Raw genomic sequence first — 54,779 nt, 5'->3', positions numbered from 1 at the left:
AAGAAGACCAGATGGTACAATTGAAAGATACAAAGCACGATTAGTGGCAAAGGGGTACACTCAGACGTATGGAGTCGATTACGCCGAGACCTTCTCACCCGTAGCGAAGATCAACACTGTAAGAGTATTGTTTTCAGTCGCGGCAAACAAAGATTGGCCACTACACCAGTTCGATGTGACTAATGCTTTTCTACATGGAGAACTGCCGAAACCTGTATACATGGAACCCCCACCCGGGTTTGCTGGTGAGTTCGGCGCAGGGGAGGTCTGTCGACTCCAGAAGACACTGTATGGACTAAAACAATCTCCAAGAGCATGGTTTGGAAGATTTACTGAGGTGATGAAGAAGTATGACTATAAACAAAGTAATTCAGACCACACTCTCTTTCTTAAGAAGAAGAATGGGAAGATCACATGTTTGATTATCTATGTAGACGACATGATCATTACGAGAGATGATGAGGATGAGATAGCTTAATTGAGGAAGAATCTTTTTCAGGAGTTTGAAATGAATGATCTAGGCCTTCTCAAATACTTCTTGGGAATAGAGGTACTTAGATCGAAGAAATGAATCTTTATAAATCAGAAGAAGTATATACTAGACTTATTGGCAGAAATTGGGATGATCGATTGTAAACCAGTAGACACCCCTATGGTTCAAAACCATGGACTGCATATAAAGGAAGGTGCAAAACAGGCGGAAAGGGGGAGGTACCAGCGGCTAGTTGGGAAGCTGATCTATCTTTCTCATACTAGACCAGATATTGCTTACTCAGTCGGGGTGGTAAGCCAGTTCATGCATGCACCGCAGGAAGAGCATTGGGAAGCAGTTCTAAGGATTGTTCGATACTTGAAAGGAACCGCGGAGCATGGGCTTATGTTCAAGAAACACGGGCACATGGAGATACACGATTTTACTGATGCAGACTGGGCAGGCAACCCAAATGACCGAAAATCGGCTGCCGGGTATTTCACCTTTGTAGGAGGAAATCTTGTAACATGGAAGAGCAAGAAGCAGAAGGTGGTAGCCCTCTCAAGTGCCGAGGCAGAATTCAGAGGGATTAAGAGTGGGCTGACAGAGATATTGTGGCTAAGAAGAGTGATGACAGAACTAGGCCTTCGGATGACCCATCCATGCAGACTGTTCTGTGACAACAAGGCGGCTATTAGTATCTCAGAAAACCCGGTGCAGCATGACAGAACGAAACACGTGGAAGTAGACCGACACTTCATAAAGGAAAACATTGAAGCAAAGATAGTGGAAATGCCTTATGTTAAATCTGAAGATCAATTGGCTGATATATTGACAAAGGCAGTGAACTCGAAGTCATTTCAAGATGTATTGTGCAAGCTAAGTATCGGCAATCCCGTTACATAGCTTGAGGGGGAGTGTTAGAAGATATTAGAAGATATTACAAGAAATCATGTGAAGATATGGGAGTATATTCAGCCTAAAATAGAGGAGTAATTATTGTAAATTAGGTTTACCATATGTAGATATTGTGTAGCCTATATATCCTTGTAATCTCTATCGTCTAATTACAATGAATAAGAATGATACAGATTACCAACTCTTTCGTTTAACATTAATACTCCTATCTAATTTGCGCCAATGGTGGATTTGAATTAATTTTGTGTAGGCAACATAAGATGAATATGACAATTAGAAATGAAAAAATAGAGTATCAAAAATAGAAACAATTTATTCGGCTAATACTTCGCCTTAAAGGCAAAACAACATTGTTATGAAATTAAAATCGACAGATTTATGATTTATAGTACTATAAGAGAGTAGAAACAATATTTCACGTTATTATGATTTTGTTTCTTTCCTCTTGGAGCTTATCTAAAAACAGTACTAAAATTGACAAATGACAATAATCAATTTCCTAGGCCAATGCATAAATGGATTGTGAATGTCGATAAAATAAGGATGGCTATGGCTAAAGGGTACTTTCATAAGTCATAACTATGCACCATTTAACTATATATTTTTTATTTTAGTGGATAATATTTAATAATGAATTATTTTTAATATTTACTCTAATACATATCCAACTCCGAGACCCAAGGCTCGACGACACCCTACAACCAGAGGCCCCGTCATTCAACTGAGGAGGTCTATCAACCTTACATGTCACACATGGCTTATAATGTCCCCCACGAGTCGATGCCCTACTACCACACACAATCGTTGTCTCAAATTCCTTTGACTAACGAGCAAACTCCAGATGGAATTCGGGAGCAAACTTTGGAGACCGGCCGAGGAGTTAATTCTGATCCCCGTCATCCTTACTCCACCTCTAGACTGAGAAAGTGTTCGAGGTGTGGTCGCCACTTCGGAAGATCCGATCGTGGAAAAACCAACAAACGAGTAAGTTTTTTTGAGAGGGTAACTATAACGATACGAGGTCGGAAATAACTCCCCCGTCACAATTTGAAGATGCGGAGTCATTTCAAGCGAGTGAGTCCAGAAAAATCCAAAGATTCGCCAACATATACAACAATAAAGAAAGGCGGTACCGCAACGAAGCCAATGACGCCAACCTTCTGAAGTTGGCGGTGTTGATCTACTAACAAGCAGTCAGGAGGCTCCTCAAGTATGTCAATACTTGGGAGAGGGTTTGAGGCATTGATAAGTGTGCTGGTGGCACCCAGTCGATCACATACTCGAGCTCCAAATGCATGAAGCACACAGTGAGAGCAAATTACTCGTCAAGTGGCGGTGTCGGACAATCCGACCCCGTTTTTACCAAATCCGAGGTCAGGGAGGAGGTCGCAAGCCAAGGAGCTGGTGCAGGGGTTTCAAAACCGGTTTACGACATCATCCGATTTGACCAAGACGGCAAAGGCTAGAGGTCAGGATGAGACGATTGAGAGATACTAATGCTCTAAAAACTCTAAAATAACAGCGTCACTCTAGGGGTTTGATCTCCATAAAGCCACGTGGCATATTTATAAATGTTGATCTAAGCTGCCTACGTGGAAATTTTAGAAGTAAGGGTTAAGAATACATTATGACTATGGTGTTTATAGAGATAAAGAAACTTATTGATACACAGTGAGAAACGAGCGCGAGAATCCGTCAGGAATCAATACAGAAAACACGCTGCCATTTTCTTTTCTTCTTCTCTTTTGCTTTCAACTCCCAATTTCTAGGGCAAAATCTAAGATTCAAGACCGCCTCGATAATCTCTAAGAAAATTGTTTGACTGCCATTTTCTATTGCTCCCTTCCACTTTATAGATTATAGTATAGTATTTTTTTCTTCTGTTAATATATACATACATACCTCTGTTTCTACAGATCCTGCCGCTCTTAATCCCTACTCCGACTCCAGTTGATCACATTTTGTTTTTGGCAGTGTCGAATCTTTTATTTGTTCGAGTAAATAAATCTGTGGGATGAGCTGGGAGATCCTTCTTCATACAATTGAGATCTGATTGTTGATGTTTCGTACTAAAATTTAAATCTTGGCTCACGGATGAGAGAGCTGCTGTATTGTTCATCTGTTCCATTTAGTTGAGACATATGTTTGGAAATTCAAGTGGAAAGAAAGCGATGAAATGGGTATCATTGCTTAAAGACTTCAAGGAAAAAGTTGGTCTTTCCCCGCCTCCGCCGTCGGCCCCAACAACTCCGTCTCCGCCGCCCCCGAGAGATAGAATCAGCACCAATGCTAACGATTTGTCGCCGACCACCCCAGACTTTTCGTCATTGCCTTCAAGGTTCGATTTTTATTCAACCAAGGAACTTTGACCGAGCTCTTACTTTTCTTTTTCTCCCTCCGTTTTATGTTGTTGCCAAAATGATCTAAATCAACTGCAGTATTGTGAGCTACCAACACATTTTTAGGTGTTTAGAGTAATACGCTATAATGGGCTGAATACCTCTTTCAAATTTCTTTTTGGATTGTATTTTGAGTCTATTTGTTGTTGATGAGATAAACCGCTTAACCAGTGTACTAAATGTGACCTGTTATTTTTAGTGTGTAGAGATTGAAGTACTTGTTTAGTTGTTAAACTTAATCCACATGCTTGGATTAAATTGGAGAGAGAGGTCCGGACACCATTTCATCTTTAATGAAAGAGATGGTGATTTTTTAAAATTGCATCGACTACTATCCACTATCGGCTTTGTTATGGTTTCAGTTAGCAAACAAATATGTTCATCACCAATCAGTGGCAGAGGATAAACTTTGGATTTAAACATTAATGTATTGGAAATCGTACTAGAGATATTTCTTTGTTTCCATTGTGAATTTAATTCCATACAGAGAACTGCATTGCATGATTGGCAGCTTTAGATGCGAGCCTTTCCGGTATGCATTGAACTTTTATATTGCAGTATTTATGGCTCCGAAAAGAGCATGTATAACCTTTCTCCTTGTCATATTCATGGTTTTTTGTATTACATATTTTGGTATTTACTGTAGTATATTCAATAAAAAAGAAGGTTGTAGATTCTTAAGGAATATGTAGCTGAGTGAATATGTATAATCTCTGTGTAGCTCCCAGATGTATCTAGATTTTGATGGTGATAAAACGACTTAGAAAATGTTAAGAATAATCTTCTTATGTTTGACTTGATGAACCTATTTTTCTTGGAGGTTATGGGCTTCAATCTGCGATTCTTGTACGTTCATGCTCCTATTAAGCATTCATTAGTGAGGTGCAGCAACCTGCTCTCTAGCCAATTGTGGAAATAATTCTCTAGATTAATAGCTGTTATCACCATCGGTCCAATATTCAAGAACTTTTGATGAACCTATGAAACTTCAGCAAGGTCCAGCTATCATATTAGCAGGGTTCATTCGCTCTGTGGTTTAGCCTATGTAATTTATCCTATCAGTATCAGCTGTGCGGTTCAAAAGATGAAACCTTATGATGTTTTGAAGTGTTTGGTCCAATTCAAAGTTTACACTAGATGTGGGTCCTGCATCATAGGTGGGAGGAGCAGTCTGGATTATACTTTAAAGTTATCATCAAGATGATACGATCATACAATTGAAAGTGCTCCTCTCTTTTGACATAGGACTGATAGTTTCCCTCCAAAATCAACTATCCTCCTTCAAATTGAGGGGTTGCCAGTTTGCATTCTTCTCCACTTCATAGATCTCTAGAGACTAGACAAACTCTTTCCGGGCCTCAACCAGATCTCCTGTATACAGCGTGGCCTACCATCCATGGAGACCCATGTTATGATTGGTTCTATGTGATGGAAGGAACTTCCGAACTACTTGGGATTTTAAGCATAGAGAGGAAACGTCATTTTCCAAATCATTTCCTTCTTTATACCTTTTATATCACTAAACCTTGAACCAGTTGTCTATTTTCTAATACTCCCTCCGTCCCAAGGAAGATGACCCATTCCTTGGGTGGCACGGAGTTTTATGCAGTATTATTTTGTGTGTTAAATGGAGAGAGTAAAGTTAGAGAGAGAATGAAGTAGAGATAAAGGTGTTTCCATTTAAAGTAATGGGTCATCTTGGATGGGACAAACCCAAAAAGGAAAGTGGGCCATCTTTAGTGGGACTGAGGGAGTACCATTTTGCATTCCCCATTCCCTAAACTTTTTAACTTCTAATGCATTGTAAGGATGCTGAGATATATGATTTGCTAACTGGCATTGGAGGCTTAGGGGAGTGAGAGTGATAGAAGGGGTAGAGGATCAACTGTGGGGGAGCATCCAGGTTCCTTTTGTATGCCTTTCTGTAGGTATCCCTTATATCAGGTTGTGATTTTCCTTTATGAAACTGATTTTGATGGATCCAGAATGTAATACATGTGATATTGGTTAGGTGACATCTTTACACTCATATACTTAGAGGATCAAGATCACATATTTATACTCTGTTTGTGGGGTAGAGTATTGAAAGAGCCAGTGATGCTATAGTCCCTACCTAGTTCAAGAAGAAGGTTGTGTTCTTTGAAATTTGGTATGATAGCAGATTATTTGGGAACCACTGTCCATGAAATATTTGACAAGTTAAAGAATCATGTTGAAGAGATTGAAGATCAAGTTAATAGTTTATGTTTGACATTATTCCACAATGGAGCTTAATGTTTTCATGAATCTAATATTTGGTACTCTCAAGTCTTAAGTTCTGGCTTTAGTTGATTTTTGAGGTACTAGATGGAATAGTGGTTGATTGAAAACTGGAAATTTAAGTTCCAAATATTAAGAAGAGTGTTTATTACTACATTTTTGTTTCCTCTGGTAGTTTTTTTTTTCATACTGTATTCCTCTTATACTATATTTATTCTTCTAAAGCCTCCACATTGTTTCCCTTACTATTTTTTTTTTTGAGTCTGTTTGTTTCATACTTGGCTGTGTGAATAGAAGAAAGGGATAAAATTCTTGCTGAGTTTTTCTTTCTTTTAATCAGAGACAAAGATGAACTGGAATTGGATTTCAAGAGATGCTGGGAAGAGTTCCGTTCCTCCAATTCTGAAAAGGTGTGTCACATGTCATAGGATGTCTCAATCTCTATTTATTTTGGTTGTGTTTTACTGCTGCAAATACTAATGCTATCAATGCTGTTGATATATTCATCATTTCATTTTCTGTCTCAGGAGAAGGAGAGGGCCTTGACTTGGACTGTAGAATTTTTTTGTAGACTAGAGAGAGAACACAAAAATGTCGCCCATTTATTTTCCATGTAAGAGAGACTTTTCTTCTTCACTTTATTTTCATGTAAATACATTTCAAATGCATTTGACTGGATGCAGATATCTACTATCTGGATATGCTAAATATTGCGTTGCTGCCAATTTATTCTAGCTTTTTGAAGAACTGACTTCAACAGAAGTTTGGTTTATATATTCTAGAAAGTTTAAATGGAACACTCCTACGGGACTGATACTATAGGAACATGAAATCAACACACCATAGAAACTACTTCCGAAATCTGTCAGTAATATTATATAAGACATGTTTGTTACCTTCTCTAACTGTTTACATAATTCCTGGAGATGCACTATATACTAAATTAATACGATAAATCACTATGTATCTTATCCACTACATTTTTTTTTCTCTTGCTCTTAGAGTTTAACTTTTGAGGCCTGGATGATGTTTATATTTGATATCTGGGCTGCAATTAATACAGATTGGTAGAGACACACATTTTTTCGTTTGTTGTGGGAAGGGCTTTTGTTACTGATATAGACAAGCTGAAGCTTAGCAGTAAAACAAGAGCTTTGGAAGCTGAGAAAGTTTTATTATATCTCTCAGAAATTACGAAGGTATTTTCAGACGTTTACATATATAAGGTATTCCTATTTTTGTGGGCCATGTTCTTCAATCACAACTTATGCCCATAGTTCACTGCAGGATGGCATTGCACCTGGTGCAAATCTATTACATGCAGTGGAAGTCCTTGTATCGGGGGTTTGTTCACTGACCCATATGGAGAGTTCAATTAAATAGTTTGGGTTTTACTCTCTTTGATGCTTCATTTGAATATTTAGGATAAGTCAAATTCATGATTTCTGTGTCTTAAGTTGACACAAGTTACATGGATATTGTAAAAGAATTAAAGAACCTGGGTAAATATTCCATTTTCAAAATTGTCAAGATTTTGCACTCCAGGCAACTTGTCAAATTTAATCAGTTCCCATTCTTTTGGATGAAGACCTGAATAAAATCTGATACATAATTGTTATGGCTCCATTCATGACATTGATATCAAATAGCCAATGTCAGTTTGTGTATTCTGTATGTGGCGAATTAGGCTTTAATATATGTTAATGGAGTGTAAACTTTTCCCATGTTTCCCACTGAATTACGTGACTGAAGATAGGCTTTGGGTTATATTTACTTGTGCAAAAAGTGGACTTTGTTTATTGTTATCTTTATAAGTCTACTTGTTTGTTACTCATGCTTTTGATGATTTTTGGATTGCAGCCAGTTGATAAACAATCATTTCTTGATTCTGGGATCTTTTGCTGTCTTATTCATGTCCTAAATGCTCTTCTTGCTCCTGATGGTGACAGTCATTTTAAAAAGCCAAGTCACAGTGAAGCCTTGTCAACATTTGTTGAAAAAAATGATGAAACCAGACCTGCTCGCAAGCTTGAGGTTGTTTTTTCCACCGTTTTATTTTTGTATTTTTATTTAGTTTAAAGAATTACTTTATAATTGAATTTTGAAGTGCTATGCGACTCCATTTACATTTTTTTTTCTTTAGCATGCACTAGTGAAGTAATGATAGTGGTTTTCTAAGTTCATTTGTTAGCTGTGCTGTTATAAGTTCCAAGAAATCTTGTCTTCACTAGGGGCTAATAACCTTCTCCATTCTGTTGAAACTGTAAAGTACCTCCTGCATGTTGAATATTTAACTTTCTCTGTTCTATGACAATTTTATTCTTAATTGAAATCCACATATATTACTTTTAACTAGAAATCAGATGATTGTTTTTTCAGATAAGTTCAAGTTTTTCTCAGGCAAATTACAGGAACACAAGCTGTTGACTATTCCCTTTTAAGGAGAATAAAATAAAAATATGAGTGAATGAATCTACATTAAAACTAACTACTATATCTATGTCATTTTTGCAAACTGCTCAGCATAGTTATGAAAAGTATGCGACTCGTGTGTCTCATCATGGTGAGAGCAGTTATGTGCCATAGAATCTAGTCTTGAATCTTTTGATTAAGTCAAATGCAAGTTTGATAAGAATCAATGTCATAAGATGTCATCTTATACTAAGTAATACCTAAATAACTTTCAAATGAAGCTGCATGAGTTGGAACATTCCTTATAAAGCTCTTTCTTTTTTCTGATGTCATAATCTTCACCATGCTGGGCGTTGTTGCTCAACCTTTAGGGCCTGAATAACCAATATGATTGCTTTTCATTTCTATTTTCTCATATGATGTCTGTAATTGGGTTATAATGCTTAGTAAAGAAGAATTTCATCTGATTTGCTTTACTCTTATTATATACTGCAGTGCCCGTAGTTTGCTTTTGTTCTTTATGTTCGTAGCAGTAGAACAAATTGTGATTTCCCCCTTTTTTCTGCATGTTCATTTGTTGATTCTTTGAATTGTGTGTCATTGTTGCCGACAAAATCAATATTTATGCTGTGGTGCCCCTTGTTTTCCACTACATTTATTTGGTTCTGTAATTTGATGCTCAGTATCCAAAATATTAGATTTCTCATCACTCTATGTGTCAAAGTATTATCAGAAATCCACTAACTGGGTATTTGGTTTCCTGGTTATCTTGTTGCTTAATATACAAGGCCTTTTATTTATGAGATATCTTACTTTGTCAAACTTTTTGGTCAGGTTGAAGGCAGTGTTGTACATATTATGAAAGCATTGGCTAGCCATCCTTCTGCTGCTCAAAGTCTGATAGAAGATAACTCACTTCAATTACTGTTTAACATGGTTGCCAATGGTTCTTTGGTGGTGTTTTCTCAATTCAAAGAAGGTCTAGTTCCTTTGCATGCCATTCAGCTTCACAGACATGCCATGCAGGTAACAGAATACTTCATCTGGTGTTGGAACAACGACTGGTTTTTGTACATAAAACATCTTGAAGCATGACCTTCATTCTGCCCAAATTAGTCAACTGATGACTCACTTGCTTATTGTTGCAGATCCTCAGTCTTCTTTTGGCCAATGACAATGGTTGCACTGCCAAGTACATACGCAAGTATCATCTGGTATATATATTGGAACCCAATCTATCCTGAACACGCACCATTTTCCTTTTGTTCGTCGATCATATTATGTCTTTGTGTTTGTTGAGTTATAAAGACATAAGAGGGTGTAATTATTGTATTATCCTTGAAATAATTTTCATTGTTTGTTTGTTAAAACTTTTTAATTACTGAGAATTGGTAGTCTCTTGAATTAGTTTGTGAGAGTTAACCAGTTAATTTTGATCTTTTTGGGGCCAGTTTGAATTGATAATCTCTTGAATTAGTTCCATCACACAATGAAATTTTGACAACTATATTCTTTTTTGTCTATCTACTTTATCAAATTGTAGGAATAACTTTTCTGTTGTAAAACGACAGCAAATGATAATTAATTAATGCTCTGGGGTATTAATGACCTATATATATATATATATATATAGGGGAGTGTTAGGGTGCCACCACCTCTTAAAATAACATCATACCACCATTCCTAGCCAATCATATGTACACATGGACGAATAATAAGCTGTCACATGGCAAAAAAAAAAAAAATCCAAAAAGACGGCCAGCAATATGCTACACCTTATACAACAATTTTTCTCGGCCAGCAATATCCGACACACTATATACAACAATCTATATTGCTGTGTAGCGTTTGTAATATTGTTGTGTAACGTTTATAATATTGTTGTATATGTGGTGTCACGGTGTCACTTTAAGAGGTGTTGTCATTTTAACACAAGCCTATATATATATATATATATATATATATATATAAATAAATAATGAATCTTTTCTTTGGATATTATATAATTATGCTATTTCCGTAAAGATTGTGATGATTATGGCTTTATAGTTTATATTCCGACGGGAAGCACTACCACCTAATACTAATATGACCAGACTTCCTCCCTCTACAGTCTACATATGTAAATTTTCAAATATGTGGACAAGAGTTTTGATATTTTTCGTATTATACCTAATTCGGCTGTATGCTGAGCCATTGCTGTTGCAATTATAAAATGACTGCAGGCACCAACTTGTTTATGGCAGAGTTGGTATACATGTGAAGGGAATACCAAAATGTTGCTAAATTTAATCCAAATGTTGTTCTAAGCTGATTTGCTTCTTTTTGTCAACTCTTTTATTGACTCCCTTAATGATATATAACCTAGTTTTGATTATAGAGCTGCTTCTTTTCTTTCTTTTTGGCAGATTAAAGTTCTTCTGATGGCCGTGAAGGATTACAACCCTGATTGTGGGGATCCGGCCTACACTATGGGCATTGTAGACTTGCTCCTTGAATGTGTTGAATTATCTTACAGACCTGGTAAGGTTGTATACATTATATTAAAAACTGAAATGAACATAAAATACTTTTTTCTTCTTAATTATAATCTGAAAAGCTGCATTTTTTGAATTATCCAAAACATGGTTTGCTTGCTTTATAAAAAAATGATTATGGACTAGTGTACTTTTTTTTAGTGAGAAGTGTAGTGTGGCCCAACTTGTTATCATTGAGTCCGACGCGTACACCGAATTTCTCAATTGACTTGGATTTAATTTTCTTCACTTTTATTATCATTTTTCATTTTTTATTTTGTGCAGAGGCTGGTGGTATCAGACTCAGAGAGGATATTCACAATGCTCATGGCTACCAGTTCCTGGTTCATTTTGCCTTGACTCTGTCAAAAAACAGATCTGGCCAGACTTTCTATTCCATTACATCTGAAGATTCAGCCAGTTTACTTGCAGATGAGGGAGGGGAGGGGAAGAGCTCAACCGAAGATATAGGATTAAAGAACTCGCCACACAGTCTCTCACCAACGCTTTGTAGACTCCTTGATGTCATTATTAATTTCGCCCAGATAGGTCCCTCAGATGTTTCAGAAATATCTGGAATAAAAGCTTCAAAAAGTTCTAATATAAAGCCGAATGGGCATGGCAAAGGCCATACATCATCTAGTGATAGACCAGTGGATGACATTTGGAAGAAGGACGAAGGCCAAGTAGGAGATTTAGAAGCCGTACAAATGCTGCAGGACATTATAATTAAAGCAGAAAGTACAGAACTGCAGACCGAAGTATTGAATAGAATTTTTAAGATATTCTCAGGTCATCCTGAAAACTACAAGTTGTGTCAGCAATTGAGAACTGTTCCCCTCTTGATCCAAAATATGACTTGTTTCCCTTTGTCTCTACAAGAGATAATCTTGAAAATTCTTGAATATGCTGTTACTGTAGTGAATATCATCCCTGAACAAGAGTTGCTTTCACTTTGCTGCTTATTGCAGCAACAAAAATCTGCTGAATTGAATCATACAATTCTGTCCTTTCTCGTGAAACTCTTATCATTTGATCAACAGTACAAGAAGATCCTTAGAGAATTTGGTATGATGGAGTTTCTATTGGATGATCTGAAGCAGCATAAATTTTTCTTAGGGGCCGAGCAGCTAGCTGGTGTCCATGGTCAACTGGAGAGAAATACTAGCCCAAGCTGCTTCAAGAAGGACTTGGATAGCAAGGGTGCAATTCTTTCTTCTCCAAAACCCTTAGAATCTGGTTCTGGGAAATTCTCTCTTTTTGAGGTAAAGGGGACAATCACTGCCGCTTGGGATTGTTTGGTCTCGTTGCTAAAGAAAACAGAAGCTAATCAAGCATCATTTCGTTCTGCTAATGGGGTCTCTATTATACTTCCTCTTTTGGCCTCTGATGTACACCGCCCTGGTGCCCTGAGAGTATTGTCATGTTTGATTGTTGAGGATGTTAAACAGGTGAGGAAGTTCTTTTTTCATTCTTCTAATCTTTTAGTACCTTGTTGGTTTAGTTTCAAACTTTGATGAAATTCTTGTCTCTATTGTTAAACTTAGATAACAAATGTCCTTCCCCAAGTTAAATTATGTATTTTGATATGTTCAAAGTGTAAAATAGTTAATGGGACACATCTTCTGTATCCACGTGCTTGTTTATTATTTGCAGTGGTGTTTTGGTGAGTGTAAAGGAAAATTGACTTTTAGCTATATTGACCGCTCATATTAGTATAATTATGGCATAGGGTTTTCCTCAAAGATAACCGTATATCCATCACGACATTCTTACATTGTTAAAAAATCACTATGTTTTCATTTCCTTATGTTGAGCCAGGGTTGAAAGCATTCATTGAGATTCATGGCTGCTCGTGGATGGCGTTTTCTGAAAGTTCATTGGTGTCAAGGCATTATAATGTCTTGGTCATGTTGTAATAAGTCATCTCTAATGCTTGCAGTAATTATTTGTCGTATGATATGATCCAAATGAATCATATTTCAAGAAACCAATGTGCTTTTTTTAATTAGTTTAGTCTACTGTATTAATTTGACATTTTTTCCATTCTCTGTCAGGCTCATCCGGAAGAATTGGGTACCGTAATTGAAATTTTGAAAAGTGGAATGGTTACAAGTGATTCGGGATCCCAATACACACTTCGGGATGATGCAAAATGTGATGCTTTTGGAACGTTATGGCGCATATTAGGAGTTAATGGCTCCGCTCAGAGGGTTTTTGGTGAAGCAACTGGGTTTTCTCTTATATTAACCACACTTCACACATTTCAGAATGACGGTGAACAGAAAATCCAGCCAGCAATATCTTTAAGTGCCAAGGTGTTTACATATATGATGCGTGCCGTGACAGCAGGGGTTTCTGGTAACTCGGTGAATCGGATGAAACTGCACACAATAGTGGCATCACATACCATTTCTGATCTTTTATGTGATTCTGGACTCATTTGTGTTGACTATGAACGGCAAGTCATACAATTGTTTCTTGAACTTGCTGTAGAGTTAGTTCTCCCACCATTTTTAACATCAGATGCAGCAGCAGTAACTAGCGAGATGCAAAATGAAACAGCTAGTTTTCCTTTGATTACACCATCAGGTTCTTTCGTCCCTGACAAGGAACGTGTGTACAATGCTGCTGCTATCAGAGTGCTCATACGCGCCTTATTGCTGTTCACTCCAAAGGTGCAACTGGAATTGCTTAACCTTATTCAAAAACTTGCTTGTGGCAGCTCCTTCAACAAAGAAAACCTCACATCTGTAGGTGCGAATCCGCTAAGTCAAGTTTGAATCCGTTATTCTGCTGATTGTAGTGTCACATGCACTAATTTTGTTCCTCTGCTGCTAGGTTGTGTGCAGCTTCTCTTGGAGACAATTTACCCCTTCATTTCAAGTGCTTCTCCTTTGGTTTCTCATTCTTTGAAGATTGTTGAAGTTCTTGGTGCCTATAGGTAATGCCAATGACTAATTTGGGCATGCATCTGTATTTCTGTTAGGTCATTGTATAACAAACTTTATTAACCTGCGGTTGCAAAATTTTGATTGACAGGCTATCAGTACCAGAACTTAGAATTCTTATCAGGTATATATTTCAAATGAGAGTAGAAAGTTCTGGTTGTTGTCTCGTTGAAATGATGGAGAGATTAATCCTTCTAGAGGATATGGGCTCAGACGACGTATCTCTTGCACCTTTTGTGGAGTTGGACATGAGCAAGACTGGACATGCTTCCATTCAAGTGCCATTAGGGGAAAGGTCATGGCCTCCGGCTGCTGGTTATTCTTTTGTTTGCTGGTTTCAATTTCGAAATCTTCTAAAATCATCAGCAAAGGAGAGTGAAGCTCCTAAAGCTGGATATTCTAGAAGGCGCACCTCATCAATAGGACAGCAAGTTCTTCGAATATTCTCTGTTGGGTCTGTTGAAAATGGAAGTACTTTTTATGCAGAAGTACTTTTGCAGGATGATGGACTTATAACTCTTGCGACAAGTAACACTTCCTCCTTGACTTTTTCTGGGATTGAAATGGAAGAGGGTAGGTGGCATCATCTTGCAATTGTGCATAACAAACCAAATGCTTTGGCTGGTCTGTTCCAAGCTAGTGTAGCTTATGTATATGTTAATGGAAAACTGAGGCACACTGGAAAACTTGGATACTCTCCCTCTCCTGTGGGTAAGTCTCTACAGGTAAATATTGGGACACCAGTTGCCTGTGCAAAGGCTAATGATTTGTCATGGAAACTCAGATCTTGCTACCTTTTTGAAGAGGCACTCTCACCAGGTTCCATATGTTTTATGTACATTCTTGGAAGGGGATACAGAGGACTTTTCCAGGATAGCAACCTGTTGCAATTTGTTCCAAATCAGGCATGTGGAGGGGGCAGTATGGCTATCTTAGATTCTTTAGACACAGACTTGTCTCTGACTGCTAACGTGCAAAAGCCTGGCAATGCTGGCAAACAAGGCGTAATTAAATTGGATCAAAGTGGAATTGTTTGGGATTCTGATAAATTGGGAAATTTATCACTGCACTTGTGGGGTAAAAAACTGATATTTGCATTTGATGGGACGAGTACAGAAATGTTCCGAGCATCTGGAACTTTATCCATGCTCAATCTAGTCGATCCTCTTTCAGTTGCTGCTTCTCCTATAGGGGGTGAGTGACTTTTTAACTGTTTAATTCCTTTGTTAGATCACATGGCATGTCCAATCATTTCTAATATACTGTTGCTTTTATTTATACTAAAGTTTTTTAACATTGTTTTTTTTGGATTCCTATCAGGGATACCACGCTTTGGCAGACTTGTTGGAGATATATATGTTTGTAAGCAATCTGTCATAGGTGATACTATACGCCCCATTGGTGGCATGGCTGTTGTACTTGCACTTGTTGAAGCTGCTGAAACAAGGGACATGCTTCACATGTCGTTGACATTGCTTGCATGTGCTCTTCATCAGAATCCTCAGAATGTTAGAGACATGCAGAAGTACCGGGGATACCACTTGCTAGCTCTTTTTCTTCAGCGCAGAATGTCATTGTTTGACATGCATTCACTTGAGATCTTCTTCCAAATTGCCGCATGTGAGGCTTCATTCTCCGAACCAAGAAAAATTGAAACAGTGCATAATAACCTCTCACCTGCAGGCATCATTAATGAGTCCAGCTTTGAAGATAATACTTTATCAAAGTTTCATGATGAATTTTCATCAGTTGGGTCTCCAGGGTATATTGATGATTTTTCTGCAACAAAGGATTCATTTAGTCATATATCGGAGTTGGAAAGTACATATATGCAGACAGAGACATCCAATTGCATTGTTCTGTCTAATGCTGATATGGTTGAGCATGTGTTGTTGGATTGGACCCTTTGGGTGAGAGCTCCAGTCCCAATCCAAATTTCTTTACTTGGATTTCTTGAACATCTTGTCTCCATGCATTGGTACAGAAATCACAATCTGACAATTCTTCGCAGAATTAATCTTGTTCAGCATTTGCTGGTTACCCTGCAGAGGGGTGACGTTGAAGTACCAGTGTTAGAAAAATTAGTTGTTCTGCTGGGTGTCATTTTGGAGGACGGGTTTCTTCCGTCTGAACTGGAGCTAGTTGTGAGATTCATGATTATGACATTCGATCCTCCTGACCTAACATCTCGTAATCATATTATGCGAGAAGCAATGGGGAAGCCTATCATTGTAAGAAACATGTTACTTGAGATGCTAATTGATCTTCAGGTGACAATTCATTCAGAGGAGTTACTTGAGCAGTGGCATAGAATGGTTTCGTCGAAATTAATCACTTATTTTCTTGATGAAGCTGTTCATCCTACCAGTATAAGGTGGATCACGACCCTTCTGGGTGTGTCTCTGACATCATCTCCTACATTTGCACTTAAATTTCGCTCCAGTGGAGGTTATCAAGGTTTAGCAAGAGTGCTTCCTAGTTTCTACGATTCTCCTGATATATATTACATTTTGTTTTGTCTGATATTTGGGAAGCCTGTATATCCGAGATTACCAGAAGTACGTATGCTTGATTTTCATGCACTCATTCCAAGTGACAGTAGCTACGTAGAGTTGAAATTTGTAGAACTTCTGGAATCTGTTATTGCAATGGCAAAATCAACATTTGATAGGTTATGCAACCAATCAACACTTGCCTATCAAACTGGCAATCTTTCTCATGTTGGTACTAGCCTTGTAGCAGAACTCACGGATGAGCATGTAGATATATCTGGGGAGCTCCAAGGTGAAGCCCTTATGCACAAAACTTATGCTGCTCGCTTGATGGGTGGAGAGGCATCAGCGCCTGCTGCTGCCACTTCAGTTCTCAGATTCATGGTTGATCTTGCAAAAATATGTCTTCCTTTTTCTGTTGGCTGCAGACGTATGGAGTTTCTTGAAAGCTGCATTGACCTCTATTTTTCCTGTGTCAGGTCAGAGACATATTTTCATACATACCCTCTAACATAACCAATAATATGCAGCTATTAATTACATTTGATGCATGTTGTATATGGGATCATCAACTTATTGTGGCTTTAGTTGATTTATTTGTTTAACTAAGTTTCTCTTTGTAAATCCAGGGCTGCGCATGCTGTGAGGATGGCCAAGGAACTCTCTGTAAAAACTGAAGACAAGAATTTGAATGATGGTGAAGAGGATAGCTGTAGCTCCCATAATACTTTCTCTAGCTTGCCTCAAGAACAGGAACTTTCGGCAAAGACCTCTATTAGTATAGGGAGCTTTGCCCAGGGGAATGTTAGTGCTAGTTCAGACGATATTCCTGTTTCCCCAAATAATGTGGCTAGTGAAAAACCAGATATTGATATCGTAGAAACACAATACCAGCCAGTGAAAGAAGACACACAAGCTGCAAGGAATTTTGACGTTGAAGCAGTTGAGCTGGCATCCCATGCCACTTCTGGCAGCAATGAGTTCAGTTTTCATGATAAAAAAAGCACATCTGATCCTAGTCATCAAAAGGATTTGCACAGTACTCTGTCTTCCACTATGCTGGAATCTCCTGTCATGCCTGAAAATTGTAATTCTTTGATCTCACCGACCTCTTCTTCTCCAGTTTTAGCTTTGACATCTTGGCTTGGGAGTTCCAGTCGAAATAATCTGAAATCCCAGTCCGCGCAATCCATGGATTCTATTGTATCATTGAATGATGGCAATCACACTCCAGACTTAAGGCCTTCTGATCATACTAAACCTAGTAGAAACATGTTTGCGATCAGTCCAATGCTTCTGCTGGAAGTGGATGATTGTGGCTATGGAGGTGGTCCATGTTCCGCTGGTGCCACTGCAGTTTTAGATTTTGTAGCGGAAGTTCTTGCTGATTTTGTTACTGAGCAAATGAAAGCTGCATCAGTTGTTGAGACTGTGCTGGAAAATGTACCTCAATATGCTGACGCTGAATCTGTTTTAGTTTTTCAGGGCTTATGCCTTACTAGATTAATGAACTTTCTTGAGAGACGCCTCTTACGTGATGATGAGGAAGATGAGAAGAAGTTAGATAAAACCAGGTGGTCCTTAAACCTGGATGCACTGTCTTGGATGATAGTGGATCGTGTATACATGGGAGCTTTTCCTCAGCCAGCTAGTGTATTGAAGACTCTGGAGTTTTTGTTATCCATGTTGCAGTTGGCAAATAAAGACGGACGGATTGAAGAAACAATTCCAGCGGGCAGGCTCCTTTCCATTGGAAGAGGAAGCAGACAACTTGATACTTACATACATGCTCTCTTTAAGAATACAAATCGTATGATACTGTTCTGTTTCCTTCCATCGTTTTTACTCACCATAGGGGAAGATGATCTTCTTTCACGTCTGGGTCTGATGAACGAGCCCAAGAAAATATTGTCTGTTTACACATCACCAGTGGAAGAAGGGGTTAATGTTTTCACCTTGTTGCAGTTACTGGTTGCTCACAGGAGAATAATATTTTCTCCCAGTAATCTTGAGACCGATCTGAATTGTTGTCTCTGTATAAATTTGATATCCCTTCTCCACGATCATAGACAGAATGTCCAAAATGCAGCTGTTGATATTCTCAAGTATCTTTTGGTACAACGAAGGGCTGCACTTGAAGAATTTTTTGTTTCCAAACCTAATCAAGGATCTTCATTCGATGTTTTGCATGGTGGTTTCGATAATCTTTTGACTGGAAACTTATCTGGATTTTTTGATTGGTTTCATAGTTCTCAGTCAGTTGTTAATAAAGTGTTGGAACAGTGTGCTGTCATTATGTGGGTGCAATATATTACAGGGTCAGCAAAGTTTCCTGGAGTTAGGATAAAGGACATGGATAGTCGCCGTAAAAGAGATATGGAAAAAAAAACAAGGGACACATCAAAAATGGAGCATAAACATTGGGAGCAGGTCAATGAACGGAGAATTGCACTTGAATTGGTTCGTGATGCCATGGCTACTGAGTTGCGAGTTATCCGTCAGGATAAATATGGATGGGTGCTTCATGCTGAAAGCGAGTGGCAAACTCACCTCCAACAACTTGTACATGAGCGAGGAATATTTCCGATCCGCAGATCTTCTATCAATGAGGAGGAGCCTGAGTGGTATCTTTGCCCCATTGAAGGTCCATATAGGATGCGGAAAAAGCTTGAACGGTGTAAACTGAAGATTGATACATTTGAAAATGTTCTGAATGGAAAATTTCTGTTAGGGGAAGGAGAACTGTCCAAGGAGAAAATTGAAGATGAAGATCATGCCTCTGATACTGAATCAGATTCCTTTTTCAATCTATTAGCTTCCAAGCCAAACGATGAATCTTTTAGTTCTGAATTATATGATGCATCAACTTTCAGAGAATCAGAAGATGCGGGGGATATAGCTTTTTCTGGAGTTGGATGGAACGATGATCGAGAGAGTAGCATAAATGAAGCAAGTCTGCATTCAGATACTGAATATGGTGTCAAGTCAAGTGCTGGATCCACTCAAAGAGCTGAAAGTGTTCCGGGAAAGTCTGATTTAGGCTCCCCAAGGCAATCTTCTTCTGCAAGAATTGATGATGTCAGAGTGGCAGAGGATAAATCAGATAAAGAACTAAATGATAATGGTGAATACTTGATCAGACCTTATCTAGAACCTTGCGAGAGGATCAAGTATAAGTACAATTGTGAAAGGGTTGTAGGCCTTGACAAACATGATGGCATATTTCTAATAGGAGAACAGTCCCTGTATGTCATTGAGAACTTTTATATTGATGATTCTGGGTGTATACGTGAAAAAGAGAGTGAAGATGACCTTTCCGTCATTGACCAGGCTTTGGGTGTAAAGAAAGACTTATCCATTTGCATGGATTCTCATTCCAAATCCACTATGTCGTGGAGTGCTACTGCAAAAGCCTATGCTGGGGCTAGGGCCTGGGCATTCAATGGTGGTGCCTGGGGGAAGGAAAAACTGGGTAGTAGTGGTAATGTGCCTCATCTTTGGCATATGTGGAAGCTTGATAGTGTCCATGAGCTTCTAAAGCGTGATTATCAGCTACGGCCGGTTGCTATTGAGATTTTTAGCATGGATGGTTGCAATGACCTATTGGTTTTCCACAAAAAAGAACGAGAAGAAGTTTTCAAAAATCTGGTGGCCATGAATCTACCTAGGAACAGCATGTAAGTTATTTAGCTTTTCTGGCTTGGTGGCTTCGTACTTCACTTTTTACCTGGATTTTCATTACTGCATCTATTGTCAGTCTGTTGATTATGTTACATTGTTACTATAACTTTTGACCAGCTATGGGTCCATTATGTTTGTATATACTGATATATTTTAGAAGGGTATTGAAGGTAAGTTTTTACTCTATCTTACAACAACATTAAGAAAAATAGTTTAATCAGTTGTTAGACTTTTTTGTATGACTTCTGGAGATGTGTATTTTATTGTGACCATAGACTTTGTTAACCAGAGCATGGATCGTTAGATATTTTGTTATAGGTTAGATCATTAAATATTCTCACTGACACTGCCTTGCAAAGAAATTTAAAAAGTTTGGAGCTGTATTGGCTTTGGCTCTCTAGAGAATGCTTCTGATTATTCTTTACTGAATTGGTGGCTGTATGGATAGAAATACAATTATGGCCCTATGGATTTGATTTCCTTCAGAAAATCTTGCTGGATATGCTCTTTTCCAGGAATTAGTTCTCCCATGCCCAATTTGATTCTAACAAAAAGTATTTACTAGGATATATGCCTGGTTACAGTACTCTGGGAACGGTGATGCCTATTTACTTAATACTCTGTTTATTGATATCACTGTCTAAAAGTATCCTGCTATATATATTGGCTAAAATGATTTTACTTCTACTTTGTTTGGCGATTTCTCATAATTGTAAGCCTCTTCATTTAGTTACTTACTCTCAGCTTGTCTGAAACAACTTTTATGTAATGTTTTTTGGTTATATTATATGAATAGATATTTACTAATCATTAATGGTGCTGTTATGCGTACTATCCTCAATAACAAAGTTTGAGCTAACATTCAGGACATATATAATTTACAGGTTAGATTCCACAATCTCTGGATCAACCAAACAAGATAGCAAAGAAGGTAGCCGTCTTTTCAAGGTTATGGCGAAGTCCTTCTCCAAGAGATGGCAAAATGGAGAAATTAGCAATTTTCAGTACATTATGCATCTCAACACACTCGCTGGCCGTGGATACAGTGATCTTACGCAGTATCCTGTGTTTCCGTGGGTGCTGGCAGATTATGAGAGTGAAACTCTTAATTTCTCAGATCCAAAAACCTTCCGGAAACTTGATAAACCAATAGGTTGCCAATCATTAGAAGGAGAAGAGGAGTTCAAGAAGAGGTTGACAGTGCTTTTATTAATTGTTTACTCCCCAATCTCGTTGTCCTCTATCTTCATTTCCCACTCCTCTTTCCCATTCTTGAAATATAAATAATATTTTTTCTAATATGCTCTCTCTCTCTCTCTCTCTCTCTCTCTCTCTCATGTCACATACAGATACGATAGCTGGGATGATCCAGAGGTCCCCAAATTTCATTATGGTTCTCATTATTCTAGCGCGGGGATAGTTCTCTTCTACCTCCTACGCCTGCCTCCCTTCAGCATGGAGAACCAAAAATTGCAGGGTGGACAATTTGACCATGCTGATCGTCTTTTCAATAGTATACAGGATACATGGTTGAGTGCTGCTGGAAAAGGCAACACTTCTGATGTCAAGGAACTAATTCCAGAGTTCTTCTATATGCCCGAATTCTTGGAGAACACGTTCAAGCTTGACTTTGGCAAGAAACAATCAGGAGAGAAGGTACATGGAAGTATTTCAAAATGTTGGAGGGGTTGGTTCCCCAATTTGACATTTTCCCCTGCATTAGTTTATATTTGAATTTGAATATTGTACAGGTTGGCGATGTTGTTTTGCCACCATGGGCCAAGGGCAGTGCTAGGGAGTTCATCAGGAAGCATAGGGAAGCTTTGGAGTCTGACTACATTTCAGAGCATCTGCATCACTGGATAGATCTTATTTTTGGATATAGACAGAGAGGGAAAGTGAGTATCCTAGAATATTCTCCATGATTATGCTGAAATATAGGATAGTGAATTTCATATTAACGTTGCTGTTTGGGTATTTATGTTGTATTCATATATTTATGGTTTTTCTTCAAACTGATGATGTTTGTTTCCCAGGCTGCTGAAGAAGCTGTTAATGTCTTCTACCATTATACATACGAAGGCAGTGTTGACATCGATTCAGTTGCAGATCCTGCTATGAAAGCTTCAATACTAGCACAGATAAATCACTTTGGACAAACACCTAAACAGCTCTTCTTGAAGCCCCATGTCAAGAGACGAACGGATAAAAGGAATCTCCCTCACCCACTTCGGCATTCTGAGCATCTTGTTCCTCGTGAGATTTGCAAGAGCTCGTCTCCTATATCCCAAATTGTGAATTTTGGCGACAAGATTCTCACTGCTGGTCCAAATAATTTGCTAAAACCAAGAACATTTTCTAAAAATGTCGCATGGGGTTTTCCTGATCGGAGCTTGAGATTCGTAACCTATGATCAAGAACGGGTTCTTTCTACTCACGAAAATCTTCATGGGGGTAACCAAATTCAATGTGTTGGTGTGACCCATGATGGTCAAAGTTTGGTTACCGGGGCTGATGACGGCCTGGTCTGCGTATGGAGACTTGTTAAAGATGGACCTCGTGTAGTTCAACGCCTACAGTTGGAGAAGGCTCTTTGTGGTCATACTGGTAAAATCACCTGCCTTCACGTTAGCCAGCCTTACATGATGATCGTGAGCGGGTCTGAGGATTGCTCAGTAATAATATGGGATCTGAGCTCTTTGGTTTTCGTGAGGCAGCTGCCCGAGTTTCCTTCACCGGTGTCAGCAATCTACGTGAATGACCTGACTGGAGAAATTTTGACTGCAGCAGGCGTGATGCTCGCTGTTTGGAGCATCAATGGCGATTGCCTTGCAGTGGTGAACACCTCACAACTCCCATCCGATTCGATCCTCTCCCTCACAGGTAGCACTTTCTCAGATTGTATAGATAAACAGTGGTATGCATCTGGCCACCAAAGTGGTGCAGTCAAAGTCTGGAAGATGGTTCACTCTTCCAGCGAGGAGTCGAGCCAAGCCAAACAAAATACTAGCCCCGGAGCTGGTCTGGGACTTGGAAGTAAAGTTCCCGAGTATCGGCTAATCCTACACAAGGTGTTGAAGTCCCACAAATTCCCGGTGACGGCCCTTCACCTGTCGAGCGACCTAAAACAGTTATTGAGTGGGGATTCGGGAGGCCACCTTGTTTCATGGACGTTACCCGAGGAGAGCTTGAGATCCTTGATGAACCATGGGTGATGGAGCAAGCGAGTGGTGGCGGGCGAAATCTTCTCAGTTGCCTCCTTTGGTTTGCAGGCAGATGGGGTGGGTGTACTGGAATGTCTTAGGCGAGGAAGAACAAACCGAGATTGGCATTGCTGGTGTGCTGCAAGGATGAAGGAGAGCTCAACCTCTGAGACGTGGCGACATGGTCGGAGGGTGGTGGAGGTGGGTTGCAACAAGAGTGGGGCTTTTCTGCGTGAAGGTGTGTGGTTTTTGACACTGTAAAATTATCTTGTACAGATATCATAATTGTAGCAAATTTTTCTGTAATTCGAGATGAAAATGAACCTTGGCCGGTTCGTATAGTAATATATATATATACGTCTCTCTAACCTTTTTTTATTGGTAAATAAATGGAGTATAAACTTTTAAGAGTGTGTCACTGAACTCAAACTCAAAATCTTTCGCTTTATGTATATTTCATTATAGAATTAGCAATTCAAAACTAAGACTAATTTTTAGTCATTAGATTAGAAAATTTAGTGGATGAAATATATTCTTATATGTAGTAGTTAAAATTATCTACTTTCTCTCTCTTTAAAATCATTTTAAAACTTTAAATTTATGTAACTCTCTATTTAAATTATTGCTTTTTCATATAAAAAATGTATCAAATTAAAGGTAATTTTTTAAGGATTTTAACGAGTTCTCAATTGCATATGTTCGATGATGATTGAATGATGTAATTTTATTAATTTTTATTTCAACTTTCATGTAGGTTGATAAACAGATTTTATATCAATATATGCATCTAAATGTTTTAATATAATCCATGTCCTATATCAATAAAACTGGGTTGAAATTTTTGTGTACATATGTTGAAATATTTATATCATTATGTTGATATTTTTAATACACTATACCGATTAGGGGTGTCGAAACGGGTACCCGCGGGTACCCAAACCCGATTTTGCGGGTACCCGTACCCGAAAACTTCAATATTATACTACCTAATCCCGACCCGTATAGTTAAACGGGTAACCCCATACCCGCATCGGGTATCCCAAACCCGCAGTTGCGGGTACCCAAACCCCCACACATAATTTGAATTGTGTATTATATTATTCAACGGTATTATGCTTTTAGTTTTCGCTTATCATCAATACTAGTAATCTAATACAATAATTTTTTTTGTACATGTTTGAAATTATAGAATGAATTTTGGGATTGTTGCTAGTTGCTACATTACGATTTTAGATTTATATTTTTTTTACTTTGTTGTATTTGCATAATTTCCAACTATTAACTATGCACAAATATGATGATTTCTCATCTCTTAAATATAATATGAATATGTATGAAATATAATGCAAATCCAAATTTCAAATAAGCAAATATGATAGAAACATCAAGCATGTCTAAAATTAAATCACCATTCAAAAGTCTAATATAAAATAAAAAATAATTCACTTTCATCAAAAGTCTAAATATGTATAACTTCAACTAAAAGTCTATATATTTTAAATCTTTAATATAAAGACACTAAACTAATAAAAGTTTCACTTTCACCAATCTTGCAATCCTTCATTTGGTAGCGGATAAATAATTGGAAATAAAGTGTATCATCGGGGAGTATATATGGATTTGAAACTAATTAACTAAAATAAAATATTTGAAACCCCTATAAATAACGGGTATTATCGGGTTTAATGGGTATACCCGAGCGGGTAGCGGGTATACCCATACCCGCAAAAATTTAAAACAAACTACCCGATCCCGCCCCGTTTCCCATTGTCGTCGGGTAGCGGGTACCCATAACCCGGCGGGTAGCGGGTCGGGTTGAGGGTTTCCCAATACCCGCTACCCGTTTCGACACCCCTTATATCGATATCAGAAAAACCACAAAAATTATTATATTATGACAGATTGACGGTTTTTCCCTTTTATTGATAATTTTGTTACTCCCTTCGTTCCGGAATAAGAGTTACTAATTTTAATTATATTATTGTTCCGTGCATAATAGAAGAGAATAATGGCGACAGTAATCCCACACATGCAGTTGAGCTCCGCTTCAATCTCACCACCGCCACCATCTCCGTCACCTCCCTCTCTAACCACATTCCCACTTCTCAAACTCCCGCAGAGACCCACCAATCTGCGCCACCGCCTTGTCTCATTCACCCATAAATTAATTTCTAGCGCCTCAAACAATTCTTTGGATGAAACTTATGCTTCCCTTCTTGATCACTGCGTCGCCCAAAAATGGCTATCGCATGGAAAACAGATTCACGCCCTCATAATAAAGCGTCACAATGTGGACGATTTCGTCTTCTTGGCCACTAAGCTTGTGTTATTCTACGGAAAATGTGGGTCCTTGTCGGATGCCGAAGAACTGTTCGATCAAATGCCTCAAAGAAGCATTTTTGCTTACAATGCACTGCTTGGTGCTTACGTTTCATGCGGGGAGGCTAGGAGAGCTATTCAATTGTATGCCGATATGCGGTTTTTAGATGTTCCTGTAGATGCACATACTTGTAGTTCTGTGTTGAAGGCCTGCGCTGGAGAGAGAGATGCGTATTGCGGGAGAGAGATTCATGGCTACATGATAAAGTTAGGGTTTTTTTCTAGTGATATTGCTGTGAATTCACTTGTTAGTGTCTATGCTAGGTGTGATGATGTAGGGGCTGTGAAGCTGTTGTTTGACCGGAGGAGTGGGAAAGGTGATGTTGTATTGTGGAATTTAATGATTTCTACTCATGGTTTGATGCTTTTTGGAGAAATGCTGAGTGCTGCTGTCACGCCCACCACATACACTTTTGTTGCTGCTCTTCGGGCCTGCAAAGAGCTCTCGTCTGGGGTTCAGATTCACGCTCTTATCTTCAAGTACGGTCTTTGTTGGGATAGATACGTTGCGAATGCTTTACTAGTTATGTATTCTGAATGCAGTAGAGTAGATGAAGCTGAACGAGTTTTCATTGACACTGATGATGGGGATAGTGTTTCTTTGAACTCCATGTTAGCTGCCTATGTGCAAAATGGCCTTTATGATGAATCACTTGATTTGTTCCGTGAAATAACAATGGACGGACGAATACCTGACAGGGTTGCAGTTATCACTGCCCTGTCAGCCTGTGGAAGATCACAGAAACTGTTGAACGGAATGGAAGTTCATACCTTTGCTCTGAAAAATGGATTTGACTTGGATCTACGAGTTGGAAATACGATCATAGACATGTACGCAAAGTGTTGGAAGACAAGATTTATGGACTCTGCTTTCCGTAGGATTCCCCAAAAAGATTTTATTTCCTGGACAACGATCATCTCTGGCTATGTTCAGAACAATGACCACATGAAGGCCTTGGATTTGTTTAGGGAAGTGCTGAACGAAGGTATTTGTCCAGATACATTGATGATTGAAAGTGTTCTCATTGCTTGCCGTGAGTTAAAAAGTATTTCAGCAGTGAAAGAAATCCATGGTTATGTAGTGAGGAGAGAATTATCCGACATTGTAGTGCAGAACACTATTGTGGATGCATATGGAGATTGTGGAGAAGTGGATCACGCAAGAAATACCTTCGAACTGATTGAAATGAAAAATGTCGTTTCTTGGACAAGCATGGTTGATTGTTACGTTCGAAATGGACTTGCAAGGGAGGCACTTGAAATTTCTCATCAAATGGTAAGACAAGGTGTTGAGATAGACTCCATTGCAGTTCTGAGTATTCTCTCAGCTGCTGCCAATGTATCAGCATCGAGAAAAGGTAAGGAAATTCATGGGTTTTTGGTTAGGAGATGCTTGCATTTTGAGGGGTCCATTGCGAGCTCACTTGTAGATATGTATGGGAGCTGTGGTGCTGTAGATGATGCACGTAAGGTATTCGATTGTGCAGAAAGTATAGATTTAGTGTTGTGGACGAGTCTGATTAATGGATATGGAATGCATGGTCAGGGGAAAATGGCCATTGAATTGTTTAGAAGAATGGAGGCTGAGAATGTGAGTCCTGATCATATCGCATTTCTGGCAATTCTATATGCTTGCAGTCATTCTGCGTTAGTTGATGAGGGCCAGAGATTTTTCAATACTATGCGTTGTCAATATGGCTTGGAACCATGGCCTGAACACTATACTTGTTTGGTTGATCTCCTTGGACGAGCAAACCGTTTACAAGAGGCTCATGAACTAGTCAAAGCCATGGAAATGGAGCCGACAGCTGCTGTCTGGTGCGCCCTTCTTGGCGCTTGCAGAATTCATTCTAACATGGAAGTAGGAGAAATAGCTGCTAGAAAGCTTCTTGAAATGGAACCAAAGAATCCGGGAAACTATGTGCTTATTTCCAACATGTTTGCAGCAGCAGAGAGATGGGAAGATGTTGAACAAGTGAGAACGAAAATGAAACTTAAGGGACTTAAAAAAGACCCCGGTTGTAGCTGGATGGAGATTGGAGATAGGCTGCATACGTTCATCACGAGGGACAGATCTCATCCTCAGTGTGATGAGATCTATGAAAAACTTGCTGAGATCACTGAGAGTTTAGAGAGAGGTGCAGGTTATAAAGCAGAGACTAGTTATGTATTGCATGATGTGGAGGAGGTAGAGAAAGTGAGGATGCTTCATGGCCACAGCGAACGGCTTGCTCTAGCATACGGCCTGCTTACGACTCCCCACAGAACACCTCTCAGGATCACAAAGAACTTGAGAGTGTGTGGCGATTGTCATACTTTCACAAAGCTCGTCTCCAAGCATTTCCGGAGAGAGATAGTTGTGAGAGATGCCAACAGATTCCATCACTTTAAAGACGGTTCTTGCTCCTGCAAAGATTTTTGGTGAACCTTCAACGTTTTGGCAATGCCAACGATTACAATGTTTCTGTTCATGCTCTCGAATCCCACGTAACGTGGCATGGATCGCGACATCGATTGTGAATAGGAGGATTTATTTCGAGGAACGTAGTCTAATTAATTGCAGAAAAAGTAATTTCTAACTTTTTAGTACACAGATAAAAGTGTTGTTTCATTTGTTTTGCTAATACAAACTATACCATCTTCCATATTTATTTTTACATGTTAATCAAGTGCCATCAACATTGTATAGAAACTCTTATTCTAATCTTTTAGCAGTTATTGCTCTTGTTGCCACTCTTGAGTCTTGACTTCCCTGCAAAAGTATTGAGCTTCAAAAAATAAAGAAAACAGGTTTGTTTATATTATTGTGATAATGGATAATATTAGAATCATGTCATCATTTACATGAACCCTTCCATATATATGAAAATTGGAAAAGTATTCATTAACCAGTAAAATGAAAATCGTCTCAGCTCTAAACAGAAGGCAAAAGATCAACATTACACTCATATTCCACATACAACAAAAATGCTTAAAAGAATATTGTTAATATATCTAAATACACATCCCAAAATCTGGCTGTCTATTACAAAAATAAATTGGCATGAGATTACACTGAATAAGTGAAAATTCATAAACCCAAAAAGCACTGTCTAGCTAAACAGAGATGATGAAAATAATAATGGATTATCTCTTGCATTCTCCAAAACTAGCAGCTACTCCAGAATCCATTTCCAACACAAAGCCAGCATATATTTCATCTCAAAATCCAGTGATCCACAATTTGGAGACATACATGGACATCTATATCTTCTTCTTTCCTTTATTTGCCTTCAAAGGCATTCGCTTCACAACCTTGTCCGTCTGGAGTTTGAGGGGCGAGCTACTCTTTGCTTCGCAGTTCTCACATGACCGTAATAACAAATTTCCTGTCAGTATCAATCGAGACAGTCAAGAAATCAAGGGGGAGAGAGAGAGAGAGAGAGTATACCATAGCCATCCCATCCCAAACCAAGAAGAAGATAATGGAAATTTCGGAATTACATTATAAGATCATTACCCAATTATTATGCATTTTGTTGAACTTGCCGATAAAGTAGCGACATCCAGTCAGCATAACCGTTGGCACCACCAGTCTGGTCCTCGACAAGACTTGTAAGTAGGAAGAAACCTTCTCTAGGTTGATCACCCTGCCTCACAAGATGGCATAGCTGAAAATATGACGGATCGCTCTTCCTATATTGATTAAGAATCTCCATGATCTTTCTAGACACGTAGTTGTCTCTTTGGGAAAGGCTAACCTGGATCCACAACCAAAGAGGAAAGTATCTTACAACAGGATACAAAGGCAAAAGGAGAGAGCTACATCCAGAAAGAAAATACTGAAATATGATTTCACATAAAAATTTGTATTCAATGTCAGTTACAGAAAATTGCAATATTTAAATCGAAGACAATTGCGAGACAGTTGAGTATGAGTGATGGTCAAACAATGGGCTAGAAACACTTCAGGTTATTACAAAACCTACTACTCAAAATTCTGTGCAATTTTACATGTTATGCAATTTTGGTACAAACAACATACCAGCAAATATAGTCCATTTGTGTAAACCAGAACTTCAAAATAAACAATTTAATACATCACTAATAATTTAATGGCCATGTTTTGCTTTTTTAAGAAATTATGTTATTATTTTTCATTTGTAAATTAATTTTACCTTGATTTACAATTCAGTTACTCTTTCAATTGCATTTAGTTTAGGCAAATCATAGTTTATAAAAAGAAGAAACCGAATGAAAAACATATGCAAGTTACAAACGGAGTTACTAAACTATAACTATACAGTTCGATAGGGTACACATAGGAAAAGTAAACAGACAATGCTTGTGTGAGCAGGTAAAGTACTGGCAATTCGGAATTTATGAGAATTTATATAATATGGTCAAGGAAGTTCACCTTTGAGAAGTCTGTGGCAAAATCTTCCCCAACCAAATTCTTAGTTATGTCAGGTGAAAGTGCTTTTCCAAACCATACAACGAACCGGAAACCATCATCAAAGATATAGAGACCTCTGGTGTCTAAGCTCTCTACAGTTAGTGGAAGCCTCTTTTTGGTGTCAAATTCTTCAGTCTGAGAAGACATAGGCAATAGGTAAGATACATACCAAATCATACTCCAACAAAGGAAACAAGAACGCAATAAACTTACTTTTACAAGATACTCATCCACGCGAACCAGGTTAGGATACAGAAGTTTCAGCAAACTTTTAACTGGTAAAGCCATCATGGTGTAAGCCGCAGCACTTCGCTCATCAAGCTGCACATCAGAATACCCACCACGGAGGGGTAGTGACTTGCACAATGCTAGTCCATACAATGGTAAGAATTTTAGTGACTCGGGGTAGGTCATCCTTCCAGACAAGCGATGTTGAACAGCATAAAGATTTCGATATTCCCTTAAAGCTTTGACAATACGAAGTTGAATAGCATTCCGGGCTTCTTCTAACTTGGATGACAAAGTCTTTTCAATTGCTGCAGATGAATTCACGTTAAATTCAAACCAATGTTTGTATATGGGCATTAAAAAGAACAAAAAAATACAATTATATCTTCTCAATTATATTTCCTTCTGATTGTGGGGAGGGGTTTGAGGAATGTACAAGAAGATGACTCAAAAACAACCATCCTTACCTAGCCTGGAGAGCAAAGAAATAATTGCTCCAGTGTCAGCCAGGCGGTACATCTCTCCCAGATCTGCAACAACTGGAGCAGCTGCAGTGTGTACCCTAATACGCCTCTCTCCAGAAGATGATGTATATCTTAGCAAAGGTTAAGGCTTTTAGTTCGCTAACATCTCCAGTTGAAGGTTATGAGGATGGCCCTAAAGATTCCTTATGCATATATAGCTACTTAATTAATACTAACATGAATGTGGAGTAGACAGCAGAAGCAACTTCACAAGAAGAAAAGAAGGGATAATAGAACGCCAATAGTTCTCCAAAAAGAAGACGAAATTTCCTCGCATGTTATTGAAATACAGAAACTGTAAGTTACAAGAACTTGCAAGATATCAAATACTACTGAAAAAATGGTTAGATAAGGATACAGTAATGCAACTTGAAAGTAGACCGTCGGGGTAGTCAGCAGTGTCTCTTCAAGAGACAATTGTGCTGCATAAGCTTTATCACAGTCAACGGCAGGAAGTGCGAGTAAGTCTGTGGATCTTAGCATAAAATTCCCATGATAAGATGTGAAACGTACTCCTACAGACAGAGAAGAACAAAATGAAACACAAGCTTGCAGGCTTATCCAACAATACAAAAAATAGCTGCATTGTGACAGAGAGAGAGAGAGATTGACAGACTTTCTAGCAACTAGTTTTCATCAAGTTATCAAAGTGCTGCTTAAGAACCTACCTTTTCCACATCTTATCCGCATGACTGCTTCCCATGCAGTTTCTCTGGTAAGATCTCTGCTTAGCTCATGTTTCAACTTATCTTTATGGATGCTAGCCTGGAAATTTGGATAATAATACACCTGACCGCCAGTATACTTTGCCAGTGTTCCTAGGAAACATCAAATATGGCAGAGTTAAAATGAAATGTAACCATCATGTAGCAAGTCAATGCATCGGACTAGTTAGTTGGTTATATCAAGGCCTAGCAGCAAGTAAAAGAACTATTAAAGGTTCTAACTAAAATAAAAGGTTGGAGTGTAAAACATACCCAAAGATGCAATATCCGTGTACTTATCACTGAATGCATAAACATTTACAGCTATCTGGTACTTAGTGAAATCAGCAGCCATCTGTTTATAAAATGAATCTTCAGGTAATCGTATAGTATGCTCTTTATCTGTCCCATAAATTCGTATATCATCCCCGCGCAGCTTAAGACGGCCAGCACCAAGTGATGGTAGTGTATTCTGGAAAATTAACAATTTACCGCCAAGTTGGCTCTGACAATTGAAATAGAAATTTTGTTAGTCTAGCTAGAGGAGAACAGCTTCCATAGGTACAACCCTTGAACATTAAACAGAAGATTAGTAACATGAATGCCAAATGGGAGAGGCATTAGCTATAGATTTATTTCAAAATCTAGTTCTTCGTTACTGATCATGGTTTAAATGGTGCAAGCTACAGAGGAGACCCACCATAACCAAGAATGCGGCTTTCAGAGCCGGACCAAATGCGGATTCAACATTCATGTTATCCTGGAACATAGAGGGCAAACTATCAAGGAATGCCTCCACCACACTCCTAGATTCTGACAAGTTGACTAGAAGATCATCTGGTAATGGAACAAATACATCATCCAAATCTGAGATAACCATCATCTGCGGCTGCGGCAATGATGACTGATGCAAGAGAAATCCACCACCGTTATGTTAAGCAGGATAAAACTATAAAATAAAATTTTTATGCACATTAATTTACCTTCATGTTATAGAAATGTATGGTGCTGTCATAAGTTATAAAGCCAATCTGTGTTCGTGTAGAACCAGGTAAGTTGTCCAGACAAGACCTAATAGTCTGTGCCATAACCTGAAATACATTATTAGCATTTATTCAGTTAATAAAAGAGCTGACAAATAATTGGGATATAGTAGTAACTGTTTTATTGTTCCTGGAAGAAAGTAAATATTTCTTCAACCAATTTGACTGACAGAAAACATAATAAGCAAGATGTCTCAGAACTTACATAATATTGAAATAGCATAAGTATTAAAAACAGAATAAGTTTCGAAAAGCCAAATAAATTATTTCATATCACCCACTAAATTTTTTAGCTTAAAACATCCATCAAAGAACCACCCTATTAACTAAACAATAGCTAATAAAACCCCTGCAAATTAATTATCAAGAAAAAGGCAATTCACGTCCACCGAGAGTGTTCGGGCATTAGAACTGGAACAGCAGATTCTGAAAATAATTTGCACATTTAGAGTAGTTGAATCTCAAGCGGGAAATTAAGTTGAGAACAATAACATATTCTAAGATAAATATCAGAAAGTACTTAGAAAAACAAATAAAGTCAGAATGACAAACTCTGGGCCACTAGCATTAACAAAAATTACAATTAGATCCAATTCTACTTTCACTCCTACCAAATGCTTCGATTAATTATAGAAGACAAATATGGCATAGTAACTGTACCGAACCTATAACCTCTTTGTAAAATCAAAAGATTAGTATCTGGAATTCCAATACAGAGTAATGACTAATGATAGATTAGCTCTTATATAAAAGTAACGTATCTTACATCTGCGTAGACCTGTTAACTATACACCAAGGATTATGCAATTGCAAATGACATTTTAGTTAATTAATCAACACAATAAAAGTTACCTCAAGCATTCCACTTTTAACAGCAGATATTGACACATCGATGAGGAAAAAATACAGTGGCGGCATTGGAGGGCGGACCATGTACTCAGCTGGAGCAATAAACTCAACACTACCCTTTATAAGTTCAGGCCTTTGATCCAAATCAACTCTTCTGCCACTAGCATCCACTTGGGCAAAATAATCACTTGGAACTGCACATAAGAAGCTACTGGTAAGTGATAAACAGTGCTGCACCTTTTGGAATTATAAAATTTAAGGAACACAAATGAAATTCCCCTGAGATTTCTTCTAAGTTTTCCAAAAACTTTTAAGACCTAGTATAAAGTCTGGGAATGATTTACAATTTTACCATCATTTAGCAATGAGCATATATTGCATCTCCACTTTCTTCCATTGTCTGTGAACGCAACATATGGGTTCACATAAGTACGACACCTTCTACATCTAATGATTCCTGTGGCAAAATTAACTATTGGAACTTCCTCCTGAAAGTAAATTAAGTTGCAATTAAGACAAATAGATTGTAAATGACATATTTATACATATGTGGAATCAAGTTCTTAATTAAGACTAACCCCAGGAGGAGTTTCTGCCAGAGGGCAAACAACAGCCCCCATAGGCAAATGCCACCGTGATGCCAATGATTGAGAATTCGGTATGCCACTTGTTGTTAGTCGCAAGAATCTAGATTTACAATTCATCTCATACATGTCAGCAAAACACTTAGGTTCCACATCACCGTCTAATGGCCTTGGTAAGGCTGTGTTATCAAGTCCTGCATCAAACGATCCTGGTATGGATCCAAGAGAGAGCGAACTAAAATCTTCAGCCAAACCCTGTTGAGCAGCAACTGGAGGTGCTATGCCATGTTGCTGGAACTGGTTCCCTGGATAGATGCCAGATGGAGTCGAAACGGGTGGAATGGGAGCATAACCTCTTTGTTGAGCTAGAAGAGAAGTTGGAGGCGCTCGTGGAGCATAGCCCCCTTGTTGTAAAGGAAAGGAGGCAGACTGCAAACGTGGACCATAACCTCCTTGTTGCAATTGAAAGGAGGCAGGCTGCATAGGTGGATCTTGGGAGACAGAATTTAGTTGCATGTTGGCATAACCTGGATAGATACCCCTGCCAGCAGCATAAGATGTCCCAGTTGGTGGCGAAGTAGGCTGGGAACTAGGCCTGGGAGCTGAGAAGAAGTGTTGATCTGCAGGAGGAGGGATATTTGGGTTAGGTTGTCCAGTTTTTAAGCTTTGAGGCGGAGAACCCATGGATGCCAAAGGTGGTTGGGGCTGTGAAAATATAGAAGCAGGACCTGGAGGAGGTCTGGTTGGTGGAGCAAAAGCAGGCCGTCCTGTATGAGAGATCTGAGGAGGTGGTACTTGACCAGCTGAGGGCATTGGGGGGTTTGGGAAACTCTGAAATCCTGAAGTAGGTGGACCACCAGAAGATGGTGGAGGAGGTGGGCGAACACCTTCACTAGATCTACTTGATGGAGGGAGTCTAAAGGCAGGGGCCTCCGTTCCAACCAGAGGTCCCCCAGAAAAGGGAGGTGCTGGGAAGTTTGACGCTGAGGGAGGCCCAGGCCTAAAGACGGGTGCTTCTGATCCAACAACAGGACCAGATGATAAGAAAGGTGTTGAAGATTGCTGAGAAGCAAACGGTGTTGAAGATTGCTGAGAAGCAAACGGTGTTGAAGATTGCGGAGAAGCAAACGGTGTTGAAGATTGCGGAGAAGCAAACGGTGTTGCTGCTGGTCTTAATGGATAGTTTCGAGGATTGGGATTTTCGGTCCCCATAAGCTTTAGCTTGACCACTAAGGAAATGGATGATTTCTGCAAGTCAGGAAGCACAAGTAACAAATTGCATAAGAAACAGAAGATAATTTATATACACGGCGAGAGAAGCTGGGCAAAAAATATCAGTTTTTATATAATTCCCTTGAAAATAAAGTAATATTAAGACCTATAAAGTTGGATAAGAAACAAAATGATTTATCACTTTAAGAGTATTAGATAAATGCGATGACGGGTCCTAGAGGAGCAAAAGGTCGTACACATCATGATAATCCATTCTCTAACAATGTCAAAAGGTTTTCAATTCTTTGTGTTGAGACCCAAAAACCAACCTTAAGACCTAAGGCTATCCCAAACCTACTTAAAGGAGTATATGTAGTATATCACAGCCAGTAATACAATGCATTGAAGAATTCTCCGGAAAGAGGTCTTTGTTTCTCAGTAATAATACTTAGACTATCTGTCTTTACCCAGCCTCACCAAGTCCATAAATAGAGCTAAATACGGATGACCTTCTAGCCTCCGGAAAGCCCGTTTTGGAAGTTAGAAGGTGAGGGATGAACGTGCTATCAATTCCACAAAGTTACAGGCAAAGACGCAGAGTAAAGGTGCAGTTACATTCAAGCCAAGTGTATAATTATGATGCAACACCATTCAAGCCAAAGGACCCCGTGAGCTAAAGGTACCGCATTAACAAGAACAATGTGCATCTCTATTGCCCTAGGATAACTTCTAACTAGTAACCTATCAACTAAAACACAACTTTACACGACCCAGTTCTGTCATAGCTCTAAGCCAATCCAAATTCTCCAAACCCAGCCTAATAAGCTTAACCAAATTAGTTCACAGATAGACGGCAGATGATAACTGAAATTTGAAAATCCAAAATTCAGTGTTGACTGCGCGAACTCACGCATGACATATGCACTCAATTTCAGTTAGGAAAAATGGACATAGCCAATCAAGATCGGGAACACTACCTATCCAAAGGTACAATCACAGTGATTCAGCATAACATTAATCTGGCGAGTGAACACCAAAAAAAAATAAAAATCGAAACTTGAATTAAAAGAAAGAAAGATTCGCCACTCCAACAATCCACCAACACGTTTAATCAATGAATTCTGTAATTCCGAATACCTGATAGGAGATCTAGCAGCGGTTAGCGCAATAGCAGAATCGAGAGCCGGCGATCAAAGAAAATGGAAAAACACAACGAAGTGAGACTATAATTACTTTCGCTCTTTTAACTGAAGACAAGACAGTGAAAATAATACTTCCAGCCACATTTCTCAGCTATTACAATATTCCAAATTTTACATCACATTCCATTTTTCATTTTCCAATCAACCCTCAGTCGTATAAAAATATGGGAAATTGATATAAAATTGGTAAAAAAAAGAGAGATAATTAGAATGATAGTTAAAGTAGTGTTTGTGGATATTGAAATCTACATTATTAGTAGTGTTTAGTGGTAGTATGCGTTGTAAATAAGTTGATAAAGGTAATAAATTGGGATAATTTTTCGAAAATATAATGCACATATTTTTATAGGACGGAAGAAAATGAAAATTGCACATATTTTTATGGAACGGAGGTAGTATTACTTTTGTTATTATTTTATTATTGAACCAAACATAAGATTTTGATAATTAGAAATTAGATTACTTTCCTAGGCTACAATCCATGCCATGGTATACAAACGGAGCCTAAATGTATACTAACGAGTGTGATGTTTATGGATAATGCTCACATAAGATACGTAGAATATCATTTCTCTATATATACTTATACTTTATATACCAAAAATCATAATAATATTCTAAATTGATCTTTATTCCTATAACTATGATGAGTCTTAATAATTGTGTTTGAAAACTCTATATGGGTCCTTACGACAAGTGCAAATTATCATGAATTTTCCTTACTTTTTGTAGTATTATTCTCTCTGTCCCGTATTAATTGACATCAATTTCCTTTTTCGTCCGTTCTCTATTAATTGTTACTCTTACTTTTTATTACTTTTGGTAATAGACCTCACATTCTACTAACTCATTTTCCTCACAGTTTATTATAGTAGAAAGAATATATAAAAGTAGGATCCACATTCCACTAACTTTTCTAACTCACTTTCCACTACATTTTTTAAAACCTATGTCAAGTCAAACTGTATGGGAGACGAAGGGAGTATTGAGCATTCAGTGTGTTTGTTACAAATTTTGTTAGCCCTATAGATGATGGAACTGGCAGCGGAAGCGGGCGCATAAATAACAATCACATAAAAATCAGATCTATTTAGCAGATTATTTAGACAAAACCTATTCGCGTAATTATCACATGTATCATGCTCATAACTTGAATTAATCATGCTTTAAGAATATTGAAACCTAAAACATGCTTTTCTACGGAGCAGAAAAATACCTAAATAATTCTCCAAAGAATTGAAGATGGCTAGCTTCTTCTCCACGTGATGCTTTGAGTACTAGACCACAAATCTTCTCTCTGGTTCCCGAACTGTATCCCAATATCAGTGTGGGCTGATCTTACTAGAATACTAGGACTTAAATAAAGAAGACAGAAGAAATCCTTTTTGAAACAGGAGAGGAATTCGAAAATTCCTTCAGCTTAGGGGCTGAAAATTTTCGAAAATTTTAAAGATAAAATTGTGATATTTTTGTCTCATTTATTCTCCTATTTATATTAAGTTCTTTTTGGGCCCAGACAGAGATCTATGGAAGGTTTTGGATATGGGCTCATCCAATTTACTTTTTACTAATTAAATTGAACCCACAATTTAATATAAGTTATAATTGGAATATTACGAGCAGCCACTACAGAAGTAATATTGAACTCTCCCCATCCAAATCCGAAATTACAAGTAATCCGGGTTTCCGTTTAACTTTTATTTCCTGCGCTTAAGATTAAAATGTCCATTAATTAATTAATGTCTGCTATTGACTTAATTAATTAACTTCTTATTAATTCCAAGAGTGGACTTAGCATGAAACGCTTATTTATTATTCATAGAGTAATCACACTCCAACTAGCTAGGTTCCGAATAATAAAACCTTGTTTCGCGCTCCTCTTGAGGACATTATCAAACGAGACTCAGCTCGCGCATGATTCAATATAATAGCAATCCTAGCACCGCTAGATATTGATCACCACTACCCAATATATCAGGATAATTGAGTTACGAAAAACCCGCACCATTTGATAAGTCAAAGCAGTGCATAATCAATACCGTATGCTCAATGCTAACCTACATTGATTAAGAAATAAATATTTATCAAGACCTCGCCTTTCAGTAGATAGCCTAAGGCAAGTCTTGCTGTTAGATCCGTTCAGTGCTATACCACATCAATGTCATCTTATTTCAGTAAGGCTTAGAAATATGCGGACTGACATTGCAATCTTTCTCATTGGATAGTCAAATTCCAACTAGGTTGTGAAATTCATCTTTTTCTTTGATTAGAACTGACCGTATTACCTTAAAGTGGACGACGCCCACAACCGGTCTACTAAAACAAAGACTTAGACTTTGTTAAGTTAACTTATACATTTAAACATGCATTAACATCTATTAAATGTAAAACATAACAACATTATGATAAAAAATAATTTGTTTTATTTATTGGAAAATAAAATAAGAGTTTTACAGTATTCAATCACTCGAAACGTGATTTCTAGTATACAAACTCTAACAATCTCCCACTTATACTCAAAACACTTTCGAGTATACAAAAATGTGCTAACGTCTAAAAATTCTCCCACTTATACTGAAAGCGGATTGAGGTCTTGAATTAGTCGAACTCCCATTCCTTCAACATGGCTTTCATACGACTTTACCGTTAATGCCTTCGTGAAAGGATCTGTCAGGTTGTTCTCTGACTCAATCTTGACCACTTGTATGTCTCCTCTCTGCACTATATCTCGAATTATATGATACTTCCTTTCTATGTGTTTGCTCGCCTTATGAGCTCGTGGTTCCCTCGAATTTGCCACAGCACCAGAATTATCGCAATAAATGGTGATGCTCTTGGGCATATTCGCAACCACACCTAAGTCCAGAAGGAAGTTCTTAAGCCATACAACCTCTTTTGCAGCCTCCGAAGTGGCCACATATTCGGCTTCCATGGTAGAGTCCGCAATGCATTTCTGCTTTACACTCTTCCTAATTACAGCTGCACCTCCTAAGGTAAACACATATCCGGAAGTTGATTTTCTCGAATCTACATCAGATTGAAAATCTGAATCTGTATATCCTAAAGGACAGAGCTCGGCTGCATTGTAAATTAGAACATAGTCCTTAGTCCGATTAAGGTACTTGAGTATATTCTTTACGGCAGTCCAATGTCCTTGGCCGGGATTGGATTGATATCTTGCTACCATGCCAACAGCAAAGCAGATATCGGGTCTAGTACAAAGCATAGCATACATGAGACTACCAACTGCCGAGGCATATGGTATTCTTCTCATCTCTGCTATCTCAGATGCTGTCTTAGGACACATCTCTTGAGATAAATGGATGCCATGTCTAAAAGGTAGAAAACCTTTCTTGGCATCTTGCATGCTAAAGCGTCTAAGTACTGTATTGATGTAAGATTCTTGGGATAAGCACAACATTCTCTTAGCTCGGTTTCTAAGAACCTTGATACCGAGAATGTGTCCCGCATCACCCATATCTTTCATCTCGAATTGGCTGGACAACCAAGTTCGCACTGATGACAACATCTTTTTATTGTTTCCAATTAGAAGAATGTCATCTACATATAAAACTAAGAACACAACATTTTCCTTTTCAACCTTCTTATACACACAGCTTTCATTGGGGCATTTTTCGAATCCAAACTTTTGAACTGTTTGATCGAAACACTGGTTCCATGATCTAGATGCTTGCTTGAGGCCATAAATGGCCTTCTTAAGCTTCCAAACCATGTGTTTCTTGCCCTTTACCACATAGCCTTCGGGTTGTTCCATGTAGATGGTCTCCTCAAGACTCCCGTTTAAAAACGCAGTCTTGACGTCCATCTGCCATACTTCCCAATCCATGTAAGCTGCTATAGACAAAAGTATACGGATCGATTTGAGCATGGCCACTGGGGAGAAGGTCTCATCGTAATCGATGCCTTCCTTTTGGGTATACCCCTTAGCCACTAGTCTTGCCATAAAGACTTTAACTCGTCCATCGGGTCCACGTTTACGTTTGTATATCCACTTGCTCCCAATGGCAGTACAGCCTTCGGGTAGGACAGACAAATCGTAGACGTCTTTGTCCACCATTTATTGTAGTTCTGAATCCATTGCTTTCACCCATTCGCAATGATCGACATCTGCCTGCACCTCTGCAAAATTCCAGGGATCAAGTACATTGCTGTCCGAGGAGTGATCCATGCACTCACCCAAACCAATGTATCTATCGGGCTCATGAGAGACCCTCCCACTGCGGCGCAGCACTACAATATCTGGAGTATTAGTTGAAATTTCTGGAATTGTTGTTACACTAGGTAGTTGTTCTTGGTTAATGGAAGTTGTGACTTGAGTGAGCTCTTCAAGAGCTATCTCACTGCTGGGCTTATGATTCATTACATAGTCTTCCTCTAAGAATGTGGCATGAGTGCTCACAATCACTTTCTGATCTCTGAGACTATAGAATTCATAAGCTTTCGTTCCTCTAGGGTATCCTATAAACACACAAACCTCCGTCCTAGATTCCAGCTTAGTTGGATCCTTTTCCAATACATGAGCCAGACACCCCCATACTCTGAGATGTTCTAGATTGGGCTTTTGCATTCCACAACTCATATGGGGTAGTAGGAACTGATTTAGAAGGTAAGTGGTCTAAGAGATAGGTTGCCGAAAGCAACGCATGCCCCCAAAACGAAGTAGGTAACCGTGCATAACTCATCGTCGAGCGGACCATGTTTAATAAGGTCCTATTCCTTCTTTCAGCTACGCCATTCTGCTGGGGTGTGCCCGGCGCAGTCGTTTGGGATTGAATTCCCGCCACTGATAAGTAGTCCAAAAACTCGGCACTTAGGTATTCGCCTCCGCGATCAGATCGCAGGCATTTGATAGTCTTACCATGACGCGTCTCTACTTTAGCCTTAAACTCCTTGAACTTGTCAAAAGTTTCAGACTTGTAGCGCATCAAATAGACATATCCAACTTTCGAGAAGTCATCTATAAAGGTGACAAAATATCGATAGCCGCCCTTTGCCTCGGTTGATATTGGTCCACACACATCAGTATGAATGAGCTCAAGTACTTCCTTGGCCCTATTCCCCTTTGACCTAAAAGGTCTCTTAGTCATCTTGCCTTCGAGACAGGACTCACACTTCGAAAACGGTTCCTTCTCAAGACCTTTAATAAGATCTTGATCAACCATCGCATGAATCCTTCTTTCGTTGGCATGACCAAGTCTAAGGTGCCATAAGTACGTTTCATTCATTGAAGTTGAAGGTTCTTTTCTTTTCTTAGAAATTTTCGATGTAGCATTGAATTCTAATTTACGTTGATTAAATTGTGTAGAAGTGATTGTGTACAGATTGTTTTCCATGATACCACGACAGATATAAGAACCATCTTTCTTAATAACACAATTGTCATTAAAAGAAATCGAATATCCATCAAAAGACAATTTAGAAACTGAAATTAAATTTCTTCTAAAAGAAGGTATCAACAAAACATTCTTCAAAATCAAAAATCTATCACTAGAAAAACGCAAATAAACGTCTCCCACTGCAACGGCCGCCACTTTCGTAGCGTCGCCCAGCTGGACTTCGATCTCACGATCATGTAGCCGTCTTGTCACCTGCATTAAGTCAGGATCAAAACATATATGATCATTTGCTCCAGTATCAATAACCCAAGTATGAGTAGATGTCGAAGTCAAACATGACTCGACTACTAGAGCATGGTGCATACCTGTAGCCTTGCCCTTCTTAGGACAATCTGGCTTCCAATGACCATTCTCTCCGCATTTGAAGCACTTTCCAGTAGGCTTCTTGTCACCCCGCTGTTTCTTCTTTCCCTTAGCATTCTTAGCTGCCACTGGGTTCGGCGCCTTTTTCTTTCCTTTTCTAGGCTTAGAGCCAGAGGAATTAGGCGCCAAACTCATCATAGCTACCTTAGCTTGAACCATGAGGTCCTCCGCCGACTGAAGTTCAGTCAGCAGCTCTGCCAAAGTGTAATTCCGCTTGTTCATCTCGAAATTGAGCTTGAACTGTTGGAAGTTAGGGGAAGACTTTGAAGGATTATAGTAACCTGGGACTCGGGATCGATCGTCCCTCCCAACACCTCAATCTGGTTGAGGTGACTCATCATCTCGAGGACGTGTTGCCTCACAGACGAGCCTTCCTTCATAGACTTCGTCATGATACTCCGAAAGGCTTGAGACTTAGCCGTTTGATTCTGAGTACCAAAAAGATTTGCGAGATTCGTCATGATCTCGGCGGCAGTTTCCATGGCAGAATGCTGATGCGTGAGTACTGATGACATAGAAGCCAACATATAACACTTAGCCATCTCATTCGCCTTATGCCACCGTCTATGCGCATCTCGCAGTGCTTGCGCGGCATTAGCTGCCGGCACAGCTGGGCGTGGAGTAGTGAGCACAAACTTGTACTCTTCGGCTGTGAGAACGATATCCAAGTTTTGTTTCCATTCGATGTAATTTTGGCCCTCGAGTTTGTTTTCTTTGAGAATGGCAGAAAGAGGATTAAAAGACATCTTGACGGATTTTATTGCACTGCAAACAGAAGATTTTACTATTTGTCATAAACTTATCTAAGGAAATTGAGTAGATTAACCATAGAACTTTTCAAAATCTTACAACAGCAAAATTAATAAATTGTATCCTCCTTTGGAGGTTAATACGCATCAAAACTTTGGCAATTTTACTGGTCACAACACCGACACATCAATATCTTCCTCCTTTGGAGGTCAACACGCCTAATGTTGCCTAAGCACGACCATCAGATTTAGCATTACAGAATTTTATTTCTACAACACACTCCCATAACAATGTCCATGTGCTGATAACAAAAATCAAGCTATCTCATAAATTCTGATTGAACCCTGAAAATTGCAGTTCCTTAGGATTATTGTCCCCTCTTTGCAGGTGGCAATAATATTGGGAACCACTTTCTAGTTCATTCTATTTATTATGTGAGAAGTCCGCCCTTATGAACTTACTGTTTTCGTAGGATTATTGTCCCTACTTTGTAGGTGACGATAATATTAGAAAATCAGCTTCACAAAATTTGGCAGTCCAACCGATGGAGACCATATATAAACTTATAGTTCATAATTATCGCTTAGATATTTTAGTTATGGTTTTTCATTAATTATCCTTTAGCCTTAAGGCAGATTAAGACTAATTAAATTATGTTGGTATTTAATTGACTGGATAATTAAATCTTTTATTATCTTTAGTATCTTAGTTCAGGAATTATTAATCTAGAATTTAATTCTTATTCATGTCATACTATAAGATATATCTAAAATAAAGTACATTATTTATAATCTTAATTAGACATGAAAAATTAAATTCATATAATTTCCAAGTTCAAGATTAGGAAGAAAATTATATTATATTATATAATGTAATCTTATATATAGCTATCTTATTATAGATTCTAGATATATTATATTTAGGAAACTATTAAATTATTCTTATCTATATCATCTAGGATATAAAATATTCATAGATATAGAAAATAATCCAAATATTCCTAAAATCTAGGGAAATCTTCCCAAAATATTTTATTTCATTAAATAATATTATTTTTAATAATTTCTATTAATTAATCAATTAAATAATCATTAAAAAAAAATCTTTCGTCAATATCTTGCGATTCGAGGTTGGCACGAATCTACACGACGAAGATTTGAAAATATCTTCCGGAGACGCTCGCCGGGGCGGCGAATTCACCGCTCGACCGCCGCCGGTAGGCGCGCGCGCTAGGCGCACCGCTTCCTCCCTTCTACTTCCCGGCGGAAAACCGCCGAGTCTCCGTGCCTCCGCCGAGTTCAGCCAGCCATGCAGCAAAGGCCGCACAGCTCCGGTGGTGTCCCTTTGCTCCGCTGGTCTCGCGTCGACCAGCAACCGCCGTAGCCGGCTTGGCCGCTCTCGGTTCCGCACCACTAGGGTCAGGGTTTCGGCGGATTAGGTTTAGGGTTAGGGTTGGGGTATCCGGCGCCTCGGTGGCTCTCGGACGAGCCACCGCGCCTCTTCTCCTCCTTCCGATGCAGCGGGCTCCGGCTAGGGTCGCGGTCTCGATCGGCGGCGCGCACAAGCCCACGCTCGTCAGCGCGTCGCCGCGTGATCGCCGCCCCTCGGCTCCCACTTCGATGTCGGAATCGTCGAGCTTGATCGGGGCGGACTAGGGTTCCGACGAATCTTGGCCGGCGGCGCGCGAGAGCCCTTGCCCGCCGGCGCGTCGCCCCATAGTCGTCGACCCTCGGCTCCCACTTAATCGACGAGTTCGTCGAACTCGTTCGGGCGCCGCCTAGGGTTGCGACGGATTTTGGCCAGCGGCGCGCGAGCCCATGCTCGCCGCCGCGTCGCCCCATGTCCGTCAACCCTCGACTCCCACTCGCTCGACACCCCTACTTCGATCGCATGTAGTGCGATTCGTCCCGGCGCAAGCGCCGACGAATCGCACATCTCGTGCGTTCGAATAATTCAAGTTCTATGATTCGAATGTTCTTGAGTTCAACATGCATAAACAAAAATAACAAAAACACAAGAACATGCTTCGTAATCAAATAAGACATGCATACATGAATTTCGCGAAATTTAAATCCAAAAAATCAGAGCCAAAGACTGGCTCTGATACCAATTGATGGAACTGGCAGCGGAAGCGGGCGCATAAATAACAATCACATAAAAATCAGATCTATTTAGCAGATTATTTAGACAAAACCTATTCGCGTAATTATCACATGTATCATGCTCATAACTTGAATTAATCATGCTTTAAGAATATTGAAACCTAAAACATGCTTTTCTACGGAGCAGAAAAATACCTAAATAATTCTCCAAAGAATTGAAGATGGCTAGCTTCTTCTCCACGTGATGCTTTGAGTACTAGACCACAAATCTTCTCTCTGGTTCCCGAACTGTATCCCAATATCAGTGTGGGCTGATCTTACTAGAATACTAGGACTTAAATAAAGAAGACGGAAGAAATCCTTTTTGAAACAGGAGAGGAATTCGAAAATTCCTTCAGCTTAAGGGCTGAAAATTTTCGAAAATTTTAAAGATAAAATTGTGATATTTTTGTCTAATTTATTCTCCTATTTATATTAAGTTCTTTTTTGGCCCAGACAGGGATCTATGGAAGGTTTTGGATATGGGCTCATCCAATTTACTTTTTACTAATTAAATTGAACCCACAATTTAATATAAGTTATAATTGGAATATTACGAGCAGCCACTACAGAAGTAATATTGAACTCTCCCCATCCAAATCCGAAATTACAAGTAATCCGGGTTTCCGTTTAACTTTTATTTCCTGCGCTTAAGATTAAAATGTCCATTAATTAATTAATGTCTGCTATTGACTTAATTAATTAACTTCTTATTAATTCCAAGAGTGGACTTAGCATGAAACGTTTATTTATTATTCATAGAGTAATCACACTCCAATTAGCTAGGTTCCGAATAATAAAACCTTGTTTCGCGCTCCTCTTGAGGACATTATCAAACGAGACTCAGCTCGCGCACGATTCAATATAATAGCAATCCTAGCACCGGTAGACATTGATCACCACTACCCAATATATCAGGATAATTGGGTTACGAAAAACCCGCACCATTTGATAAGTCAAAGCAGTGCATAATCAATACCGTATGCTCAATGCTAACCTACATTGATTAAGAAATAAATATTTATCAAGACCTCGCCTTTCAGTAGATAGCCTAAGGCAAGTCTTGCTGTTAGATCCGTTCAGTGCTATACCACACCAATGTCATCTTATTTCAGTAAGGCTTAGAAATATGCGGACTGACATTGCAACCTTTCTCGTTGGATAGTCAAATTCCAACTAGGTTGTGAAATTCATCTTTTTCTTTGTTTAGAACTGACCGAATTACCTTAAAGTGGACGACGCCCACAACCGGTCTACTAAAACAAAGACTTAGACTTTGTTAAGTTAACTTATACATTTAAACATGTATTAACATCTATTAAATGTAAAACATAACAACAATATGACAAAAAATAATCTGTTTTATTTATTGGAAAATAAAATAAGAGTTTTACAGTATTCAATCACTCGAAACGTGATTTCTAGTATACAAACTCTAACAATAGATAGGCACAACCCGCCTATAGCCTTAAGAAATCTGTTAGAGTTTGTATACTAGAAATCACCTTTCGAGTGATTGAATACTGTTAAAACTCTTATTTTATTTTCCAAAGGAATAAACAGATTATTTTTGTCATAATGTTGTTATGTTTTACATTTAATGGATGTTTATTACTTGTTTAAATGTATAAGTAACTTAACAAAGTCTAAGTCTTTGTTTTAGTAGACCGGTTGTGGGCGTCGTTCACTTTAAGGTAACACGGTCAGTTCTGAACAAAGAAAAAGAAGAATTTCACAATCCAGATAGGCTTAGACTACCTATCATGAAAGGTTGCAATGTCAGTCCGATTATTACTAAGCCTTACTGAAATTAGATGACGTTGGTGTGGTATAGCACTGAATGGATCTAACAGCGAGACAGTCTTTATGCTATCTACTGAAAGACGAGGTCTTGTAAATTATTATTTCTTAATCAATGTACGTTAGCATTGAGCATACGGTATTGATTATGCACTACTTTGACTTACCAAATGGAGCAGGGTTTTCGCAACCCAATAAGCTTGGTATATTGGGTAGTGGTGATTAATATCTAGCGGTGCTAGGATTGCTATTATGTTGAATCGTGCGCGAGGTGAGTCTCGTTTGATAACATCCTCAAGAGAAGCTTGAAATAAGGTTTTATTATTCGGAACCTAGCTAGTTGGAGTTTAATTACTCTGTGAATAATAAATAAGATTTTCTTGCTGAGTCCTCTCTTGGAATAAATAAGATATTAATTAATTAAGTCCATAGCAGACAATAATTAATTAATGGATGTTTCTATCTTAAGCGTGGGAAATAAATATCAAGTAATGGAAACCCGAAGTACTTGTAATTTCGGATTTGGATGGGGAGTGCAATATTACTTCTGTAGAGGCTGCTCGTAATATTCCAATTATAAGCTAATATTAAATTGGGTTTAATTTAATTAGTAAAAAGGTAATTGGATGAGCTCATATCCAAAGCCTTCCATAGATCCATGTCTGGACCCAATATGTGACTTATTATAAATAGGAACATAAAGGAGACAGATAACACACTTGTTTTTCATCAAAATTTTCGTCCCCCTCTCCTATATTGTCAGGGACGATTTTTTTCTCCTCCGTGGGAAAGGTTTTCCGTCTTCTTTATTTAAGTCCCAGTATTCTGGTGAGATCAGCTCACTCTAATATCTTTTTACAGTGCGGGAACCAGACAGAAGATCCGTGGTTTTGTACTAAAGATCTTCACGTGGAGAAGGCGCTAGCTATCTTCGATTCTTTGGAGAATCATCAAGGTATAATGGCTAAACCGTAGAAAAGCATGTTTTAGGTTTCAATTAATTTAAAGCATGTTTTATTTGAGTCATGAGCATGATACATGTGATAATTACGCGAATATAATTTGTCTAAATAATTTGCTAAATAGATCAGAATTATTATGTAATTGATTTATGTGAGTGCTCCCGCTGCCAGTCCCTTCAAAATCTCCACTTTGTTTTTTTAAAAAAATAGTGATATTGAAATTCACATCAAGAATTGAGATTGGAATACCATTTCCATCCCTGCTTTTTAGAATCCCCTCTCCCAACTCCAAGGGCATACATGTCCGCTCACAATAAAATCTAAGAGCATCCGCAATGGTAGGCTAGCCACCGGCTAGCCGATTGACGTGGCTAGCCGATCGGCTAGCCGAATTTCGGTGAAAAAATCGGCGTGGGCTAGCCGATCGCGTGTGGCTGGCCGATGCGCTGGCCGCCATTGTGGCGGCCCGATCGGCCAACGCTATTTTTTAATTTTTTTATATTTTTTTTAATTCTTTTTTTTAATTTTTTTTTAATTCTTTTTTTTTTAATTTTTGAAAAACTATATAAACGCGATTTTCTCTATCTCTAAATTTCTGTACAAGAGCATACTAACATTTTTTAATGTATTTTTTTAATAAATTAGTGAGGAGTAGAGTGGGGCGGTGGCTCGTGTGTGGAAGCCCGAATTTTTTTTTTATTATGTAATTTTTTTGATTTTTAGTTAATGTACTTTTTTTTAAGAATAAAATTAATGAATTTTCCCGTATATGTCTCGTAAATTTAATTCGGTAATTTAATCGTGATTTTAATTCCGTAAATGTAGTATATTTTGAATTATTTTTATTGCGGCTGGCCTATGGCTGACCTAAATCTGATGTGGCAGGTGGATATTTTAGTGTTGCTGACGTGGCAGGGGAGAGAATGGCTGGCCTATTGCTGGCCTATTGTTGGCCTAAGCACCATTGCGGATGCTCAAATAAAGAAAAGCAAAAAGTATTTCACACTTCTCAAAACTTGGCCTAATTCATGGAAACCGAACACCTATGGAATAGTTTAATTATACGGGTCAATAAGCCACAATTCTGACCAGCTTTCATTTTTAATTATATCATCTCGAACAAAATGAACGCGAGAAAAACTTTTCTACTCAAGAAATATCAAGGTGACAATCCTACTTGGTATATCCTATCAATAAATTTTTAACAAGTAGAAATATATATAGTACAAGAAAAAATTCTCCAATCTAGATATACCATTTGGCATAATGAATTACTGTGCCCAACAAATAATTATTTGACAAGTAGAAATCTAAAAAAGTTATATTTCAACTATACATAACGATACATGGAAACTAATAAATGTAAATCTAAATTCAATTATTACGTTAAATTATGGAAAATTTTCCAAAATATTTTGAACTTTTGTTAAATATTTACTTTCAACTACATATTGAATATAATGGGAGTAATATATGCGTACAAGTATGCCTTTGCAATTTTTTTGTTTTAAAATTTTGTGCATGCTGCATAAAAAAGAGTAAATAATTAAAAATAATTAATACAGTTATATATTAACAAAATTTAAACTAATATGTTAACAAAATTTAATTCAAGCCACACTTCATTATTCATGTAGAATACACGATCCTATATACACAAACCTATAGTTAAGATAAATAATAAAGTTTGGCTATTACATATATAAACAATGAAAATACTAAATATGACGACATACTATTAACTTATACTCCCTCCGTCCCACGTTACTTGAGTCACTTCTTTTTCACACTCGTTTTGAAAAAATAATACTATTAAATAGTTAAAGTGGAGAAAAAATAAAGTAAAAAAGAGAATACTATAATTAAGACTCATCTCTACATTATTCTCTCTCTTACTTTTCTTTCTCTCCACTTTAACTATTTTTTATTATTTTTTCAAAACGAGTGCAAAAAAGAAATAACTCAAGTAACGTGGGACAGAGGGAGTATAGAAATTTCTCCATAGTCTACATATAATAAACTAATATATAAAAGTAGGACTCACATTTGACTAACTTTTTCAACTCATTTTTCATTACATTTCTTAAAACTCGTGTCGGATCAAAGTGGAACAATATTTGGAGGACGAAGGGAGTAATATATATAAGGTGTTTCATTTTTCTATATATTTAATCATTTTTCACAATTAATATCAAAGTCATCTTACATATAAATGGAGAATAATATCACGTCATCTACATATACAAAAAAAATCTAAAAAAATATAAAGTGTAAGTACTATAACTTTAACTTTTGTTCGCATTAAATATTAAAATAAATTAAATGAAATAAATAATTATACGTATAAATTAAATTAACAATATAAAGAATACAAGTGTAAATTAAATTAACTATACGAATAGCTATACTATAATTAATTTAATTTATGTGCTATATACTCCCTCCGTCCATAAAAAATAGATCATTTTTGCCATTTTAGGACGTCTACAAAAAATAGATCACTTTCTTAAAATGGAAAGTTTATCTCTCATACTTTTCTCACTTTTTCTTCCCTCTCTCATACTTTACTCACTTTTTCTCCCTGTCTCTCTTACTTTACCTACTTTTTCTTCTCATATCTTTTAATTTACCAATTCTACATTAAAACCCGTCTCATACACAAAGTGATCTATTTTTTATGGACGGAGGGAGTATTAGTGTTATTATAGTTAATACAATTTATACACTATATAATCATTCATACTAATTAAATTTTACAATATTCTATGTTAACAAAATTAAAATTATAATTACCTTTTGTATGTATTTAGATTTTTTTTATATGTAATGAGAAAAAAGGTAAACTTCTACTCCCTCCGTCCCATTAAAGATGACCCACTTTTCTTTTTTGTTTGTCCCAATCAAGATGATTCATTACTTAAAATGAAAACTCATTTATCTCTATTTTATCCTCCCTCTCTTACTTTACTCTCTTCACTTAACACACAAAATAAAGTTGCATAAAATCTCGTACCGCCCAAGAAAGGAGTCATCTTCATTGGGACGATAACTATCTTAAAACGGGTGATGTGATTATTTTCTGTGTTTACGTGTAAGATAATTTTGATAATAATTATGGAAGATGATTAAATATTTAAATACATAGAATGATGAATCACTCTTCCGTATAGATTTATTGTATGCGTGTATGTATTGTATTTATTATATGTGGAATGTGGAGAAACAGTCTATAAATTAGAGATCGTGATTAAACGCAAACTCTATATATTGCATAAACTCTAAATTGTGATTTGGACTGTTAGAAAATATGAACAGATGATAAAATATTAGCAACAAAAAATGTCAACACAATGTCAACGGGTTGATCATGTGTTGACATTGTGTTGAAACTATATTTACATTTTTTATTACTAATATTTTGTCATTTGACATTTTTTAACGATACAGATCATAGTTTAGAATATGTACAATATTTAGGGTTGCATTTTATCACTACCCATATAAATTAATAGTATGGACTATGGAGAATTTAATTACATAAATTAATAGTATGTTGTTACATTTAGACAGTTTTCATTGTACATATATCTAGTTGGAAATTAATACTCTATGTTGTTGGAGTGCAACCGGCGAGCGCCGAATCGGCGAGAAATTAGGCGAGCGCACGCCGATTTCCAGGCGCTGGCCAATTCGCTCGCCGATGCGCTGGCCACCATTGCAGGCTGGCGATCAGCGAGCGATCGGCCAGCGCAATTTTTTATTTTATTTTTTGTTTGAAATTTTTGAAACACTATATATTCGCGATTTTCACGTCATTTTCATTTGCACCACTTGTTTTAACGAGTTTTCTCTCTATCTAAATTTTTGTACAAGAGCAACATCGAGAGATGGACAACAACAACGAGTCTACTCCGGCGACGAGCAGGTCTCAGATTCTCACGGTACCCAGGGGCTGGATGGGGGCAGATGGGCGGGCACTACAACATGTACCCTTGGCAACAGTTGATGGGATTGATGGCGGGCGGGCAGGCGATGTCGGGCGGGGGCAGGCCAGCGGCAGGCAGGCAATGCCGGGGTGGGGAGGTATGCCGCAGATAACACCGCAGATGACGTCGCAGATGATACAACAGATGATGGGGATGATGCCGGTGTGGCAGGGGGGGTGCAGCCCGGGATGCAGGGGTCGCCGGGGGGGCACGGTCTATCGTCCCACTCTTGACTTTTTGACGGCTTCGTCTCACACATCGACCCCAATGGGGACGCAGTTCACTGGGGATGAGACGTTCTCATTACAGGAGTTGGGGATCGATGTCGAGGAGGCGGACACTCCCATTCCAACGGGGGGAGTAGGGCGGGTTCGAGCCGCACCGAAAAAGAAGAAGAAGAACTTGGGGAAGAGCAAGGTGGTCGGCGGGTCGTCGCAGCCGTCTGTTGACGACACCACCCCACGGAGGAAGTGGACGGACGATGAGAACGACACCCTGTCCAAGGCGTGGGTGTCGGTTTGCGACGATCCCTTGGTTGCGAACAACCAGAGGATCTGTTGGTGCCGGCAGCGGAAGCGTGCGTTTCATAATAAATCACATAATAATCAGATCTATTTAGCAGATTATTTAGACAAAATCTATTCGCGTAATTATCACATGTATCATGCTCATAACTTGAATTAATCATGCTTTAAGAATATTGAAAACCTAAAACATGCTTTTCTACGGAGTAGAAAAATACCTAATTAATTCTCCAAAGAATTGAAGATGGCTAGCTACTTCTCCACGTGATGCTTTAAGTACTAGACCACAAATCTTCTCTCTGGTTCCCGAACTGTACTCCAATATCAGTGTGGGCTGATCTTACTAGAATACTAGGACTTAAATAAAGAAGACAGAAGAAATCCTTTTTGGAATAGGAGAGGATTTCGAAATTCTCCTCAGCTTAGGAGAGGGATTTTCGAAAATTACAATAATGAGAAAATTCTGTTTTCTGTCTCCTTTATTCTCCTATTTATATTAAGTTCCTTTTGGGCCCAGACAGGGATCTATGGAAGGCTTTGGATATGGGCTCATCCAATTTACTTTTTACTAATTAAATTGAACCCACAATTTAATATAAGTTATAATTGGAATATTACGAGCAGCCACTACAGAAGTAATATTGAACTCTCCCCATCCAAATCCGAAATTATAAGTAATCCGGGTTTCCGTTTATCTTTCATTTCCCGTGCTTAAGATTAATATGTCCATTAATTAATTAATGTCTGCTATTGACTTAATTAATTAACTTCTTATTAATTCCAAGAGTGGACTTAGCATGAAACACTTATTTATTATTCATAGAGTAATCATACTCCAACTAGCTAGGTTCCGAATAATAAAACTTCGTTTCGCGCTCCTCTTGAGGACATTATCAAACGAGACTCACCTCGTGCACGATTCAATATAATAGCAATCCTAGCACCGCTAGATATCGATCACCACTGCCCCAATATATCAGGATAATTGGGCTACGAAAAACCCGCACCATTTGATAAGTCAAAGCAATGCATAATCAATACCGTATGCTCAATGCTAACCTACATTGATTAAGAAATTAATATTTATCAAGACCTCGCCTTTCAGTAGATAGCCTAAGGCAAGTCTTGCTGTTAGATCCGTTCAGTGCTATACCACACCAATGTCATCTTATTTCAGTAAGGCTTAGAAATATGCGGACTGACATTGCAACCTTTCTCGATGGGTAGTCTAATTCCATCTAGGTTGTGAAATTCATATTTTTCTTTGTTTAGAACTGACCGTATTACCTTAAAGTGGACGACGCCCACAACCGGTCTACTGAAACAAAGACTTAGACTTTGTTAAGTTAACTTATACATTTAAACATGCATTAACATCCATTAAATGTAAAACATAACAACATTATGACAAAAATAATCTGTTTTATTCATTGGAAAATAAAATAAGAGTTTTACAGTATTCAATCACTCGAAACGTGATTTCTAGTATACAAACTCTAACAGGATCGTCAACATGTGGGCTAAGATTAGAGCAGCTTACAAGAGGAACTGCCCGCATGGAAAGGACTACACCGGGGAGGAGTGCCGGAAGGCGTGGGAACACATCAGGACCGCGGTTGGCCGATTTTCGGGCTTGTACGCCAACGCCCTCCGCATGCAGACTAGTGGGCAGACTGAGGAGGACTGCCGAAGGATAGCGGAGAGTCTGTTCCCCGTGCCGGGGACTTATAAGAAATTCACCTACTGGAACTGCTATCTGGTGCTGAAGGACTCCGAGAAGTTCCGGGCAGGGTCGACGCTGGGTGGCCGAAGAAGCAGAAGCTAAACTTTTCCGGCGATTACAGCGGCAGCAGCGGCGGTTCCCACGACCTCCCCCCGGATGCTGAGGAGTTTCCGTCCCCTCCATCGTTTGCTCGCTGCACTCGCCCGGTTGGCCAAAGGCGGGCACAACGGGCAACGATGGGATCCTCCCCCCTATCGCCCCAGGAGGTCCAGTCGGCAACCCCCCACCCGCGCTCACCTTCTTCTCGCGTCAAAAAACGCAGGAGCAGATGTACAAGGTCTTCCAAGATTGAAAGGCCGCAACTGACCCCATGGAGAAGAGGTTTCTTCACTCGATGCTCGAGAGCATGCGGGTCGATTTGGATGCCGCGAGGGCACAGTTGGGGGGCTCAGACGCGGGCTCAGATGCCACAGATGTGGAGGTCCCGGGTGGCGGCGGCGGCGGCAACGAGGAGTATAGAGATGCGAGGCTCGTGTGTGGAAGCCCAGTTTTTTTTTATTATGTAATTTTTTTTAATTAATGTAATTTTTTTTAATCAATGTACCTTTTTTTATTTAAATGAAATTAATGAATTTTTCCGTATATGTCTC

General features: G+C 38.5%; 3 protein-coding genes and 1 pseudogene across 7 annotated transcripts; 3 read left to right on the top strand and 1 right to left on the bottom strand.

The window, feature by feature from the left end:
• Positions 1-652: 652 nt before the first annotated feature.
• LOC148932680 (secreted RxLR effector protein 161 pseudogene) lies at positions 653-1,378 on the top strand (annotated as a pseudogene).
• A 1,671-nt stretch (positions 1,379-3,049) lies between these two features.
• LOC125201583 (protein SPIRRIG-like) lies at positions 3,050-23,716 on the top strand. Of its 4 annotated transcripts, XM_048099756.2 has the most exons (19): positions 3,050-3,728; positions 6,389-6,458; positions 6,576-6,661; positions 7,112-7,247; positions 7,336-7,392; positions 7,909-8,082; positions 9,295-9,486; positions 9,609-9,674; positions 10,869-10,983; positions 11,262-12,427; positions 13,034-13,733; positions 13,818-13,920; positions 14,019-15,121; positions 15,248-16,898; positions 17,049-20,096; positions 20,985-21,293; positions 21,450-21,756; positions 21,852-21,998; positions 22,137-23,716. In XM_048099756.2, exons 1-19 carry the CDS (start codon positions 3,532-3,534, stop codon positions 23,313-23,315), a joined length of 10,806 nt encoding a protein of 3,601 aa, XP_047955713.1. In that variant the 5' UTR covers positions 3,050-3,531; the 3' UTR covers positions 23,316-23,716. The 4 variants fall into 4 exon arrangements, with proteins under 4 accessions (XP_047955713.1, XP_047955714.1, XP_047955715.1 ...); XM_048099757.2 differs by lacking the exons at positions 3,050-3,728; positions 6,389-6,458; positions 6,576-6,661 and having other exon boundaries at positions 7,121-7,247; positions 7,998-8,082; XM_048099758.2 differs by lacking the exons at positions 3,050-3,728; positions 6,389-6,458; positions 6,576-6,661 and having other exon boundaries at positions 7,122-7,247; positions 7,326-7,392; positions 7,998-8,082.
• A 1,566-nt stretch (positions 23,717-25,282) lies between these two features.
• Positions 25,283-28,400, top strand: OTP86 (Tetratricopeptide repeat (TPR)-like superfamily protein). The gene has a single exon (XM_048119110.2). It carries the CDS (start codon positions 25,312-25,314, stop codon positions 28,105-28,107), a length of 2,796 nt encoding a protein of 931 aa, XP_047975067.1. The 5' UTR covers positions 25,283-25,311; the 3' UTR covers positions 28,108-28,400.
• A 197-nt stretch (positions 28,401-28,597) lies between these two features.
• On the bottom strand, positions 28,598-36,552 carry LOC125201075 (protein transport protein SEC24 A-like). 2 transcript variants are annotated; one of them, XM_048098977.2, is made up of 14 exons: positions 36,399-36,552; positions 34,044-35,297; positions 33,818-33,953; positions 33,469-33,659; positions 32,557-32,664; positions 32,274-32,477; positions 31,847-32,078; positions 31,538-31,687; positions 31,228-31,384; positions 30,813-30,940; positions 30,331-30,653; positions 30,079-30,252; positions 29,182-29,422; positions 28,598-29,050 (listed from the first exon to the last, which is right to left on the bottom strand). In XM_048098977.2, exons 2-13 carry the CDS (start codon positions 35,259-35,261, stop codon positions 29,189-29,191), a joined length of 3,255 nt encoding a protein of 1,084 aa, XP_047954934.2. In that variant the 5' UTR covers positions 35,262-35,297; positions 36,399-36,552; the 3' UTR covers positions 28,598-29,050; positions 29,182-29,188. The 2 variants fall into 2 exon arrangements, with proteins under 2 accessions (XP_047954934.2, XP_047954933.2); XM_048098976.2 differs by having other exon boundaries at positions 30,079-30,653.
• Positions 36,553-54,779: the final 18,227 nt, after the last annotated feature.

This window comes from Salvia hispanica, chromosome 2 (genome assembly GCF_029641045.1).
Source record: "Salvia hispanica isolate PSC_SH4W2 chromosome 2, Shi_PSC_v1, whole genome shotgun sequence".
Classification (NCBI taxonomy): Eukaryota; Viridiplantae; Streptophyta; class Magnoliopsida; order Lamiales; family Lamiaceae; genus Salvia; species Salvia hispanica.
This window is presented reverse-complemented; position numbering and strand designations above follow the sequence as displayed.

Coding starts and splice junctions, on each gene's coding strand:
- LOC125201075 (XM_048098976.2), bottom strand. CDS start 35,261: ATGGGGACCGAAAATCCCAATCCTCGAAACTATCCATTAAGACCAGCA. Junction 33,954..34,043: donor TGGCAGAAACTCCTCCTGGG/GTTAGTCTTAAT, acceptor ATTTACTTTCAG/GAGGAAGTTCCAATAGTTAA. Junction 30,941..31,227: donor TACTTTCAAGTTGCATTACT/GTATCCTTATCT, acceptor ACCTTTGCTAAG/ATATACATCATCTTCTGGAG.
- OTP86 (XM_048119110.2), top strand. CDS start 25,312: ATGGCGACAGTAATCCCACACATGCAGTTGAGCTCCGCTTCAATCTCA.
- LOC125201583 (XM_048099756.2), top strand. CDS start 3,532: ATGTTTGGAAATTCAAGTGGAAAGAAAGCGATGAAATGGGTATCATTG. Junction 10,984..11,261: donor TGAATTATCTTACAGACCTG/GTAAGGTTGTAT, acceptor TATTTTGTGCAG/AGGCTGGTGGTATCAGACTC. Junction 21,294..21,449: donor GAAGAGGAGTTCAAGAAGAG/GTTGACAGTGCT, acceptor TGTCACATACAG/ATACGATAGCTGGGATGATC.